Here is a 72089-nt window from a genome sequence, read left to right as displayed (position 1 = left end):
GGGAATCTTGCACATACCTGTACAGATATCGTCACTGTACAGTGATGGAGTGGTAGCTTAGAGCGTAGAACATTGAACATTACAGCGCCATGTAAGGCCTTTGGCCCTTGATGTTGCGCTGACCTGGGAGACAAATCTAAAGCCCATCGAACAAGGGTTAAAAGGAGACAAAGGGGGGAGGCCGAACAAAGCACAAGTGGGGAGGGAGGTGCAGGCATTGACGATGGCCTAGTGGTATTATCACTAGACTATTGATCTGGAAGTTCAGCTTGTGATCTGGGGATGTGGGTTCAAACCCTGCCATGGCAGATGGTGGAATCTGAACCCAGTGAAAAGAAAAATTTGGAATTAAGAACCTACTGATGACCATGAAACCATTTCCGATTGTCGGAAAACCCCATCTGGTTCACTAATGTCCTTTAGGGATGGAAATCTGCTGTCCTTATCTGATCTGGCTTACATGTGACTCCCGAGCTACAGCAATGTGGTTGACTTTCAACTGCCCTTGGGCAATGAGGGATGGGCAGTAAATGCTGGCCAGCTAGTGACGCCCATGTCCCATGAATGAATTAATAAAAAGTCATGTGTTATTAGAGTAGAAAAGAGTCCGAATATTATGCATACGTGCCCTGGCAGTGACTGGATATTATAATCACACTATATAAGCACGCTTAGAATGTAATGATGCAACTTAGTTCTTTGTAGTGGCTGGAGAGAAGAGGATAAGAATGGTAAAAGGGGAAAGTAATGGTTAACAACATATGTAGAACAGGGACTCAAGGTGCAGCTGCAATGAGAACTGAGCAGTGTGGGAGTTTTCTCACAAAGGTACAAGATGCTGCCTTATCCGTTGTTACTCAGTGTTGATGGTCATAGTTATAGGAGAAACATGATAGTTTAATCACTGTACACGTGCATGAATATTGATTGGGTAACCGTATTAAAGAAGCAAATCATGTTAATTTGTGATTTAAGGGACACAGTGGTTAGCGCTGCTGCCTCATAGTGCCAGAGACCCATGCTCAATTCTGGCCTTGGGTGACTGTGCATGTCTGCCTGGGTTTCATCCAGGTACTCTGGTTTCCTCCCACAGTCTGAAGATGTGCAGGTTCGGCCATGCTAAATTACCCCACGTGGGGTTACGGGAATAGGGCCTGGGTGGAATTGTGGATGGTGCAGATGCAATGGGCCAAATGGCCTCCTTCTGCACTATAGGGATTCTATGATTGGCAGATGCAGGTGAATGACTGGAACCGTGCAAGAATAATGTACTGTGTTTGATCAGCAAGCTTGTGCAGCATCTTATGTGGGTGTACCTCTCCTGCAGCAGCTTCAATGTTTTGATTTGATTTGAGTTATTATTGTCACAAGTATTATCATACAGTGAAAAGTATTGTTTCTTGCACGCTATATAGAAAAAGCATACCTTTTATAGAGAAGGAAATGAGACAGTGCAGAATGTAGTGTTATAAGCATAGCTAGGTTGTAGCGAAAGATCAACTTAATGCAGGTAAGTCCATTCAAAAGTCTGACAGCAGCAGGGAAGAAGCTGTTCTTGAGTCAGTTGGTATATGACCTCCGACTTTTGTATCTTTTTCCCAATGTAAGTAGTTGAGAGAGAGTATGTCCACTGTGCGTGGGGCCCTTAATTATGCTGGCTGCTTTACTGAGGCAGTGGGAAGTGTGGACAGAGTCAATGGATGGGAGGCTGGTTTGCATGATGGATTGGGCTACATTCACAATCTTTTTTATTTTCTTGCAGCCTTGGGCGGAGAAGGAGCCAGACCAAGCTGTGATACAACCAGAAAGAATGCTTTCTACGGTGCATCTGTAAAATTTGCTGAGAGTTGAAGCTGACATGCCAAATTTCCTTAGTCTTTTGAGAAAGTAGATGTGGGCTTTCCTAATTATTGTATTGGTATGGGGGGACCAGGACAGGTTGTTCGTGATCTGGACACATAAAAACTTGAAGCTCTCGACCCTTTCTACTTCGTCCCCGCTGATGTAGACAGGGGCATGTTCTCCTTTACACTTCCTGAATGTAAATTGGTACAAAGAAACCTGACTCTCATTTGTCTTTGTGGGATAGCAGGATATTCGAATCCTCCCTTTCCTGTGGCACTTGCTCTGAATTGTCATATCTCACAAACAATCCGTTTATCACCAGCCTAATGCGTTCATGGTCACTTGGAGATCCTGGATACCTCTACAACACATCCCTGAAAGGCAGAGGAATTGGGGCGATGGAAACTTTAATATCAGATGTTAATGGGTGGCTAGAAGGGAGTAAATCTTTTTCTAGGAGGCCAAAGGTAACTGCACCACCCAACTTGATAACGTGAGCTGCTGGAATCACTGTATTTCTTAACTCTGTCATGGGACGTGGGTATGACTGGCTAGGCCAGAATCTATTGCCCTTCCCTAATTGCCCTTCACTGTGTGTCACAGTTAAGTGCACCTATGTGTTGCTTCCTTCATTGCGGTTTCCCTTCCTGATGCTCGATTCCAGGTCCATTAGCAGCAGCCCATTGGTGCTACTGATTGACTTCTCTATGTCTGAGGCGTAACCGAAGGCAGCTCTCTCCTCTGTCTTCATGTCCAAAATGGGGAGGTGATGGTTTAGTAGTATTATCTCTAGACTATTAATCCAGAGACTCAGTTAAAGTTCTGGGGACCCAGGTTCAAATCTCATCATGGCAGATGGTGAATTTTAATTTCATAAAAATATCTGGAATTAAGAATCTACTGATGACCATGAAACCATTATTGATTGTTGGAAAAACAAATCTGGTTCACTAATGTCCTTTAGGGAAGGAAATCTGCCATCCTTACCTGGTCTGGCCTACATGTGACACCAGAGCTACAGCAATGCGTTTGACTCTCAATTCCCCTCTGAACAGGACAGCTAGGGATGGGCAATAAATGCTGGCCTACCGGCGATGCCCATGTCCCACAAATGAATAAAAGCAAATGTGGAAAGTAAACCTTCAATAAAAGTAATATGAACAAAGCCATTTTCACTGATAGGTAAGAAAGCTATTTTGAGTACTGAATTTTTATTCCAGTATTTGAGAGGGCTTTCGTCAGTCCAGTCAATCTGGCTTGTGTGTTTTGATGATATAGAGACACCAATTGCCTCGTAAGGGATTGTGTAAATATGTTGTGGGTTCATTTATTAATTTTAGGCACATGTTAACATATATACGTGGACAGAAAGCTTGACGTCATCAGGGACAGAGCTGTGCGCGCCGTGCTCTGCTCCAGGCCAAAATGAAACTGAGGCTGGATCACAAGCACTCGCCTTAAAGTGATGACATGCTGCTATCCCTTAAAGGCATATTACAACACAAAGGGTGACAGTTTACTCCATGACATACGCCTGGATCAGATCAGATGAATAGTTGAGGTGAAGCGATTGGATGCATTTAAGGGGAAACTAGATAAACACGTGAGAGAGAAAGAAGGTTAATGTCACTGTATAAGACAAAGAGGGGGTGGGCCAAAGCTGCTATGGAACATTCATACCAGCAAGGACCAGTTGGACTCAATTGCCTGTTTGTAATTCTGTGTGTGTTCACACTGCACCCAAAGGTTTTCTTTCACTCTCTTGTATTTCTGCAGGCTTGACGGTTCCTTTACTGTTTACAAACACTAAAAAGGTTCCGTATCAGAAATAGTGAGCCGAGTTATTTGTTTCTCCCCCAGTGGCTATTTTAGTAGTGCTGGTGGGTAGAATGGAAGGGGGGCTTACAATCAGCAGGAGAATGGTAGATGGAGACTCTGCTACCTTTCCACCTCCATCCAAATTAAAGTCGTGCTTGAGACCTTTAAATGGGCAGTAATGTGCTTTCATCAGGCCATTACTGGTATTACCTGAGCAGTGTCTCGCCAGCGTGTAGGAGGCATGACAAGAAAGCCCCGCCGTATTTGCTTGCAGGCTCTGTTACCGTGCGCGTGTGGTCCCTCATTCAAAGACACTCGGTGCCTGATCAAAGAAGCTGGCTTTAGTAAAGAAGGTGTTATGTTTATCGGGGAATGGCCCTTAAGAGAACAGGTCAGGGGACTTGGGACTCCCTGGGTGGAGCTTGCCTAGTTAGTCTTCTGCTGACTGTGATAGAGAATAGATGTGTTTGTAAACAGCTCCAGTTCATCAACTCCCACTTTACCTCGTGATCTTTTATTAATCCATATTACACCTGATACATAACAGGAGGGATGCTGAAAGCCACACTCCACGTTCTTGCTGCTGTTTCCCCTACCCCCACAACACCATTGCCTGACCATCTTCCCCCCACCACTCACCTGTTGCTGGATTGCCGCTCGATTCCAGGTCTCAGGTAGGTGTGCAACCAGCAGCCTCCTCAGTGACACTCTTGAGGACAGAAGAGCTGCCGGTTTCTGGTTGGCAGCTGTCAGCAGGTGGGATGTTTGCCCTTGGCCCTGGGGAAAGTCCTGCCACTGGCCTGTCAGGTAACCTAGTAAACTCTGACTTGGAGTCGCGAGCTTTCAGAGCGCTGCTTCTCCATCAGCTGAGAGCCACTGAAAGCTCGTGATTCCAAATAAACCTGTTGGAATTTTTAACCTGATGTTACTGTGCCCACGCCAGTCCAACTCAGGCATCTCCACACCAAGTGCCTGGGTGGCACAAGATACAATAGATCTTCCAGGATAGAGATGATGGGGGTTTCTTACCAGCTCTCCAGCTAAAGCCCCTGTCAGCCCTACAAGATTCTGCCTGTTAATTTATCTGGTTTTTCTTTGATGCGCTTGGCTTTTTGTCTCCAATATTTTCTGTTTAACTTTTAAATGATACTGTAAACCAGCACAGAAAAGCTTCGTAAACAACTTACATAAGCAGTTTGAACCTCTGGGTCTGGTGCGTTGCTGTTTTAAACTCCCTTCAGTTTATTGATGTGAGTTTTATAATACAGGGTGCAATTTTTGCACATAATGTGGGCTGGAAAATCAAACTTGTTTATGATAGGCTCTCAAGTCTGCTGTAAGATCAATCATTGGAATGATGAAAATACACTAGAAGTAGAGAAAATGTAGAACACCATGACTCCTAATTGGTACCAAGGTATTCAAGAATATTTGTGTTTTTTTTCCAGAAATTATCATTACTACTATCAAGATCATAAATGGTTACCTGCTGTGTAATAGGATTCTCCAACATTGCGCAAGTGGATGTTAAACAGAATATTTCAAAAAATCAATTATTAATTAAACAGCTGGACTGATGAGACAAGGCAAAGAATATGAAAGTTGTAACCCCAGCTTTGAGAAATCTTTGAACATTTGACCTTCAGTTTGTGGCCAAGTCTTACATTTCAGCAGAGCATCCGTCAGGCAGAAGAACAAAGGGGTCTGATTTTCTTTTCCCTTCTCCCCTACTGTGAAAATGCAGTGCTCTCCCTGGTTGACCATGGCATGCGTTGACCTTAGAGAGAAGTACAGGACAGACCATACTAGTAACCACACTAAATAATGTGTGATTGCTAGAAAGTGGGATTGAAGGAAGCCCTGTCACAGCAATCAAAGCAGTGGCGTAAAAGCCTGAGTAATATACTGTAATACATATGACAGAGAGGTGGGTGCTTTGCTAAAGGAGATCCTATAATGCTTATTGTTTACTTATTAGTGTCACAAGTAAGCTTATATTAACACTGCAATTAAGTTACTATGAAAATCCCCCCGTCGCCACACTCCGTGGCCTGTTTGGGTACACTGAGGGAGAACTTAGCTTGGCAAATGCAACTAACCAGAACATCTTTCAGACTGTGGGAGGAAACTGCAGAATCTGGAGGAAACCAACACAGACATGGGGAGAATGTGCAGACTCTGCACTGACAGTGACCCAAGCTGGGAATCGAACCCGGGAGCCTGGCACTGTGAGGCAGCAGTGCTGACCACTGTGCCATTTTGCTGCTCGTGGTCAATTGACCGTGTTGGTCAATACCTATAAGAGGTGTGTTGAAGGGATGTGAGAATCTGTGTCAAGACACAAGTCATAAACTCCAAGGCTTTTTATGAAATTAGCCTAGACTTTTACATTTGATTTTCGCGTTAGGGTGAGCAGAAGGTGTTTCCCTCCATGTATGATTCAAGTGACTAACAAAAAATCAAATAAACAAAGTTTATTTAAGAACACAGTTAAAATCTAACAAAATGAATAAGCATAACTTTTACAAATTTCAAAACTTAAACATGACAGAGTATGATTCCTAACAGTTAGCTATCTCTGTTGTTCCAAGTTAAACACCATCCCACAGACATACACCCTTCTTTTGACTTGGCACATAAACAAGTATGCTTACGTGATGCTGGGTTTTCAGCTTTTAAACACCTGCTGTGAAATTGGTGCTTTGAATGTTCAATTCTCTGAGGCTCCCCATTCTTGGAATTTTCAAAAAACCTCTGGAAAGAGAGCGAGAAAGAGAGAGAGACAAAGAAACTGTCCCCTTCCACCAACTTCTAGCAGCAACTGAGAAATGAAACTCAACACTTGGAATGCTCTATAAAATATCATGGTTCCCCAGACACATCACCTGACCTGTCGATCATCCTCAGTCATACTCCACTCAGCAATCCCCAAAAGACTATTAAAACCCCTGCACTTTGCGTTAATTCAAATTAAAATCAATATGATGTCATTTATACTGCCTCAGCAGTAATAAAGGACACCGGTTACAGACAACATGGCACCAATAAGATGCTAGGGCTTGCAAAGAAACATTATTAAAATATATTTCTTAAAGGCACAATATGGTTCAGGTCAGAAACTCCAAAGTGTTTTATGATGCCTGCCTGAATCATAAATTTTGCATCTTGAATTTTGTTAGGATAAGCATGTTTCACTCCAGATATGATACAAATGACCCACTAGGGAGCTTTTATCAAACAAAATTCATTTAAGAATATAGTTAACATGCATAGTAAGAAAATGGGCAAGAACTTTATAAATTACAAACAAGAAACAAAATAACTATTACAATGTATAACCCCTATAGAATATCTCTAATATGTTCCAGTTAAACAAAAACCAGAGACAAAAGACACAAGCTTAACAGAGCACTGACTAATGCTCACATGATACTGGGATCAAAGCTGTTAGTTCAATTCTGCAGTCAACTGTTCTTGAAACTCAGAACAGTTTGAAGACAAGACAGTTTTCCAAAACACCAGAGAGACTCTGGTCAAACCTCCAGCAACAGCAGATTTTCACCTTTCAGGAAAACAAATTTTTATTGTCTGCCACCCAACAGAATTTTCAAAACAACAGGGAGAGAGGGAAAACGTTTATTTTTAGCTTGCTGTCACTTCTAAAACTCAAACTCAAACCTGCAACTCCAAACTGAAAATGAAATTGAAATCCTGTCACCTGAGCTGCCCAGTAAGAAGTATCACAACAACAGGTTAAAGTCCAACAGTCCATCGGGAGGAGCAGAGCTCTGAAAGCTTGCGCTGCCAAATAAACCTGTTGGACTTTAGCCCTGGTGTTGTGAGACCTCTTACAATGCTTACCCCAGTCCAATGCTGGTGTCTCCACACCTGAGCTGCCCACAGTTTTTTCTCCTCCCATACAATGACATCACCTAAGACTGTGAGCATGAATTAAGAAAAATTCTTAAAGGTACACTAACATCACAGTATCATCACAGTAGTGATAATAAAATCTAAAGGTAAAGTTTTGTGAAAGTGAGTGACATTGGATTGGAAAATTACTAATTATTTAATATGTAAGTACTTAGATGAAAATCTATCCTACAATATTCTCTATAAAGCCTGAATATTTGATTTTCCAGTGTTAAGATTGGGTTTGTTAGCTTTCATGCATCTTACAACAAATGCATTTTGTTCAGGGCTCACATTTGTTTGTTTGCGGATTATTCTTGACAGGCAGTAGCTCTGATTCTTCTCCTGAATATGAGATATTCTACACAATAGCACTGAAGCGTTGGTCATTTTACATTGAAGAGTCAAGGATGGATCAGTGTTATTATTTGTCAGATTAGCATGTTAGATTTGTAATGCGTTAATTTCACCATATTTGACAAGTGTGTAGATATTTTTGTTGGATAGTATTTGGCCCTGTTAGCTGACTTGGATAAAGATCAGTATTTTTTGAAATTGACTGCGTGAGTTATCATAATGTTCTGATTTTACGTACAGTGCTTGGATTATAATATAAAATAAATTGCAGTTGACGCTGATAATTTAAAACTTGATGTATGCTTTATTAAATAGATACATTGTTGGCAAAAAGGCCATTTGGTCTATTAAACTGTATTTCTAAAGCCCATATGGACATTCCTTCTAACCAGCACAGCCATGCACAGCTCCCATTCGGGCCTCGGACAAGGTGACTCCTTCAAATTAAAATATGTTTCTGGCTGATCAACAATGTTGAACAAGTCCACGCATTACAAAAACAATAAGAAGGTTCACTAAACTGGTCCCTGGGTTAAGAGGGTTGTCCTGCAATGCCAGGCTGAGTAAATTCAACCTATATTCTCCAGACTTTAGAAGAATGAGAGGCGATCTTATTGGAACATACAATATTCTGAAAGGATGGATGCTGAGAGATTGTTTCCGCTGACCAGGGAATCCAAACCACGGGCACCGACTCAGGATAACAGACCGATCATTTACAACTGAGAAGAGGAGAAATGTCTTCACCCACAGTGAAGTTGTGAGTCTGTAGAATTCTCTGCCCTAGAAGCTAGAGAAAATTTCATTGTTCAATACAGTTAAGGCTGGGATAGTCCTGTTTTTGACCTTTCCAGGAATTGAGGGATATGGGGAGGAGGCTGTAAAGTGGAGTTCAAACCAACAGTTAGCCATGGCTGTATTAAATGGCAGAGCAGGCTCTATGTAGCCTACTCCAGTTTCAGGTTCTTCTGTTGAGAATTCCAAAGATTCACCATCCTCCGTGTGATGAAATTCTTCCCAGTCCTAAATGGCCTATCCCCTGATTCTGACATGGTGCCCCTAGGTTCTATACCCCCAAAGGAAGGGAAACATACTTCCTGTATTGACTCTGTTGAGGTCTGCAAGGATTTGGTATGCTTCAATGAGATCTCCTCTCATTCTTCTAAACTCTAGTGAATATAGGCCAAGCCTACTCAATCTCCCCTCACAGCACATTCCTACCATCCCAGGGATCAGTCTGCTGAGCCTTTGCTGTACCCCCACCAAGCCAAGTACATCTCTCCTTAAGTAATGAGACCAATACTGTACACACTGCTCCAGGAGCGGTCTCACCATGGCTATTGAAGCAAGGCAACTTGGCTCCTGTACTCAAATCCTTGTACAATAAAGGCCAACATACCAGTTGCTTTCCCAACTGCGTGCTGCACCAGGGAGTTGGATTCCAGTAACTTCTGAAGAAGAATACCCAGTTTCCTATGGAAATCAACCCCGCGCCCCCCCCCCCCCCCCCCCCCCCCCAGTCCCCTCCACCTCTCATCATTTAAAAAATAGCCTGTATTTTTGATTTCCCTGCCAAACTGGATAACTTCACATTTTTCACATTATATTCCAACTGCCTTGTCCATTCCCACTCACCTAATCTGTCTAAATGCCCTTGAAGTCTCTTTGCATCCTCCCCACAACTCAGATTTCCACCCCATTCTGTCAGCAGCCAATTTGGATTTGACACCAGCCTGCCAACCTTTTCCTTTTACTCATTCGTGGGACATGGGCATCGCTGGCTGGCCAGCATTTATTGCCCATCCCTAGTTGCCCTTGAGAAGGTGGTGGTGAGCTGCTTTCTTGAATCGCTGCAGTCCATGTTCTGTGTGTTGGCCCACAATACCATTAGGAGGGCATTCCAAGATTTTGACCCAGTAACTGTTGCAGGAATGGCAATATATTTCCAAGTCAGGATGGTGAATGGCTTGGAGGAGAACTTGCAGATGGTGGTGTTCTGATGTATCTGCTACCCCGTCCATCTAGATGGAAGTGGTCATGGGTTTGGAAGGTGCTGCCTACGGATCTTTGGCGAGTTGCTGCAGTGTATCTTGCAGATGGTACACACTGCTGCCACTGGCCTGTGAATGATCCTTTTATCCGCATACTTGTCCAACATTTTGTCACCCGATGGATTCGGTTTTGTTCATATAGCATTTTATTTTGTTCTACAGGCTCGGCAGCAGAATCCTTCAAGGTATAATGAGCAGCATTAATATATCCACGAATACAGACATCCTAAGTAAAAGATCTGGTGATAGTTTTGACAGATCTCACCTTTGGTCTTGCCATTCAGCTGCTTCGCCTGTGCTCAGACAGACAAGTTGGAACAAAGGTGTGTGGATACTTAAAGGTGAGAAGCCGTCAGACTCAAACCTCCCATTTTAGTGAATTTGCTGTGACTGTCAGGTTGGTTTGATTATCCTTACCACTTCCTGAAAGGTTGAAGGTGACTAATTATATATTAGCGAGGAACGCTGGGTGGTTTAAAGAGCTCCTTTTTTTAAACAGCTGTACTGAGCGGGAAAAAAACGTGTCCGTGACATATAAATGCAATTGCATTACAGGAATTATAATCAATGACTGGAATGGGGTGACTGCACAGGCATATTTACAGTTCAGCTACTAAGCTAGAATCTCAGATGGAGCAAAAAAAAACACCATTTAACATTTAAAACCCACAGAAGAGGAAATGATACATGCGCGTCACATCAGTAAACCAGACCAGAACAACATTTAAATTCCACATGAAAAGCACACTATATGCGCAACCTGGGCCCCACAGTATCTATCAGAAAATAGACTTTTAATAACATTTCAGTGTCCGAATTCAAAGAATTATTGCCATTTAATGGTTCAGAAGTTTCGCTGCACAGCAACCATATTTGTGGGAATTAATTGGCTTCCTAAGCATGTAGAATCATGGAGTGCCTGCAGTGCAGAAGGGGACAATTCAGCCCATCGAATCTGCACTGACAATAATCTCATCCAGGCCTATCCCCGTAACCCCATGCATTTACCCTGCTGATCCCCCTAACAGTATGGAGCAATTTACCATGGCTAATCAGCCTGCTCATCTTTGGACTGTGGGAGGAAACTGGAGCACCTGGAAGAAACCCACGCAGACATGGGGAGAATGTGCAAACTCCAGACGGACAGTTACCCAAGGCTGGAATTGAACCGGGGTCCCTGGCACCATGAGGCAGCAATGCTAACCACTGTGCCATCGTGCCATGCACTCATGAGTTGGAGCTGCATTCAGGAATGCCAGGTCTACATGCAGCCTGACTGGTTCCCCTTAAAGAGACTGCAGCAGGCCACAAAGTTAGTTGTTTTAAAATATACGTGCCTGAAGCCCAAAGAAGCAGGATTTCCCCCTTTGTATCCCACATTCACATCACACGGACTGCTGTCACTCTCTTCGGTCTCGGTGGATGGCATCTTCTTAAGGACATTCTCTTCCCCAGTGTCTTGGCCTCTGCCCTGTCCCACTGGTCTCAACAGCTTTCCTTCCCACGCCTCTGCCCACCAGCTACTCTTTCCATCACTGCTTTCCACAACCACCAGGTCATCATTCTGAATCCCCAACTGGTTGCCATTCCTCTCATCCCAATTTCCCACCTTCCTGATTGTGTCTCCTTATCTATTTATCAGCACTGCAGCATCCATTCTTCTTTGATGGCAGTGGCCTGGAGACACCTATTAAATCTGAGTTCCAAGGTCTTAATCTATTTAAGCATGGGTCTCATTGCCTGGACTCCCTCAACCTGCTCGAAGCTTTGGGTTAATATGTCCATGCTGAGGAACAATGCAGTTTTTCCCCAGATAGGTCAAGTTAAGACTTTGTTATCTTCAGCAACAAATAATAAAATACATTAAGGACTAAAGCTCAGGATAAGCTGGATACATTACCCCGGAATACCGAGAGGGAGAAGATTTGAGGAAGTGATTGCCATGGTTAGATCTTCATAAGTTGTCCATTTCCAGAATCTTTCCCTGGGTGATTCTACATTTCTTGCTGAGGTAACACACTAACATGGGTGAAGTTGAAAATACCATAAGCTCTGGCTGATTCTTTATCTCTTCAGATGTGTAACAGGCAATAATCTTTTGTTTAAAATCATAGAAACCCTACAGTGCAAAAGCAGGCCATTTGGCCCATGGAGTCTGTGCCAACTCTCCAATAGAACATCCCACCCATCCCTGTAACCCCACATATTTACCCCACTAATCCACCTTAACCTACATACCTTGGGACACTAACGGGCAATGTGGCATAGCCAATCCACCTAACTTGCACATCTTTGGAGTGTGGGAGGAAACTGGAGTACCACACAGATAGAGGGAGAGCATGCAAACTCCACACAGACAATGACCCAAGACATGAAACGAACCCGGGTCCCTGATGCAGTGAGGCAGCAGTGCTAACCACCATACCATGGCCAACAATTTTGTGGCTTTGCATAATTGAATTTTCTCCTCTGATTTGACCTTTTAACATTTGTGGAACACAGATTATTCTTTCAAGTTAACACGCGGCATACGGTTGATATGTTTCAAATGATTTTGAAGTGTTTCTTCTCAATGTGACAGTAGCCATGTGGCCTTGCTCTCTCCGAACAGGAATTCGAGTATCTATGGGGGAACAATAGAGTCAATTAACAGGTATCAATGGGGGGGAGATGGAGGGGAAATATCTGCAGTTTTATCATGTGTTCAGTGTGCCCAGGGAATCTTAATACATTTCCAGCATCGCAGGGACTTGGTGCCGGTGAATCATTCCTTGCTGAGGACATAAAGGAGATGCTGTGAGGCCATCCTGACATTGTTACAACTGAAGTGCCACAAAGCAAGGACACTTTCCCTCAACTGGCTGGGGAATCTTGGACACAATGGCTGGAAAACGATTTCGGAATTTGTAAAGTTCGGGGCGGGAAAGGGGATGTGCTTTTTTGGATACCCTTGAGATGTGTTTGCTCCCTGGGATATTTAAACAGCCAGAAACATCCACATCCACAGAGTACTGCTACAGCATTGTGTTGTATGAAACAGTAAATTATTTCCATGCTGTGTTGACTGGATCACTGTGAGCATTGTCACACGCGCAGTCGCTATTAGTGATAATATTGTCCAAACAGGTTTTCTTTTTACATTCCTTGCAAACCCAGCTGATGTGACCTGAGTAGCATTAATCTTACAGAATAAATCATTCGCAATTCCTTTTTCTACAATATTCAATTTGTGAGCCTGCCTAGAAACAGGTGAGAGGCCTCACATTGCAATGCAGCAGTCAGCTTGAACCAAACATATTTATAGCAACACTAACAATACTGTATGTTTGGTTCTTAGTTGAAAGGGATTAAAACTTCTCGCATCGTGAGGAATAAATCTATCAGTGTTGCAAGGTATATCGTGCTTCAGAAACAAGACAAGGTTGGTATGCAGCCCCCCTTTTCAATAAACAGTTCAGTGTTTGTTATCGCTGGTAAACAATTGACACTATGAGTCGACTCAATAGATATTTACTGGGTAATTAGCTTACATGCATTTCGTTCACATCCATTTAGTCATCTACTCTAATTTATAGAACACAGCACAGGAGCAGGCCCTTCTGCCCATGATGTTGTGCCGAGTATAAGACCAAATTAAACTTATCCCTTCTGCCTGCCCTTGGACCATATCCCTCTATTTCTTGCATATGCATGTGCTTATCTAAAAGTCCTTTAAACACCCCTATTGGAGCTGCCTCCACCACCACGCCCGGCAGCACGTTCCAGACACCTACCGCTCTCCATGCCCCTCACATCTCTTTTGAACCTCCCCGCTCTCACCTTAAGTGCATGTGTAGGGAGTAATTCCAACTGAGGGTAACACAGTAGCACAGTGGTTAGCATTGCTGCCTCACTGCACCAGGGAGCCGGGGTACAGATATTTCAGTAAGAGTAGGGAGGGTGGTAAAAGAGGTGGAGGAGTAGCACTGTTAATCAAGGATAGTTTAATGGCTGCAAAAACGCAGTTTGAGGGGGATCTGCCTCCTGAGGTAATATGGGCTGAAGTTAGAAATAGGAAAGGAGTGGTCACATTGTTAGAAGTTTTCTATAGGCCCCCAAATAGTGATAGAAATGTGGAGGAAGAAATTGCAAAGCAGATTATGGATAGGTGTGGAAGTCATAGGGTAGTTGTCATGGGTGACTTTAACTTTCCAAATATTGATTGGAACCTTTATAGGTCGAGTAGTTCGGATGGGGCAGTTTTTGTACAGTGTGTGCAGGAGGGTTTCCCAACACAATGTGTGGATAGGCCAACAAGAGATGGGGCCACATTGGACTTGGTACAGGGTAATGAACTGGGCCAAGTGTAAGATTTGTTTGTGAGGGAGCACTTTGGAGATAGTGACCACAATTCGGTGTCTTTCATTATTCCAATGGAGAGTGATAGGGCTATCCGGCAGGGCAAGATTTATAATTGGGGGAGGGGTACTTATAATGCAATTAGGCAGGGATTAGGGAGCATAAGATGGGAACAGAAACTGTCAGGGAAAGGCACAAATGAAAAGTGGAGCTTGTTCAAGGAACAAATACTGCGTGTCCTTGATAAGTATGTCCCTGTCAGGCAGGGAGGAAATGGCCGAGTGAGGGAACCATGGTTCACAAAAGAGGTTGAATGTCTTGTCAAGAGGAAAATGGAAGCGTGTATAAGGGTGAAAAGACAGGGTTCAGTTGGGTCACTTGAGGGTTAAAAGATTGCAAGGAATGAGCTAAAGCAGGGCTTAGAAGAGCTAGGAGGGGACATGAGATGTTCTTGGTGGGTCGGTTCAAGGAAAACCCCAAGGCTTTTTACTCTTATGTGAGAAATAAAAGAATGACCAGAGTGAGGTTACGGCTGGTCAAGGATAGTAGTGGGAACTTGTGCATGGAACCAGAAGACATAGGAGAGGTGATGAATGAATACTTTTCTTCAGTGTTTACCAAGGAGAGGGGCCATGTTTTTGAGGATGAGAGTGTGATACAGGCTGATAGGCTGGAAGAGGTAGATGTTCTTAGGGAAGATGTAGTAGTAATTTTGAAAAAATCTGAGGGTCGATAAGTCTCCTGGGCCGGATGGGATATTTCCTAGGATTCTTTGGGAGGCAAGGGAGAAGATTGCAGAGCCTTTGGCTTTGATCTTTGGGTCCTCACTATCCATGGGAATATTGCCAGAGGACTGGAGAGTGGTGAATGTTGTTCCTCTGTTCAAGAAAGGAAATAGGAATGAGCCTGGTAACCATAGGCTGGTCAGTCTTACTTCGGTGTTCGGTAAGTTAATGGAAAAGATCCTGAGGGATAGGATTTATGATCATTTGGAAAGATGCAGCTTAATCTGGGATAGCCAACATGGATTTGTGAAGAGTAAGTCTTGCCTCACAAATTTGATTGAATTCTTTGAGGAGGTAACTAAGTGTGTGGATGAATGTAGAACAGTTGATGTCATATACATGGATTTTAGTAAGGTGTTTAATAAGGTTCCCCATGATCAGCTCATGAAGAAAGTAAGGATGTGTGGGATAGAGGGAAATTTGGCTGATTGGATAAATGACTGGCTATCTCATAGAAGACAGGGTGGTGGTGGATGGAAAATTTTCAGACTGGAGACCAGTTACCAGCAGTGTACCACAGGAATCAGTGCTGGCTCCTCTGCTATTTGTGATTTTTGTCAATGACTTGTAGGAGGGGGCAGAAGGGTGGATCAGTAAGTTTGCTGATGACACCAAGATTGGCATAGTAGTGGATGAGGTGGAGGGCTGTTGTAGGCTGCAGTGAGAAATTAATAGGATGCAGAGCTGTGCCAAAAAATAGCAGATGGAGTTTAACCTAATAAGTGCGAGGTGATTCATTTTGGTAGGACAAATTTGAATGAGCTTTGCAGGGTCAATGGCAGAGTTCTGAGGAATGTGTGGAAGAACAGAGAGATCTTGGGGTTCATATCCACAGATTTCTGAAGGTTGCCATTCAAGTGGATAAAGCCGTAAAGAAGGCCTATGGTGTTTTAGCGTTTATTAACAGGAGGTTTGAGTTTAAGAGCCGTGGGGTTATGCTGCAACTGTACAGGACCTTGGTGAGACCACATTTGGAATATTGTGTGCAGTTCTGGTCACCACACTATAAGAAGGATATGAAAGCATTGGAGAGAGTGCAGAGGAAATTTGCTAGGATGCTGCCTGGTTTGGAGGGTAGGTCTTATGAGGAAAGGTTGAGGGAGCTAGGGCTTTTCTCTTTAGAGTGGAGGAGGATGAGGGGTGACTTAATAGAGTTTTATAAGATGATGGGGGGGATAGTTAGAGTGGACGTTCAGAGAATATTTCCTTGGATGGATGTAGCTGTTATTAGGGGGCATTACCATAAGGTTCATGGTGGGAGATATAGGAGGGATGTCTGAGGTAGGTTCTTTACTCAGAGAGTGATTGGGGAGTGGAATTGACTGCCTTCCTGCAAGGCCAAGAACACATGGATAGCATGTTTAAGAGGGCAGTGACATTGCAGGTTAAGAAAGTACAGGCGGAGAGGGAATAGGTGGCCTTCAGACCGTTGAGGAGTGCCAGGAAGGGAGTGAGGGAGTCACCTGAGCCCAACTCTTGCACTAACCGGCTTTTCCATTTTGGAAATTGCCTCAGGCCCAAAGTTGTAAGAAAACTCAGTGGCAGCGAGCATAATGGTGCTTAAAGCCAAATGGCCTAATGCCTGTATCGATGAGGTACTTTGGGTGAGTGATAGACACCCAAGTCAATATAGTTTCCAGTGCACCTCCAGCCCATTTTGAATGTGGCAGTTCAGACTAAAACTTGTTGATCTCCTCTCTCTTCCGCATAGTCTTCACTGTCAAACCCAGTTTCGAGCTTGAGTCACAGCTGCAAAATCACAGACCTATTTCTTTGAGTGATGATACCAGTTTATGACAATGACACTAAGTTGCTAGACCTGCTAATTTTCTCCAGCATTTTTTGTCTTTATAACAACAACGGCATAGCCCTGGAGGGGTTTGAACATTGGATAATGTAATGACTTCAATCATGCCATTGAGTTGGCCTGTTGGAATATGAATTTAAGGAGTCAGTTGATGGGCCAATCAGGGAGTCTTTTCCTAGTATTTAACCAGGAGTGTCAGTTCCTCTGGTACACCCAAGGTAGACTGCTGATTGATAGCACTCTGTTTACTGCTATTGGAATTGTAATTAAAGGGATTTTGGTGAAGGAACTTCTGCCTCTGAAGACTTATAACAGATAATAATTTTAAAATTGAAGTATGTCTTAATCATGAGTCCATGTAGGTCAGTGAGCATTAGGGTGAAGGATGAATGTGATTTGGTGTAAGTTAAGATATAATAACAGAGTTTTGGATGACCACAAATTTATGCAGGGCATAGTGTGAGAGAGTGGTTAAGAGTGCACTGGATTAGTTAAGTCTGGACGTAACAAAGTCTTGGATGGGTGTTTTAGTAGCAAGTAAGTTGAAGCATGGGAGTTAGGTGGCATTAAGGAGGTGGAAATAAGCGATCTTACTGTTCGTGTAGATATGTGGTCGAAAGCTCATCTTGGGGCCAAGTATGACATACTGGTTGTAAAGAGTCTGTTTGAGCCTCAGAAAGATGTCAAGCAGAGGGTTGGAGGCAGTAGCGAGGGAACGCAATTTGTGACAGGGGCCACAGACGATTGCTTCAGTCTTCTTAAATTATAGTTGGAAGAAACGTTACTCATGCAGCGCTGGATGTCAGACATAAATGAAAGCAAAATAGCACGGATGCTGGACATCTAAAATAAAAACAGAAAGTGCTGGAAATACTTAGCAGGTCTTGCAGCATCTGTGGAAAGAGAAACAGAATCAATGTTTCCAGTCGAACAGGACTCTCCTTAACGAAGAGTCATATTTGACTGGAAACGTTAACATTGGGTATGGAATTTCTTACCACCCTCCATGTGCCCCTGCCTCACCCCAACCCCCAATAACCGTTCATGCCCCACCCCCCCAATCCCTCACTCCCCCAGCCGCTGGCGTGTTTAGCAGTGGCAGCCTGCCATTAGCCGATGGTGAGACCTCTAGTCCCGCTACTGTCAACGGGGTTTCACATTGTTTGCATCTTCTTTCACTGGGGAACCCATGGCATCATCGGCGGGACTGGAAGATCCCACCAACGGGAGTGGCCGGAAAAGTCCCCCCACTGTTTTTCTCTCCACACATGTTGCCAAATCCAGATGTCAGATAAATAGCCTGGTACCTGGTAATTAGGAGACAGCGCAGAGGTTGAGATGAGAGCTTTGGCAATGATTTTGAGGTAGTGCCGTTAATGTACATGTAGAAACTGATGCTTTGACTTTGGATGGTCACCGTTAATGAAATAAATCACTTTTTAAATGTTACACTAGATATAATTAGAATATATTGTGTTAAAACACTGTCTTTCCTCCACTTCTCCCTGTTATTAAATGAGAGCTTGTTTAGAATTGATTTATTCCTGCATATGTCTTTGCTTCATATCAGTTTAAGTAACTCAGTTACAGCTATTCTCTTAATAATCAGTATCTGGTAATGGCAAGCAATTTGGAGCAGTCTACTTCACGAAAAGAGAGACCACACATGTTAGTAAAGAGCTGAACTACTGACTACCGCTATTATGTCATTTTAAAATACAATCTCCTCCCCATCTATTTTCAATTACAAAGAAAGCTGAAATCAGCTCGAAATAGGAATATTGAGCCGGATTTTCCAACTTGGCTCACAGCTGGGATTCTCAGTCCCGCTGCAGGGAAGAGATTTAGCTGAGCACCAAATTCTCACTGGCAACAGCGTGGGGTGAGAATGCCAGGAGAGTTCTGGCCATATTTGGTGGACCTCTTTCTTGGATGACAACCCCACAGGACAACATGTGTATTGGAAAGAGCTGAGGTGGGGAATGTTGCAAGGATAGATCCAGAGACTTCAAGGGGTAACAAACAGTCTAGGAATGGGATGATAAGCCATTACTGGTTACCATTGGGTAGGTGAAGATTGAACTAAGATACAGTGGCTGAACAATGGAGCATTGAAGGAAGATTGTGTCAAAGAATGCATAAAGTCAAACGGTAGACCATTTAGGACGGAGATGAGAAGCCATTTCTTCACACAAAAAGCGGAATTCTTTACCACAGGAAGTAGTTGATGCCAAAACATCGAATGTATTCAAGAGGCAACTAGATGTAGCACCTGGGGCAAATGGGGTCAAAGGTTATGCTGAGAAAGCAGGTTTAGGCTATTGAGTTGCATGAACAGCCATGATCGTGATGAATGGCGGAGCAGGCTCAAAGGGCCAAATGGCCGCCTCCAGCTCCCATCTTCAATGTTTCTATGAGTTGAAGAGGGATAATGTACCACAATCACAGCCATAAAGATATCATGTCTATGGCTTGGAATGTTTTCATGCCACAGCACGATTGAAAATCTGATTGGAGACATTCAACAGGAAATTTTGGTACAAGTAGTTGGGGTTCGTGGCGACAACATATTCAAGGACTTTGAAAAGAGAAAGGAGATTGGGGACGGGTACTGGCTTAAGAGAACAGAAAAGTTGGGGGTGCAGTTTTTCAAGAAGAGATTGATGAAACAGAGGCCACTAGTTACAACTCATAGAAACATAGAAGCTAGAAGCAAGAGTAGGCCATTCAGCTCTTCGAGTGTGCTCCGCCATTCATTTTGATCATGACTTATCATCAAACTCAATATCCTGATCCCCCTTTCCCTCACATCCCTTGATCCCTTTAGCCCCAAGTGTTATTTATGATTTATTTTTGAAATCAGACAATGTTTTGGCTTCAGATACATTCTATGGTCCTGAATTCCACACATTCACCCCCTCTGGGTAAACAAATTTCTCCTCATCTCAGCTCTGAAAGGTTTTCCCGTTATCCTCAAGCTATGACACCTAGTTCTGCACTCCCCCACAATTGGGAACATTCTTTCTGAATCCACCCTGTCTAACCCTGTCAGAATTTTATAAGTTTCTATCAGATCCCCTCTTACTCTTCTAAACTCCAATGAAGATAATCCTAACCAATTTAATCTCTCTTCATGTGACAGTCCTGCTGTCCCAGGAATCAGCCTGGTAAACCTTCGCTATACTCACTCTATAGTAAGGACATTCTTCCTTGGAGAAGGAGACCAAAACTACACATAATATTCCAGATGTTGTCTCACCAACACCCTGTACAATTGCAGCAAAACATCCCTATCCCTTTACTCAAATCCTCTCATTATGAAGGCCAACATGCCATTTGCCTTCTTTACTGTCTGCTGTACCTGCATGCTTACTTTTAGCAACAGATGCATGAGGACTCCAAGATCTTGTTGAGAACCCATCTCTCTCAATTTACACCCATTCAAGTAATAATTTGTCTTCCTATTATTGCTACCAAAATGGATAACCTCACATTTATCCACATTATACCGTACCTGCCAAGCAGATGCCCATACACTCAGTCTGTCCAAATCATGGATCTCTGTGTCCTCCTCACAACTCACCCTCTCACTCAACTTTGTATCACCTGCAAATTTGGAGATAATACATTCAGTTCCGTCTTCCAAATTTCTAATATATAATGTGAACAGTTAGAATCCCAGCACAGATCCCTGCAGAACCCCACTAGTTACTGACTGTCAATCAGAAAAAGACCCATTTATGTCAACTCTTTGGTTCCTATTTGCTAACTAGCTTTCTAAACATCTCAAGACATTACTTGCATTTCCACGTGCTTTAACTTTACATATTACCTTGTTATGTGAGACCTTGTCAAAAGCCTTGTGAAAGTTTAAATAAACCACATCCACTGGTTCTCCTTGGTCAAATCTACTGGTTATTTGCTCACAAAAATCCAATAGATTCATCAAGTGCGACTTCCCTTTTTAAATCCATGCTGACTTTGTCTGATTGTACCATTGCCTTCCATCTCAGCAGTATGTTGTCTGGGAAGGAAGAATGCATGGTTAACAAACAAGTGGTCAAGGAGCAGGAGCCAGTTTTTGTGGATGAGATGTGCTTGCAGAATGCAGGAGAGGGGGTGAGATAGAAGTTAGGGAGAAACAGAGAATCAGTCATATGGAAAGAGACAATAACAGAAGCAGCTGAATGTATGATCTCAATCGTAATGAGCAAGAAATTTATGAGCTCTCATGTTTGTTAAGCTGGGAGATGAATTGTCAGCGTGGAGAAATTTAAGGAGAAATTTGCAGCCTTGAAAGAAAGCCAATGATTATCTTTGCTCTTAAGGGTACTCTGGAAAAGTAGGTAGTTTTGGAAAAGGTGAATGAGAAGCATGTAAGATTGAGAAAGCACTTATAAAAGTCCAAGTAGTTTGTGTTCACCTCTGTCCTTACATTTGAAATTGATTTCAAGTGGCTAATTGCTCCATTATTAAATATTGAATGATTGTTAAATGCAAATACAAAGAATAATAGGCTACAATTGTATGACCTGAGAATGTCATTGTTAATGGGCAAAATAGTTTGCAGTGAATCAAAAGGTAAAACACTATTCTTTTGAGAATAGTCTCATTTTCATTGGTGCTACTGTCTCTCAGGCAGTATTTGACCAAAAATGAAGTTTTAAATCAGCACATGAGGGAAACCTAAGTAAGTAAAATAATAATCTAGTGATGGACAAAAAAAGAAATTGAGATTCCTTTCTATACAATGAAACATTGTAGATCTTGAAGAAGAAAATTACAATATGCTATGGAATAGCATGCAAAGAAAGCAAGGTTGTAACTCTAATATTCAGATGAAGAAATGCTATAAAAAGATTCACAGATAATCTATGATTAAAAAGTATAACATATATTGGGCAAGTGAGAATATGAGCCAGATTTGCATCTTTAGCCTGCTTCTCCTGATATGGTTGCCAGGTGGCCTCAGTATGAATATTTGCCTGAGCTCCATGAATGACTAATGGACTCAGCCTGGTAGGGAGTATTTATACAGTTACAAAGAGGACTACTAGCTCTTTATTGACATTTTTATGAGCTTGTAATGACGTTATCTTTCTTTGAACTATTTTTCAACGCCCAATGTGTTTACTTGGTCCAAATTAAGTAGTGTAAAGGGGATTAAAAGTTTCTTCAATGACATTTCACTGGTTGTGTTTGCTTGACAGTTTTATGAGAATGTGAGGAGATTACTTTTTCCAAAGTGTGTGATCCCAGCTGATTTTAACACTGGACAAGTCAGATCCAAAAGTAGAAACTGACTTGATAGATCTTAACTGTTATTTTAAACAACCATGGAGGTAAATTATTGAACAAATTCACAGGAATGCTGAACTTCTAACACGCAGAATAAAATAATTATTAAACAAGAAAAGTTAAATATATTACATCAGGGCTTTTCTCAAAGCCGCCTTGCTTCAAGTCTGCTCTTTGTATCTCTCAAGCTCAGAACCTACTGCCCTGGCCCTTTCTTTTCTGTTTATTTCTGGGATCTCTTTCTGATCCCTATCTTTGTCCTTGCCTGTCACTTCCTTTCAGGACCTGTCTCTGTCCCGCTCCCATGCCTTGCCCCCGGTAGCGTAGTTAGCATAATGGTGCTGTTATATGGTCATCTGATCTGTTTTTCCCACTGTTCTATCTCTTTTCCTCTGCACAGGTGTGCATGGCTACTTCCTGGTCTATAGAACATAAAAACCCTGAACTGTGCATGTGTGGACATCTCTTGGCCAATGCATGGAAGGCCCATGACTCTCCAGGAAATGCATTTCCCATTCTCCGAAAGTATGCATTTCTCAAAACAGGGCATGTTAAATGCTTGTTTTCCTTTAATTTTAGAAGCATTTCAAAGACTTACCTGCATTATTAAATGGCTAATTGGCTCTGTATCAAGTGGATTGCTCCAAAGGCTCAGCAGATGCCAAGATGTTATATCAATAGGAAAATCAAGCCAAAGCATCCCTTGCATATGTCCATGTCTGACTTTCCATACTGTACAATGCAAAAGGGGACTTTATCACTTGTAGAAAGGTCTCCATTGTATCTGAACTCTTATGCAATGCTGGTTAATTTAATTGTTCTCAAGAGGAAAGAGACTGGGTCCTACAATCAATCTCTGCATTGAATGCATACTTAAAGTCATCTAAAAGCCATAAATACATATTTAAATACTTAAAAAAAACCTGAGAAACAACAGCTAAAATCCTTTTTAACTTAGCTATTAACAGCATGCTGACTCCAGGCTAGGGCTCCCCATGGTTCATTACTCCAGCAGAACCTGACCCGGCTACACCTACATTACAGGGACTCGGAGATTCCTAGTCCTGCAATGGAACCGGCACAACGGGGACTGCTGTGTGTGAACTTGCTACCTGCACCTTCAGCCTGTCCTTACAGAAATTGCTCCAAATTTGGGTTCTGGTGGACATTTTCAAAGCCCTTCTTGGGGATTGGGGAATTAAAATCCAACTCTGTATATCAGTCCAAAATAAATCAGTACATTACTTCAGTTGCAATGACATTCTCACTTTGATTACAACATAAATCACACCACCCAGCAGGACTATTGCAATCACAGCGTGTAACAATGAGCATGAAACACTTAGAAACCAGTGCTTTGTTCATGTATCGGGCAAAGGATAACTCGATAATCACTTACTACCATTCAACTCCAGAGCTCCACAGCGCATGAAATACAATGATGAATCACATGAAAGCTATTTCTGCATATATAACTAATGGAATAATTCGGGACATAATGGCCCACACTTTCCAAGTGCTAAATCCAGTTTGCTAAATAATGTGTTTCCATTCACCTAGCTTCCAGTCCACATTTTCCATAGTCAAATGGATTCCAAGGAATTTGTGAAGACTGTCTGGGATAGTGTGACCATTTAGTATGGCAACATCACAGTTTCCCAGTTGGTTATTGCCAAGATACTGGAATATAAAAGGAGGGATTTTTTTTGCTACAGTTTTATAGGATGCTGGTAAAACCACACCAGGAGTACTTGGAGTTCTGGAGTTTCTTATTTAAGAAAGAATAAATGTGTTAGAACCCATTCAGAGCAGGTCCATTTGACTGGCAGATGTTGGGGGCAGAGGTTGGGCCTATATCCATTGGAGGTTAGAAGATTAAAAGATAGTCTTACTGAAGCATATAAGATCCTGAGGAGACTTGACAAGATGGATGCTGAAAGGATGTTCTTTTTGTGGAAGAGACTGGAACTAGGGGGCACAGTTTAAAAATAGGGAGGCTCCCATTTAAGTTGGAGGTGAGAAGAAATTATTTCTCTTAGAGGGTGGCGAATCTTTGGAACTCTCGTCCTCAGACAATGGTGGCGATAGGGTCAATGAAAATTGTTAAGACAGAGCTAAAACGATCCTTGACTAACAAGGGATTCAAAGGTTAGTGGAGAGAGGTAAAATGTGGAGTTGAGGCCACATCCAAATCAGCTATGATCTTATTGAGTGGTGGAGCACACTCGAGGGGCCAAATGGTCTATTTTTCCTAATTCATATGCCTGTATGTTGTCGGCTATTACAGAGCAAACAATTTCTTAACAAATACACTTGGCAACAATGGTCGGCTGGTTTGTGATGCAGAGTGATGCCAACAGCACAGGTTCAATTCCAAAACCGGATGAGGTTATTCATGCCTGAGGGGTGGTGATTCTCTAATTAAATCACTGCCAGTCAACTCTCACTCTTAAAAAGATAGAAAGCCTCTGGGATGTTGACTACTTCCACATTGCAATCAAAAATGGAAATGGTTCACCAGATTTCTTGTCCATTTCTAATATATAGACCTATTTCTAAATTATAGCAACAACTATTTTGCCATTTTTCAAGAGATAATTTTTTTTTCTATTTTAAGAAGTCTCACAACACTAGATTAAAGTCCGACACGTTTATTTGGAATCACGAGCTTTCGGAGCACTGCTCCTTCATCAGATTCCAAATAAACCTGTTGGACTTTAACCTGGTGTTGTGAGACTTCTTACTGTGCCCACCCCAGTCCGACGCTGGTATCTCCACATCATTTCTATTTTAAAACATAGGCCAGAATTTTATTTTGTTTAAACAGGCGTGTACCCAACACAATCTCATGTGAGAAGAGTGTCCTGCCATCATCGCGCATGTGCGGCATATTATGGTCCTTGGGCAAGGCAGGAGCCGACAATTAAATGGGCAATTAAACTCATTAGAGAACTAATTGGATTGAATTTAATGTAGCCCTTGCGATTCAGTGCTCACCGCATGGGCAACATGGACAGATAGCCGATTCTTTTTAATCACATTTCTCATCCAAGGATGGGATAAAAAGGGACAAGAGTTGGCTGTATGAATTGTTAGGAGTTGAGGTGAGAGTTTGCTGCAGCTTCATAGTGGAGATTTCACACCCTTTCCAGTGGTTTCTTCTGATGTACTTGCTTTGTTGGCTTTGTCTTGAGGATAACTGTCTGCTAAGTTCAGCCTTCAGTGCATGGGGTAGTACCATCTGTAATTCAGCATAAAATAAGACTATAACATAGAACCACAGAATCCCTACATTGCAGAATAAGGCCATTGAGCCATTGAATCTGCTCTGACATTCAGATATGGCTGGTAAGTTTCTCAACTTCATTCTTCCTTCTATTCCCTGTAACCTTAGATCCCCTTACCCAAGAACCTATCTATCTCTGTCCTAAATACATTCAGTGGTGAGGATTGTGTGCTCTGCTGAGGGTTGGCGGTGTGGAGGCTGAAAGGGGATTTCTTTGAAGAGGGAGAAAGGGGCAAAAGAGCGGGGAAGCCAGGTATCCGCAGGAAGCATCACAGGGAGAGACCTGTGGGAGAAGAGGCACGGACACAGGGGGTGCAGGGACAGCAAATGGGACGAGTCATTGTAGGCTTGATGGGCTGAGTGGCCTCCTTCTGCACTGTAGGGATTCTGTGATTCTATGATTCTGTGACTTCAGAGGACAACACTATACTGAATCACTATATCTGTATCTGAATCACATTCATTTGCTAAATGATTGGGCTGGGGATGGTCTCCAACTGTGTGGGTGGGCAACCAATGCCTCTGAATGTCACAGTAACCCTCAATTCTTTTGCATTCAGATCTGTCCATGCTTGAATGAGGGAATCTGTGTGGAGTGTCCCAATCAGTTGTCCACAGTTGCATCAAGCTATGCTCTTTCCAGACAGGTCAGGACATTCATTGATTATCAGATGGAAGATACCAGCCAAGCTGTGCAAGCCAGAGGCGTTGCTGCAATTGCTGGATACGCCACTTCCAGGGTGCCTTAGACTGCCCTCATGTGGCGATCACGGCACCAGCGGGTCAGCCGGGTGCTTTTGTGAATAGGAAGGACTTGCACTCCATGCAAGGGCAGACTGCATGACATGGATTCTGCAAGTCTACGCAAGGTACCCTGGCAGCGCCCATGATGCACAAATCCTGCGACACTCGCAGCTGCCAAGGCTGTTTAGGGCTCCAGCTCAGCTGGAGGATTGGCTACTGGATGACAAAGAAGGGCTGATAATGCCACTCAAACACCCTTAGTTGGCTAGCCATTGTAAAATCACATTCGGATACTGACTGTGGCCAGAATTGGAGATTGTAGCCGCCTCTGGACCTGCCAATTGTGCAAGTACGAAGTATGCCAAACTCAAGCCTTCATTTCTTCAGGAGATTATACGATTCGGAGTCGGAAAAAAGTCGGAAAATTTTATGACAAATTAGGCAAATACCTCTCTATCCAATCAGATCTGCAGCTGATGGATGCATTCATGACTCCTTGGATACATGGAGGTTAGTATTTCACAACCTTTGTAGGTATCATGATTTATCCAGATATGCAAATTCTATCAATAACAATAAAATCCTTTGGATGGACAAAAAACTTCCACGAGCAGGCATTCTGTGATGATCAGGTGTTTACCACCATGAGAAGGGAGGGGAGAAATATCAGAGAACGTGGTGACACAGTGGTTAGCATTGCTACCTCACAGCGTCAGAGACCCAGGTTCGATTCCCGGCTTGGGTAACTGTCTGTGCAGAGTCTGCACATTCTCCCCGTGTCTGCTTGGGTTTCCTCCAGGTGATCCGGTTACCTCCCACAGTCTGAAGGATGTGTGGGTCAGATGCATTGACCGTGCTAAATTCTCCCTCAGTGGACCTGAGTGTGGGGAGTTGGGGATTTTCACAGCAGTGTTAATATAAGCCTACTTGTGACACTAATAAATAAACTTTAAAAAGAACCAGGGCATCTCTAGCAGTTTTCAATTACCTTCAAGAGTGCAAGTATAGAATGACATTAGAATAGATATAACAGTACAAGTTCCTAACTGGCAGGAATACCTGAAAAGAAATCACTGAACACTGCACATCAGACTATGATCAAAATCTATCTCAGTAGCACAAACATATGCTACAGCCTAAAATAAACTGGATCAGAAAAATGTTATGTTCAGCTGGCAGATATGTAACTATCACTGCCATGCAATTCGCCTTTCCAAATTTCCATTCTTTGTTTAATTGGTCTCTGCCAGAAACAAAAAAAAACAATAGTTAATGTAAGTAAGGTAATCTTCCACTCTATTCCATGAATTCCACATTGAACAAGAGAGACCTGGGGGTGTTTGTACACAGCTGCCTGATGATGGGCAGGACAGGTTGACAACACAATTAATAAAGCATATGGGATTTTACCAAAGCCAGGAAGTTGCGCTAAATCTAAACATATCATTAGTTTGTTCCCAGCTGGAGTATTGTATCAGTTCTGGCAACCAGACTTTCGGAAGGATTTGAAGGTTGCAGAAGGGGGTGATTAAGAGATTTATTGATGGATGGTTTGAGAGATGGGGGCGTAGGAATTCACCTGTCTTGACCGCTATGGAAATCATAGTGAAGGGAGGACCGTGCAGAGTTCCATTGACTCTTAGGTGGGACTCTTCAGTTTTGAGGTGAGCATGGCTGGAGAATCCCACCCGAAGTTTTGCAGTTATGTGGCCAGAGTTGAGAATCTTGAGTTATTACTCTCCTTAGGGCAGAGAAGGCTAAGAGGAAATTTGATGGAGGCTTTTAAAATCACAAAGAGTCTAAATTAAGTAAATATAAAGATAATAAGGGCCATCTTCCCAAGGAAAGTGTCAAAAAAGTCTGAAAAAGGAAGTGTTCCATACTGTTTTTTTTGGGCGATTTCGGCAATGCAATCTTCCAACACTTTGGCGGTTTCTCTGACAGTTGGAAGATTTGCACTGATGGTGGATGGAGGGAGGCGGGTTGGGGGTTCGGTGGGGGGGAAGCTTAAGAAAAGTTAACTGTAGACTGATTAGGGTACCATTGCACAGGACGCCTCTATCTCCCAGTGAGCCAGAAGACCTCCTGCCACCACTCACCACCTCCCCCACACCACACCCCCTCCCCACAATGGACATCGGACCCCCTGTCCCACCTCCCCAATCATCAGCGGGATGTTCTCTCACCACTCCAACATGGGGTATTGGCACCAGGACTCTCCCGATGAGTTCCCTGGTTGACCCCACTGAGCTACCCCACCCCACCATCCCCTGCACGTTCGTCCCTCCCGGAACGAATACCCTCCCGCCATGCCCGGCGCAAATTTTTTTTTTTCCCTCTCCTGTGCCCTTCCTGGCTGGCCACTCTGATTGATCAGGACAGCGAGCCAATAAGGTCACCCCCCGCCTTGTTTTGAGTGGCTGCTGCATCAAAAAGAAATTTGAGATGTTTGGCAAGAGAATCACTGGCTACATGAAGAGAAGAAAAACTTTGAACACAACGCATGTTTAATATTTAAAAAACAATAGTGTCTGACCCGGTAGTGGACATAGTCCCGCTGCTTTCAATATAGAGCTGGATAAGTATTTGAAGAAGAAATCATTTATAGGGAAATGAGGAATGAATAGGGAAGGGAGCATTAATTGGACTACTCTTCAAAAGAGCCAGCACAGAACCTGATGGGCTGAATGGCTCCAGTGCTGTACCGTTTCATGATTCTCTTATTCTAATCACCTAACTTAGAATAAACTTCTGGGATATCAAAGAAACAAATGTAGAATGCTTCCATGAATATCTATTGAGGGTGCTGTTTTAATCATACTGTATAAAAGATCAGAGAGTGATAGAGATCAAAAGGAATAAGTCCTGTACTAAAATGATATATTTCCCTTTTATATGAGTGTCCTGTCTTTATTCCCACATAGTCTTTTTTACACATATATATTTGTTCATGGAATGTGAGCATAGTTGACTAGGGCAGCTTTTACTACCCATCGCTAATTGCCCTTGAGAAGGTGGTGTTGAGCTGCTCGCATGAACCGCCACAGTCCCTGTGTTGTAGATACATCCACAGTGCTGTCAGAGTGGGAATTTCAGAATTCTGACCCTCATCCTTCCTAATTAATCTTTGCCTCCTCTCTAAATTACTTTTTCCACTTGACTTTCTTTTATATTGCTATATTCCTATGTCTAATTTTAATATTTCTATATATAAATAACTCTTACTTTTGCTGCACTCCCTTTACTTTTTCCAGGAATATTCATAGGAACTTGTAAAATAGGAGTAGGAGTTGGCCATTTGGCCCTTCGAGCCTGCTCCACTATTCATTCTGATCATGGCTGAGCATCCAACTCAGTAACATGTTCCCGCTTTACTTCATATTCTTTGATTCCTTTGGCCCCATAAGATATATCTAAGTCCACAGAATCCCTGCAGTGCAGAAGGAGGCCATTCAGCCCATTGAGCCCTCACCAAGAACAATCCCACCCACGTTCTATCCCTGTAACCACATGTACTTACCTTGCTAATCCCCCTGACACTACAGGTCAACTTAGCAAGCCCACACCCAGAGGAAACCCACACAGGGAGAATACACAAACTCCACACAATCACCGAAGGCCAGACTTGAACCCAGGACCCTGGCGCTGTGAGGCAGCAGTGCTAATCACTATCACTGTGCCTCTTTCTTGAAAACATAGTGTTTTGGCCTCAATTCATTTCTGAGGCAGCAAATTCCACAGGCTACCACAAATCCCACAAACTTCGCAGATGAGGAAATTTCTCCTCACCTTAGTCCTAAATGGTTTATCCATATCCTAAGACTGTGACTCCTGGTTCTGGACTCCCCTGCCACTGGGAACATCTTTCCTGCATCTCCCCTGTTTAGTCTAGTTAGAATGTAATAGCTTTCTATGAGATCTCCCCTTCATTCTTCAAAATTCCAGCAAATAGATTTCCACTTGACTCAATTTTTCTTTACACATCATTCCCACCATCCCAGGTATCAGTATTCATTGCACTCCCTCCAGAGCAAAAAACATCCTTTCTCAGATAAGGGACCAAAAACTGCACACAATATTTCAGGTCTCACCGAAGACCTATATAACTGCAGCAAGGTATTCCTGCTCCTGTACTCAAATCCTCTCACTATGAAGGCCAACGTACCATTTACCTTCTTCATCACCTGCTGCACCTGGAAGCTTATCTTCAGCATCCCAAGGAGTACATCTGGAGTACAAGGACACTCTGGTCTTATTGCACATTCCCCACCTCCCAGTCTAGAGCTATTCAGATATTAGAAAGGACATTATTAAACTAAAAAGAGAGCAGAAAAGATTGACTAGGATGCTACCAGGATTTGATGGTTTTAATTATAAGGAGAAGCTGGGCATACTAGAACTTTTTCTCTGGAGCATAGAAGGCTGAGGGATGATCTTATAGAGGTCTAAAAAATAATGAGGGGCATAGATCAGCAAGATAGTCAATATCTTTTCCAAAGGTAGGGGAGTCTAAAACTAGAGGGCATAGGTTTAAGGTGAGAGAGGAGACATATAAAAGTGTTCAGAGGGGCAATTTTTTCATACATACGGTGGTGACTGTCTGGAACAAGCTGCCAGAGGTAGTAGTAGAGGCAGGTACAATTTTGTCTCTTAAAAAGCATTTAGACGGTTACATGGGTAAGATGGATATGGAGGGATATGGGCCAAAGGCAGGCAATTGGGACAAGCTTACGCTTTAAAAAAAAAGGCATCATGGACAAGTTGGGCCGAAGAGCCTGCTTCCATTCTGTAAACATTTATGATTCTATGACTATGACCTGTTTTCCCTACTAAAGTGGAGAACCCAATATTTATCCACACTATACTGCATCTGCCATGCATCTGCCCATTCAGCTTGTCCAAATCATACTGAAGCATCTCTGCATCCCCTTCACAACTCACTCTCCCACCCAGCTTTGCGTCATTGACAAATTTAGTGATTTTAGTTCCTTCATCTAAATCATTTATATATATTGAATAAATGGGGTCCATCCTTACATTGCCTTTTTGTTCCACTCTGTTTTCAAGTCTGAACTGTAGTGTCCCTTCTTTCCTTTTTGGATTGGAATTGTGCTCGAATCCTGCTGATCTAAAAAATACACATTGTATAAATCCTCACCATCCCGGCCACTTAGGTTATTCATACTCCGCTGCGTCTTTGGATAATTAAAGTGATCCATTATTATGGCCCGATTATTTCTGCATTTTCTCCAATTTGCCTACATATCTCTTCCCCTATCTGATTTGACAGGCTAGAACATAATCCCAGGAGAGTTATAGTTCACTTCATATTCCTTAGCTCTGAATACATTTCTTTTTGCGCTATACGTCATCCTTACATTCTAATACTGTAACAAAATCTTTAATTAATGCGGACACATTTTTCATTGCTTTAACCCTTTTTAAATATTTAGTAACTAGGAGTATTTATTTTCTAGCCTTGCCCTAGTCTGAGCCACGTTCCTGTTAACGCTTTAATAAAATGGAAATTTGTTCTTCCAGTTCATCAGTTTTATTCAGAGTACATTGTGTTAGCGGCATACGTGTAACTCAGCCACCTTTGAAAGATTGGCAACCTGATTCTACTGAAACTTTCCCCCTTTTCCCAAGGATACATTGAGCTGGAGTGGGGAAAGGGAGGGATTCTCTGGCCTCCCCGTGGTGCGTTCCTCACGGAGGTGCGCGGTCTGCCATTCACTGACTGCAGAAACGTCTGGTCCCATGGCTGTCAATGGGATTTCCCGTTGACTGCACCTGAACCCACGCTGTGGGGTGTGCCATCAGCAGAACCAGAACATCCCATCAGTGTGAACAGCTCGAAGATTCCAGCCAATATCACTTTAGCTGTTCAATCTACCTTAGTCCACACATCCATAAGTATCTTAAAGCCCATTATTGCAGCATCTAATTAGGTCTTAAACAATTCCAGGATATTTTCCTTCCACCAATGTATTTATTTACTAGAACAGAAGAACATGAGAACTAGGAGCAGGAGTCGCCCACCTGCCCCCATAAGCCTGCTCTGCCATCCAATAAGATCTTTCTGTGGACTCAGCTCCACTTACCCGCCCACTCACCATAACCCTTAATTTATTTACTATTCAAAAATTTATCTATCCTTGCCTTAAAAACATTCAATGAGGTAGCCTCAACTGCTTCATTGGGCAGGGAATTCCACAGATTCACAACCCTTTGTGTGAAGAGGTTCCTCCTCAACTCAGTCCTAAATCTGCTTCCCCTTATTTGGGGGTCGTGCCCCTTAGTTCTAGTTTCACCCACCAGTGGATACAACTTCCCCGCTTCTTTCTTATCTATTCCCTTCATAATCTTATTGGTAAGTCCTTATTTTTTTCCCAGTGTCCCATTGTATTATTCATGCAATTTAGTTCCAAGTATCTGGGCCGATTTATTTTTTTCTAAATCATTTTATTCAATTCTAACCAATCATCTCTTCGTTGCCTGCTTTTAAAAATGAAAAGCCCCAAATTTCACTGATTGTTCCTCATAACTCAGACCTCTGATCTTAGTAAATATTTTGTCTACTATCCCCAGTGTTTGACTGCCTCCCTCATGTTTCACTGTCAGAGAACTCTTGGCATGTTCCTACCACATTATTGTAAATTATGACTGTGTCTTGCTTGGGCTACACCCTTTCACATCCTGTTAGTTTTTTTTTGATTGTTGTTCTCAAGTTTCAGATTTAGTTATTAGTGTCACAAATTGGCTTACATTAACACTGCAATGCAGTTACTGTGAAAATCCCCTGGTCACCACTCTTCGACATCTGTTCGGGTACATTGAGGGAGAATTTAACCTGGCCAGTGCACCTAATCGCGCATCTTTTGGACAGTGGGAGGAAACTGGAGCACCTGGAGGAAACCCACGCAGACACAGGGAGGAGGTGCAGACTCTGCACAAATAGTGACCCAAGCTGAGAATCAAACCTGTGTCCCTGACGCAGTAAAGCAGCAGCGTTAACCACTGTGCCACCATGCCACTCCCACCTGCAATGGTTACGAATACTAATCTTTCAATATATTCTTTCATATTTTGCTGCTTTTCCCCTTCCTACACCATTTCCTTTATTTTTGTTTTCCTCCCAGCTTTTGCATCTTGTTTCTTTGCCCCTCCCCTTTCTTGCCATGTGAGCTTAAACCTTCTCAGGAAGAGCATTATGCCCTGCCCTGTTCAACTGAATCTGGACTGTCTTATCAAGGTCACTCATGCCCCAGATTTCCTGATGCCCCAGGAATCTGAACCTTTCTTCTCCACCACTTCTTTTAGCAATTTATTTACAAATCATATCATTGTATTCTTAACATATGCTGCAAGAAATAATTCTGATGTCATTGTCATTGAGATTCTTCTCTTGAATGAATTGCATTATTCTTGAAACTAACCTGACGGAATATATTGTATTCCTTCCTGAGTTATTGTTCAAACATGAACTCTAACTTGTGTCTATTTTCTTTCCCTCTTCAAGTCTTTTGCATCAGTTCCATTATATCTTGTATTTAAGTATGAGTAGACAATGCACTAATCAGGACTCTAGGTTGTGACGACAAAGTGATCTCTTAATTTTCCTGACTATGATATCCCCTATGACCATTAGATTCTGCATCATCGATTTCAGGAAGTGTAGTGGAGAACATGCCCCTGTCTATATCAATGAGGATGAAGTGTAAATGGTCGAAAGCTTCATGTGTCTAGGTCACCAACAACCTGTCCTGGTCCCTCCAAGGCTATAGTTAAGAAAGCTCACTGATGGCTCTACTTTCTCAGGAGGCTAAGGAAATTCCTATGGCTCTCACCAGCTTTTACAGATGCAGCATAGAAAGCATTCTTTCTGGTTGTATCACAGCTTGGTATGGCTCCTGATCTGACCAAGACTGCAAGAAACTGCAAAGAGCCATGAACAAAGCCCAGCGCAAACCAACTTCTCACCCATTGACTTCATCTACACTTCCCCCTGCCTTGGAAAAGCACCAGCATTATCAAGAACCCCACACAACCTCGCCATACTCTCTTCTACCTTCTTCCATTGGGGAAAAAAGACAAAAGTCTGAGGTCATGTACTAGCTTCTGCCCTGCTGTCATTAGATTTTTGAAAAGGCTTACCTCGCATTAAATTGATCTTTCTCTACACCCTAGCTATAACTGTAACACTACATTCTGCACTCTCTCCTTTCCTTCTCTATGTATGGTATGCTTTGTATAGCAGCAAGAAACAATATTGTATACTAATACATGTGACAATACATCAAATCAAATCAAATTTACTTCCCTACCTTCAGCAATCATTTTCTGTAGCTTTGCTTGAAAACACCTTCTTTAAGTTGTTGTCGCAGTAATAAGTATGTGTTGCCAATATCTGGTTCAGCAATCTTAGGGAATGACCGTAGTCTCCTCTTGCACAGTGAAGAGTCACCCATTTCTCTTCCTCATGAACAGGTTCAGCCTGTGAACTGACCACATGCGGGATTATTCATCCCAAATATTCTTCAGTCTCTGGTGTGTTGATGGACAACACCTACTAGAAACTCAGAAGCTCTGAGCTGAAGTATAAGTACAATAAGGAATTTCATAATTGACAGGGGATTGAGCAGATGCTTTCTGTAGCTGGAGCCAGGTATTCTGAATGATATGTTGCCTCCAGGTGTTTAGAGCCTTGCCTGCCAGAAGCACATATCAAAAAAAATGGTTGCACACATTACCATATGTGTTTAGAAAATCAGCAACAAGAACACTGGAACTCAAAGTAATGATGATAAAAGGTAATCATTACCAAAAAGCTGTCACTCATATAATAAACCCATTTGAACTTCCTTTTGAATAAATATTAAAACTAAAAAGAAAAATGTACTAAAACTTGCTAAGATTTCGAACACATTAAAGTGGTGCCTTAGGGTGGTGAATGGAACCAACTTATGCCTCACTTTTTAACTTGGCAGATAAGCCCAGTTGGTTGTATGGGTAATCCAGGAAAGAGAAATTGATACATGCACGCTTGCAAAAAAATAGGCTGATAGTAAGTTTAAAGTTTATTTATTAGTGTCACAAGTAAGTTGAAGTTGCAATGAAGTTACTGTGAAAATTCCCTAGTTGCCACACTCCCGGTGCCTGTTCGGGTACACTGAGGGAGAATTTAGCATGGCTAAAGCACATAACCAGCATGCCTTTCAGACTGTGGGAGGAAACTGGAGCATCTGGAGGGAATCCATGCTGACATGAGGAGAAAGTGCAGACTCAGCATAGATAGTGACCCAAGCTGGGAATTGAACCCAGGTCCCTGGAGCTATGAGGCAGTAGTGCTAACCGAAGTGCCACTATGCCGCCTGTCTGATGGCTAATGAAACAGCATTTGATCCATTGCATTGCTGTTTCTTTGCTTTGAGGTGCCAACTGGGAGGGAACAAGAAACAAGAAGTCCTCCAACTCAGTCACCTGCCTCAAAATAGAATGGGAGAGTCACCAAGGGAAGGCTCAGCCCCACTCTGCCCTGCCCATTCAGATGTTACAGTCCACGGCCTGCAGAATAAGCACGGGACACAAAAAAGAGGGTATGTAATTTGAAACATAAAAATGAAGCACACAACTAGAAGAGTCGGAGGGACCACACCTCAAAATGCCACGTAAAAGTACAGATTGTACAATACCCGTGTTGTATGGCTGTACCATTAAAATACTTGCAGTGGAATTCGGACCATTTCAGGCTGAAAGATGGACAACCTTGTTTAGTTATATAGATCTAAATGTCGACAAAGTTATTGGAGCGAAGAGTGGATTTGTCAGGCTTTTTAATTAATTAAATATGTGGCAAGGGACGTGCTTTCCCTTTGAGCTTAAAGAAGATGAGTGCTTCAATCCTGTTTTTGTTCCCTTCGCTCTGATGTCAGGAAGATCTTCTTCATCCCCAAAGATCTTCCTCTAGTAGTTAATTAGCTTTGTCAGTCAAGTGTCGAAAATCAGATTAGGCTGCCTTTTTTTTAACAGATCAGAGCTGATTCGGGTTGGAATTCAACTAAAAGGAATGGCCCAGCAGCTTGAAGTGCCTTCAGGTGTATTGATAATGAGGGAACATTAAAAGTGGGATTTATGAGTTTCCTTTTAATGTGCATATCTGAGCAGAGTAACATGATCAAAGTTTCCTTCCTATGATGTCCTCACAAAATGTGCTTTCAATTCAAATTTTGCTTTCAATGCTATACTACAGGGATCCAGCCTTGCTTTGTGTAAACTGAATAGAAGCTGGATTTGTTTGGCATCTAATTCTGTTTTGTTGCGTTCCCTGGATTTTGGTTGTAATGAATCTTGTTAGGGAATATTGCTGCATAAATCTCTTTATAACATATGAGAGACTCACTCACTTCAGCCAGCAGAGAGACTGCATTAATATTGGGCTTCCTGTGCCTGGCAGGTGCTCTAGTAGCAGGTTGACTAGATAGGTGTCACAAGCAAACAATACTGTCCTTTACATTATCCGCGGAGCAGTGTATCCTGTCACTTCTACTTACAATGGAGGAAGAAATTACCTGTTAAGCTGTTAACAAGAATGACTTTGTTGAACCAGAAATCAAAAAGGTGACAGCAGAGGTGAATCGGAGAAAATCATAGCATTTAACCTCCTGCTCTTCAGAAAATGCTCTGTCTTTGAGACTTGGCGCACGTCAGCAAACACTGAGAGACGACATATTCTGATCTGGCTTGTGATTGAAATGCAAATGTCCGCAGTGGTGTGCCGAGCCTGGCCAGATCCCATCCTTCAATAATTAAAGAATATTAAAAGAAATAAATTGTGACAATGCCTAAATAATCAAATGCAAGTGAGACAGACTGACACACAATTCTTTCCCCATGACAGTTATTAAAAGGAGTCCCCAGTGTGGAAAAATGCATGATTATGAGAGCAGCACAGTGGTTAGCACTGCTGCCTCTCAACGCCAGGGACCCGAGTTCAATTCCGGCCTTGGGTAACACTAAGGGGCAATTTAGTATGACCAATATGACTAAGCTGCACATCTTTGGACTATGGGAAGAATGATGTGGAATGACTCTGTAAACTGTGTGTGCTGTTATATGCTCTGTCTGAGGCCAGAACTTTCCATTCACCTGGCGAAGGGGCAAACCCTGAAAGCTTGTGAGTTTACTATCAAATAAATTGGTTGGACTTAAACCTGGTGTTGTCAGACTTCTTACTATGGGAGGAAACCAGAGCGCCCAAAGGAAATCCATGCAGACACAGGGAGAACTGCTGTGTGGAGGTTGCACATTCTCCCTGTGTCTTTGTGGGTTTCCTTCGGGTGCTCTGGTTTCCTCCTGCAGTCCAAAGATGTGCGGGTTAGGTTGATTATTGTACTAAATTGCTGCTTAATGTCAGGGGGTTATCAGGGTAAAAACATGGGGATAAGGCCTGGGTGCGATTGTTGTCGGTCCAGGCTTGATGAACTGAATGGCCTCCCGCTGCCCTGAAGGAATGCTATAATTATATATATATATATATATATATATTGTCACTGCACCATGGAAGACATCTGCAGTCCGAATGAATGACGTAACTTGCTCAAGCAATGAGGCACACCAGTTTTCAGCAGTCTGCCGCTCTATCTAGTTTTCCAATGCTGTTCACCTACTGATCTTAAAGGCAACATTTACAGTGGTTTACACTATCCAAATTGTAATACTTTTATTCATATTATTGAAAGCAGGTAGGGATCATAATTCACCAGTTTGGTTTCATTGTTTCACGGGATGTGAGCATCACTGGCGAGGCCACTGTTTATTGCCCATCACTAATTGGCTTTTGAGAAAGTGGTGATGCGCAGCCTTCTTGAACCATTGCAGTCCATACGGTGTAGGTACACCCAGTGAGAAGTCTGACAACACCAGGTTTAAGTTCAACCGATTTATTTGATAGTAAACTCGCAAGCTTTTGGGGCTTGCCCCTTCGTTAGGCGAATGGAGAATTCTGGCCTCAGACAGAGCATGTAACAGCACAGACAGTTTACAGATTACGGATTAGAATGCGAATCTTTACACCTAACCTGCTATTCAAGTCTTAAAGAGGCCAACAATGTGAGTGGAAGGAGCATTAAGCCCAGGTTAAAGAGATGTGTATGGTCTCCAGACAGTACAGTAAGTGAGGTTTAGCAAATCTAGGCAAATCATGGGGGTTACAGATAGTGTGACATGAACCCAACATCCCTGTTGAGACTGTCCTCATGTGTGCAGAACTCAGACTTCTTACTGTGTTTACCCCAGTCCAACACCGGCATCTCCACATTGTGTAGGTACACCCACAGTGCTGTTAGGGAGGGAGGAATTTCAGGGCTTTGACCCAGCAGCAGTAAAGAAATGGTGATATGTTACGCAGACAGGATGGTGCATAGCTTGAGGGGATGGTGATCCTGTACATTTGCCACCCTTGAGCTTCTAGGTGGCAGAGGTCACAAGTTTGGAAGGTGATACTGTGGGAATCTTGGTGAATAGCTGCAGTGCATCTTGTAGAAGGTACACAACAGTAAGGTACAGCAGTGGTGATGTGAGTGGATGTTGAAGGTGGTGCCAATCACACAGGCTGCTTTGTCCTGGATGGTGTCAAGTTTCTTGAAAGTGGCTGTTTGAGTTGTACCTATCCAGGCAAGTGGGGAGTATTCCATCAATCTCCTGATTTGTGCCTTGTAGATGGTGGACAGGCTTTTGGGAATTCGGAGATGAATTACTCTCCACAATATTTCCAGCCTCTGACATACTCTTGTGGCCATAGTATTTATATGGCTAATACATTTCAGTTTCTGATCAATGATAACCCCCAAGGTGTTGATAGTGGAGAGTCAGCAATGCTAGTGCCCTGAATGTCAACAGACGACGGTTGGATTCTCTCTTGTTAGAGATGGTCATGTCCTGGTACGTGTGTGGTGTAAATGTTACTCACCACTTATCAGCCCAATACTGAATGCTGTGCAGGTCTCACTGTATATGGGCATGGACTCCTTCAGTATCTGAGGAGTTGTGAATGGTGTTGAACACATTGTGCAATCATCAGTGAATATCCTCATTTCTGACCTTATGATGTTTGGGCCTAACATGTGACCCTAAGGAACTTCTACAGTGATATCCTGGGACTGAGATAATTGACCTCAAACAACCACAGCTATCTTCCTTTGTGCCAGTTATGACTCCAACCACTGGAGAGCAGAAGTGCCTGCAGATTTGCTAAGACTCTCTAAGGCCACACTCAGTCAAATGTTGCTTTGATGTCAAGGGCAGTCGCTGTCACCTCAGCTTTTGAGTTCACCTCTTTTGTCCATGTTTGGACCAAGATTGTAATGAGATCGAGACCTAAGTGTTTCAGTGCAACTGAAACTGAGCATCAGTAAGCAAGTTATTGCTGAGTGGGTGCCACATGATTGCATTGTTGACAACACTTTCCATTACTTGGTTACTGATTAAGAATAGATTGATGAGGCAGTTAATTAAAAACAAATCACTGCAGATGCTGGAATGGGAAACCAAAAGAGAAAATGTTGGAAAATCTCAGCAGGTCTGGCAGCATCTGACAGGAGAGGAAAAAGAGCTGACGTTTCGAGTCCAGATGACCATTTGTCAAAGTAAAAGGCATAGAAATGGGAGATATTTATGCTTTAGGGTGAGGGAATGAAAGATGAGTCATAGCCACAAAAACAAGGGGAATGGCTGCTAATGGCAGTCCGTAGGAAGAATGAATGGCCAAATAGCAGAGAAGCTGAAATCAGAGGGTAAACTGTGACAGATGAAAATGTGAGGGGAGGAGGGAGATGGTTGGGAGAGAGATAAAATTGAGAAAAATAGCGGAAGAGGAAGCAAAGGGGGTAAAAAGGTAAGAAAGGGGGACAAAATCTACCTTTTATTTCTTTATTGTCTTTATTTTTTCCCTTCAATCTTTCCCCCTATTCTATCCCCCCTTTTCTTAACTTTTCTCCCCCTTTGCTTCCCCTTTCCCCAAATGCCTTGTCTTTTGTACAGATGCGCTGGGCTCCCCCATGATTGGGAATGGGGATATTTGTGGAACCTTCTCCTCCCCAGTTTGTTATTTAATGTCCACCAGATTCATGATTGGATGTGACAGGATTTCACAGCTCAGATCTGGGACAAAATCTTTTGGCAGTCCAGCTGCGTGTTTCCCGCCAGTGGGATGTGGTGCGTTGTTTGCTAGTGGTGGGATTTTGTGGTCCAGCCATGTCCCCAGATCATTAGGCTGGGCCTTTGATAACTAATTCGGTGACATGACTATTGTGTCACTGCACCCACATAAAGGTTTATTACCCTTTTTAATCCTTTTGCACTTGGGTTGGAACTTCTAAAGAAGAACAAACACAATTCAGATTTTAAATGCACTTATAATTGAAAGTACTTGCACATAGATATTAGTCATTTGAAATGAATGTGCACACATAGTTAATTATAACCATATATAAAATAGTGAAAAGAAAATCATGTACAAAATATTCAATTTCCTTTGAATGTCATGGTTTTGAGTTGTAATTTTCCTTCACTACCTCCTCTGCAGTGCACATATTTTATTGTTGCTTGCAAATAACTGGAGTAATTGTCCATAAAAATACATCTCGGAGCAGAGCTTTGCTGAGATATTCTTTTCAGTAGAGAATTACCAATTGAGTCAATGGTATACATTTTCTTTCTTTCTATGTATATCATAGAATCCACTTCAATGCAAACTGTGGGTCTTGGTAGTGAATTACCAATTGAATTTTCAAAGCCTGATGACCAGGTCCACCTTCTTGGAGATGTTCATTCAATGGACCTGCTGTGTATGCCTTTTTGATTAAAAAAATGATGGAAGTAAATAAGGACTATGGTTCAAGTAAGTAGATTGGAGAGTACTGTGGCTGTTTCTTTTACCCTGAGCTGACCAGATCTGTGCTGCCGCTGACCAGATGTGTGACGGAGTATTAACTTCTCATGAAATTACCTTCCTAGTCAAGCAAGACTTTGACTCAATTTCTTTCTACACAGGATTTGTGTGAAAGAATTAGTTTATTGAAAGCGCGCATTACAACATTGCTTTGTGTTGCAATATCCTGCAATCTAATCTCCAATCTAACCTGCTGAAATTTTCCAACATTTTTTGTTTTTGTTTCAGATCCCAGCATCCGCAGAATTTTGCTTTTGATCTTCCGAAGTCCTGGCGTCGTGAGTCAGTGCTGGAAAAAGTTTGTTTCTTTTTTCATTCGTGGGACATGGGCGTCACTGGCTGGCCAGCATTTATTACCCATCCCTAGATGCCCTTGAGAAGGTGGTGGTGAGCTGCTTTCTTGAATCACTGCATGTTCTGTGGAATGCCATTAGGAAAGGAATTCCAGGATTTTGACCCAGCGACTACAGAGGAACGGTGATATATTTCCAAGTCAGGAAGGTGAGTGGCTTGAAGGGAAACTTGCAGGTGGTGGTGTTCCCATTTATCTGCTGCCCTTGTCCTTCTAGATGGAAGTGTTCGTGAGTTTGGAAAGTGCTTTCTAAGGACATTTACATTTCACTGCAATGTTAAATGTGCACATTAGAGTTTCCTCTGAAATTGTGATTTTTTTTTGCTAATTTGAATTGTGAGTAGTGGACGCAGATTAGAATCTGTGCATCACTCCGGGCACATTGAAACCTGGATGTTCCCTTTATTGGAATGATATGTAACTGGCTCAAGGCAAAATTGTGAGAGGAATCACTTCTGCAAATTGACAAGTGCAGAGCTGGCACAAATATTGCAATAATGAGACCTAATGTGGCGGTGAATGTCCTTGATGATATAATGCATCGGCAATTTCAGCATTATACCATAATAACTGACCATAATGACATTCTTACATTATACATATTGATCTAATCACAACAATTAACACTGTTGGCAAAAGCCCAGGCAGAAATTGCTTTGAGATGTAGCATTCAGCTGAAATTACTGCTTTCATTAAGGAACTAACCATATCATTATTGCATATATAATGTTTGTTAATTACTAAAGTATCAAAAAATAGAAAAATGCCATCCCACCCATTGAAATGGACAATTGAAGCCGACACCTCTCTTCGCTCATGGGGCAGATGCACCAACTGGTATGGCACTAATCTCTACAGTCTAGAAAGATAGACAAGATGTATCCTTGTTCCAAGCTGATTCCAGAGATCGTGGCTGGAACAGCACTAGGCACTCTAGGCTTTGTTTCGGATGCTTCTGCATCGTAACAAGCAACTAACTGAACCACGGCTACCAGTGTCAATTGTGGTTCAGTGATTGCACTCTTATCTCTGTTTAGGTGGGGCGAGATTTTCTGGCAGCACCACAGACCGCAAAATCCTGCCAAAAGTCAACGGACCTTTGCATGGCCTGTGTCCTACCTGCTATAATTCCCATGGCGGGCAGGATGGGAAAATTCCGCTGTGTTCAGGTTCATTTGCAGAGTGTTGAATGTAATGCCGGGACAGAGACTAAGGGAGTGAGGGAGTGCTGCGCTGCCAGCAATGCAATTCTTCAGATGAGCTGTTAAACCAAAGCTTTATTTGTTCTCTCAGGTGGACATAGAGGGTGGGATGTTCCGGCCTCGCTCGAGCAAGACTAGGGATTCCCGCCCGAGGTCAATAGAGATTTCCATTGTCAGACCCTCGCCCACTCTGATTCCATGGCAGGCAAGGTGGTAGAGTTCCAGTGAAAGATTGCAAGACCCCAACCCCATAAAGGATAGAGGTGTACTCCCCAATGTCCTAGCCAATCTATCAACTATCGTTAAAACTAACAAGACCAGAAGACATAAGAGCAGAATTAGGCCCATCGACCCATTGCATCTGCTCTGCCATTCAATGGCTGATATTTTTCTCATCCCCATTCTCCTGCCTTTTCCCCATAACCACTGATGCTTTTATTAATCAAGAACCTATCTATCTCTATCTTAAAGACACTCAATGACCTGGCCTCCACAGCCTTCTGCGGCAAAGAGTTCCACAGATTCACCATTCTCTGGCTGAAGAAATTCCTTCTCATCTCTGTTTTAAAGGATTGTCCCTTCAGCCTGAGGTTGTGCCCTCTGGTTCTAGCTTTACCTACTAGTGGAAACACCCTCTCCACGTCCACTCTATCTTGGCCTCGCAGTATCCTGCAAGTTTCAATAAGATCTCTCTCCTCCTTCTGGACTCCAACAAGTACAGACCCAGAGTCCTCAATCATGGATAATGATCTAGTCACTATCATATTGAGGTTTTTTATGAAGAGCATTGCTGTGCATAAATTGGTTGTTGCAATTCCTGCATTACAACGGTGACTAAGCTTCAAAAATACTTCATGGACGGTGAAGTCTGAGATGAATGCAAGTCCTTTTATTCCTTTCTTATACTCTGCCTTGCTGAAAGTAAGAATTATCGCTCGAATCTTTAAGAGAGAGGGGGGAGTGAAAGATCAAACAAAGAACCATATTTGGCTCACAGCTGCATTTCTTCTGTAATAAATTCAAATCTCCATTTCCAGAAACTTCAACAGCTCTATTATTATGCATCACTTAATTAGATAGAATTAATGTATATGTCTTGTACAGATGTGATTTATTGTAAGAAACTATAATTTAGAACTTGTCTGTATCCCCAGTAGAAAAGGACAAATTAATAATTAGCAACTTAATAATTACAGTTGCTACTTCTGACAATTAACTTAATACTGTAACCTACCTTTCCATTGACCTTCAAAAGCTTCAGTTAAAGTTAAACACAAACATCTTGTTTTATATACTTTAGGAACAAGTTCTGTGATATCAATAGGACGCAGAATGCCATCTTTTGGATTGAAACAGACACTGTAATAAAGATAACCTGAAGTGTGAGTTCCTCTTTGTTATTCGGGTGGCACAGTGGCACAGTGGGTTAGCACTGCTGCCTCACAGCGCCAGGGATCCCGCTTCAATTCCGGCCTTGGGGTCACTGTCTGTGTGGGTTTTGCACATTCTCCCCGTGTCTGCGTGGGTTTCCTCCAGGTGCTCCAGTTGCTTCCCACACTCCAAAGATGTTCAGGTTGGGTGGATTGGCCAAGCAAAATGCCCCTTAACGTCAGGGGGAACTAGCAAGTAAATATGAGGGGCTCGGGGATTGGGCCTGGGTGGGATTGTTGTCGGTGCAGACTTGATGGGCCAAATGCACTCTCCAATCTTTCCATAGCCATGTATCAGCTTTTGGTTCAAATCTTTATGTATGTTCATTCAAAAGTCAAACTATTGCTTTCCAAAAATTAATCTTTAGCTCTAGTCTACATTTCAGGTCTGTATAACCTCTTGATCCATGTCATTGGTCTCTCTCTGTCAGTGAGCCTGAAAATCAGGAGTTTACTTTTCCTGTTCAATAACTCATCATGTGACAGCCAGAGTGATGGTGAGAGATTGTAACAAGGAAGCTTACAGTCGTATAACCTAAATACTACAAACTAGTACTTGCCCCCTAACATTCCCCCTTCGGTGAGGCAGACTGATACAATGAATGCCAGGCAGCTTGTAAAGATTTATTTTTGTTGCCTCCAATATGTGTTGGCTGTTTCCCCAGACAATGGCCCTAAGGTGAGTCCTGGGGTCAGAGGGGCGAGGAGTGGGAGGGGCTAGTGAGAGGAGAGTGTCAAGAGTCAGGTAGTAGTAGCCTGCAGTAGGTGTACCTGTCTTCCTTCTCCATCTCCACATTAAGCCATCAATGTACCCGAACTAACAGAAACCTGCGTGGAACACTTCTGCTTTAATATGTGGACATCTGGGGCCGGATTTTGGTGACCGAAGTGGATAGCTCAAGTCAGGAAATTTCCTGACTGACCAGGTTTACCTCGGTAAAACCTATCCTGAAACATAAAATTTGGCTCTGGTGCAGGGTAGAGTCAGGCCCACCAATCCTGGAAACAGACAATAGGCAGCCACAAGGGCAGGCTGGTGCTGGGGTGATCTTGTTAGTAGGCCCATCTTGGTTCTCTGGGTTTTCATCTCAGAGTCTTCAGGAGTTGCTAGGTCCTCTGGCCCTCACCTTAATACATCCACTAACACCCCACATGCCCCCTTATACCCTCCATGTTAACCATTCCCCTTAGCCTTTCACAATCTCCATGTAAACACATGGCTCCAACCATCCTCGTGGCCACTCATTCCTCCATGTAAGCGCATGCTGTCCAACTCACCCCCGTAGCCTCTCACACCTTGGTTAAATATCACCAAAAGAGATGGACAGGTGTTCGTATTTTTCCAACTTACAGCTGTCACTTAAACTGTCCAGCAGAGGGTTTTTATTAACTCCAGTGGCAATTGCAACATTTTTTAAATTTCAAGAGCAGCGGATTAAAAAAAAAATCAGACCCTAACAGTCATACAGATGTTGTCCACCTTTCAAAAGGGGTTATATCTACTCCATCAAATACTGACTCGCACACTTTGGTCTAAGGCCCTTGGACCAGCCCAAATGGAAGCTATTTAAATGTAGCATTGAGTTCAAATGGTCCTGCTTGAGTTTGGGTGAACCACGTTCTGCCTCATTTCCCCTGCTGGCAAAAATTGCACCTATTGGAAATGAAGGTAAGTATTCTGCATCCAAGTTCCCACCAAAGGTCCTTAGACAGCACCTTCCAAACTCACGACCACTTCCATCAAGAAGGACAAGGGCAGCAGGTACATGGGAACACCACCACTTGCAAGTTCCCCTCCAAGCCACTCATCATCCTGACTTGGAAATATATCACCGTTCTTTCGCAGACGCTGGGATTCCCTTGCCAATAGCATTGTAGGTTAACGCACAGCACATGGACTGCAGTGATTCAAGAGGGCAGCTCACCGCCACCTTGCCTCCAGCAATTAGGAATGGGCAATAAATGCTGGCCAGCTAGTGACGTCCATGTTCCACAAATAAATAAAACAAAACACCATTTTAAAAGATCTTTGATTTGATTTATTATTGTCACATATATTAACACACTGTTTCTTGCGTGCAATACAGACCAAACATACCATTCATAGAGAAGGAAATGAGAGAGTGCAGAAAGTAGTGTTACAATCATAGCTAGAGAAAGATCAACTTCATGCAAGATACGTCCATTCCAAAGTCTGACAGCAGCAGGAAAGAAGCTGCTCTTAAGTCAGTTGGTATGTGACCTCAGACTTTTGTATCTTTTTCCCGAAGGGAGAAGGTAGAAGAGAGAATGTCTGGGGTGTGTGGGGTCCTTCATTATGCTGGCTGCATTGCCGCGGCAGCAGGAAGATAGAGTCAATGGATGGGAGGTTGGTTTGCGTAATGGATTGGGCTATATTCTCGACCTTTTGTAGTTTCTTGTGGTCTTGGGCAGGGCAAGAGCCATACCAAGCTGTGATACAACCAGAAAAAAATGCTTTCTATAGTATATCTGTAACAGCTCATGAGAGTGGTAGCTGACATGCCAAATTTCCTTCGTGTTCTGAGAAAGTAGAGGCGTTGGTGGGCCTTCTTAACTATAGTGTTGGCATGGAGGGATCAGGACAGGTTGTTGGTGATCTGGACACCTAAAAACTTGAAGCTCTCGGCCCTTTCAACTTCACCCCTGTTGAAGTAGACAGGGGCATGTTCTCCTTTATGCTTCCTGAAGTCGATTACGCTTTCGGAAGTCTATAGAGTCTTCCTGACTCCCATGAAAATCTGAGCTCTTGACTCAGTGATTTATTTTTAAAGGAATATTTCAAACCAGTCCAACTGCAACAGAGAACATAAAATAGTGCTGATGTTCTAAGACTGATGATGCTACAAATAGTGCAAGGTATGAATTTTTCTAAATGATGAGTGATGGTGGATGTTGTATTGTAAGCTGAAGTAAGCAGTGGTCAGGTCAGTGGATATATATCAATATACAACCAACTGATTACTAGAACTGCAAGCGACATGAGTCAATAATCAAAAATACATAGCATAATTTGTTTTTGTCTTATGTCTGCAGTTTACACAGTTCCCTGACTGCAAGTACAGGATTTTAAATTACTCATTAGGGGCTGGTGTGTTTTCAGAAGCCAAGTTCACAGCCAATAAATCAAGCAATTAACATTTGTGAAAAGACAGACAGTGAGCACACATCACTTGGGAAAGACCAGTAAATCACTATTGTAATCTTCAGCAACAAATAAAGAATTAAAATGACGTCATTAATGACAGCCAGCCTTGGTTTCAGCAGTCACGTTAGCCTAATTAAATACTCTGCCCACTCCAAATGCAGGCAGAACCCAATCCATCAGCGAATTGAATCAAATCATAGTTAAATCATCATCCCAAAAACTAATCAATGACCCTCAACCCTACAATGCCCAACAAAAGCAGTGCATTCCTGATGAAGTTAACAGCCTAACCAGTAGCAGATTCCAACATCAGTGCTGTGGCCGTCTGTCAACTTTTGTGTGTGATACTATACATTGTAGAATTCCCATAGCAGTGTGTTTAATTGTCCATGTTAACAATGTGAAGACTTGCATAATTTAAAACAAAACATTAGGGTGTCCCGATTTGCTTTACTACCAATGAATGAAGTTTTGAAGTGTAGTTGCTGTTGTCAAGCAGGCAATTAAGGAAGCAGCCAACCTGTGCACAGCAAGATCCCTCAAACAGCAATCTGGCAATCACCCCTGGATCACAATAATGATATAGCTTGAGGAATAAATATTGACGGGATGCTTTTCATTGAAATAGTGTCATGGTATCTTTTGCCCTACCTGAGGGAGTTAATGGTGGCACAGTGGTTGGCACTGCTGTCTCACAGCTCCAGAGATCCAGGTTCAATTCCAGCCATGGGTGACTGTCTGTGTTGAGTTTGTACATTCTCCCTGTCTTTGTGTGTGTTTCCTCTGGATGCTCCGGTATCAAAGGTGAGTGAGTTAGGTGGATTGGCCATGCTAAATTTCCCCTATGTATCCTTAGATGTGTAGGATAGATGTGTAGGGTAGATAGCCATGGTAAATGTGGAGAGTTACAGGGATAGGATCTCAGTAACATACTCTGTCAGAGAGTCGGTACAGACTCGATGAACCGAATGGTCTCTTCTGCACTATTGGGATTCTATGATTCTGTGACAGAGTCTTGGTTTAATGGTTCATCTGAAAAACGACACCCCTAACAGTGCAGAACCTTGACTGCCAGAGGCATGCTTGCAACTGAGCCAGAAGGTTGTGGGTTCAAATCATATTTGGGCGGCACAGTGGTTAGCACTGCTGCCTCACAGCACCAGGGACCCGTGTTCGATTACTGGCTTGGGTCACTGTCTGTGTGGAGTTTGCACATTCTCTCCGTGTCTGCGTGGGTTTCCTCTGGGTGCCCCTGTTTCCTTCCACAGTCCAAAGATGAGATGGATTGGCCATATGACATTGCCCCTCAGTGTCAAGGGGACCAGCTAAGTTAAATGCATGGGGTCATAGGGATAGGTGGGATTGTGGTCTGTGCAGACTCGATGGGCCAAATGGCCTCCTTCTGCATTGTAGGATTCTATGATTCTCTATGATTTTAAGAACTTAAGTAGAAATTTTAATCTAACATACCCATGTAGTATTGAGAGAGCTCTGTAGTCTTGGAGGTCATAGGTGGAATTTTCCCATCATGTCCGCCACGGGAAGTGTGGTGGGCGAGACATGAACCATGCAAATGTTCCTTGGCCTCAGGTGGGATTTTCCAGATTTGGGATGAGCGCGGCTGGGAAATGTCACCCAGTCTTTCAGATGAAAAATAACAAATTGGAAGAATTAAACGTACAAGAAAATCCAGGCTGAGGTGCAGAGAAACAAAAGAAAGGTAAAAGATGAAATAACGGTAGGATTTTCCAGGCACCTCCATGTTGTGTTTTCCAGCAGCGGAAGTGGCTCACCATTGGCAGCCGATGGGATCTTCCAGCCCTGCTGAGGTCTATGGTAGTTTGCATGGCTCACCCACCCTGCCACCAAGGGTTGTCTTCGACAGAACTAGTAAATCCAGCCAGCGGAAAGGCTGGAAAATCCTGTCCATTGACTCAGGGACCGAATAGGTGAAGAAAAAGACAAAATGAAGGAAGCATTTGATCGATACTCTACGCAGATTGAGAGATATTATGGAAAGAGCAATGTAGATGTAGATACATATGGATGATATATCTTCTGAAACTACCATTAATGACTGATGGATTATGGTTAAAAGAGGCCCAAATAGCAGGTATCTCCAGCTATCACAAAAAAAGCCATGGAACTCCACTGACCTAAGCTCCTCTCCCAGTTCCATCTATCACAATTGCTTCTTGATACCAACCTGATACCAACCCCCCCACCTCGCCCAAAGCATCCCCCACCCCAACCCCACACACACACACACATACACAGACACAACAACTTACTTTATAAAGGGGACTGTCGATTCAGATATCTGTCTGTGACCTCCTGCTACTCAAAATTCCTGTTCTGTCTACTCGTTCCTCAGTATTCCCTCTTATTTTGGTAGCCATCAGTCTTTGATCATTTTAACAAAGGCCTGGTGTTCAAAATAGCCTGGGCCAGCCAACATGGCCATTTCCTGTGTGCTCCAGGCCCCTGCATGCCACACTCATCATAGAATCACAGAATCTACAGTGCAAAAGGAGGCCATTTGGCTCATCGAGCCTGCGCCAATAACAATCCCAGCCAGTCCTATCCCCGTAACCCCACATGTTGCGTACTAATCTTGCTAAGTAATGTTACGTTCTTCTGAAGTCCCTCAGAATTAAGGAGCAATCCCCAGGACATGACCATGAGTAATCCAGGAGAAAATAATTGGGTGTGAAAATCATTGGAGGGAATTTTCCCATCCCATCCACCATGAGAATTTTCGCGGGCGGGGGGAGTGGACTATTCAAAGATCCGTTGACGTCGGGTGGGATTTTCTGGTTTTGGGGCAAGCACGGCTGGAAACTCCTGCCCATTATGTTTGGTAAGACAAATTCTTTGGATGCTAGCAATGAAAATATCTGAGTTGAGAAAAAAGATTGACAGTCAAGAATAATCCAATTGGATAATGAAGCACCTCCCTGTTTTCCAGTTGGCCTGAGATGGTTGGATACATTGAAGATGAATGTGCCAGACAGCAAGTGGTGGGATTGTACAGGCTGGGCAATTGGAAGCAAGCGGTCATGTGATGATGACACCTCCAGCATCTAGTAGGAATAACCAGAGTCGGTAATTCAGTTTACGCTTAAAGTGAAAATCAGGGCTTGGGGTACATGAAGGGAGAGATAGACAGAGAAGCTTAACCAAGTTGTACTTTACTTGGAAGGAAACTGGATCACCCAGAGGAAACCCATGCAGATATGGGGAGAACTGGGTGCTCCAGTTTCCTTCCACAGTCCAAGAAACGAGCTAGTTAGATGGGTTGCCCATACTAAATTGGCTCTTAGTGTCTAAAAATGTGTAGATTAGGTGGATTGCCCATGCTAAATTTCCCCTTAGAGTCCCGGAATGCATAGATTAGAGGGATTAGCAGGGTAAATATATGGGGTTACAGGGATAGGGCCTGGGTGGGATTATGGTCGGTGCAGACTCAATGGGTCTAATGGCCTCATTCTGCACTGTAGGACCACTATGGATACATTCAAGACTTTGCATACTGTCAGCTCTCAGCCTGTTGATTTTATAGGTACTGGTGTCCAGCGCATTTTATTTTTGCGGAGGCATCCCATTTTCTACCTGTGTTTGATAATTGAGATTCAGACCATGGAAGATGACGCTCCTTAGTTGGAATGTTTGGATAAGGGGGAAGAGTGGGTGGAAAAATAGTTTCATTAAAAAGCTTTTTCTGTCCCGTAGCACCTTTAATTGTCTTATTTACACGAAGGAAGGTGCAACTGTGCAGATAGGAGCAAAGGTTATTTGATTTAAATGGTAAGAAAAAAACGCATACTTATTCCATAAGGAGTTCCAGCTTGTTACAGATGCATGAATTTCTCAAATTCATAGTCAATTAGAGTTTATGTAAAGGGAAGAAAGGTTAAATCGAAGATTAAAATAGAATAATCACAGAAACACGAGAAAATTACATGAAATTAAATTGAATTACAGATAATTTACAGTGAAGAAATAGAGCATTTGGCCCTGCAGATCTGTGCCAGTATTTATGTTTCTCATGAGCCTCCTCCTACTCTTCTTCATCCAGACCTATCAATCTAGCCTTTCATGTTCCTCTCTCCCTAATGAACTTACCTGGTATGTCTTTAAAAGCATCGATGCTGACCTTGCTTTAACTATTCCTTGTGGAAACAACAATAAACATTCTCCTGAACCCTTTAGTGGAATTATTAACGAGTATCTTCTTTTGAACCTCAGCTTTGAATTACCTCACAAGAAAGAACCTTGACCCTAATATTTACTGGAATGAGGGAAGGAAGCAAGGGGGATTTATAGCAGTTGGGGAAAGTGGGCGTACAGAAGAAGTGTAGGCCCTGTTGAACATTTGAGCTTAGCCTCTTCTGAACCATTTTCTCCACTTCCTGACTGACTTATTGTCACTAAACTAATAATCCAAGGACCCAGGGCAATGTCCTGGGGAGCCAGGTTTAAACCCCACTATGGCGATTTGAATCTAATAAAAATATGGAATTAAATGCTTAATAATGATGTAAAACTATTGTCTGTTGTTGTAAAAATCCATTTGGTTCACTGATGTCCTTCAGGGAAGGAAATTTGCCATCCATACGTAATCTGGCCTACATGTGACTCCAGATCCATGGCATTGTGGTTGATTCTTAAATGCCCTCTGAAATGGTCTAACAAGCCACTCAATTCAAAGGCAATAAATGCTACATCCTATGGCGCATGGCTGCACAGTGGTTAGGGCGGCACAGTGGTTAGCACTGCAGCCTCACAGTGTCAGGGACCCGGGCTCAATTCCGGCCTTCTGTCACTGTTTGTATGGAGTTTGCACATTCTCCCCGTGGCTGTGTGTGTTTTCTCCGGGTGCTCCAGTTTCTTCCCACACTTCAAAGATGTGTGGGTTAGGTTGATTGTCCATGATAAATTGACCCTATGGGGGATTAGTATGTGGGGTTATGGGAAAAGGGTGGGATTGTGGTCAGTGCAGACTCGATGGGCTGAATGGCTTCCTTCTGTATTGTAGGGGTTCTATGATCCTGATTACATAAGAACATAAGAACATAAGAAATAGGAGCAGGAGTAGGCCATCTAGCCCTTCGAGCCTGCCCCGCCATTCAATAAGATCATGGCTGATCTGTCGTGGCTCAGTTCCACATTGCCGCCCTCTCCCCATAACCCTTAATCCCCTCTCTTATCAAAAACCCATCAACCTGCGTCTTAAAAATATTTAGCGAGGTAGCCTCCACCACTTCAACAGGCAGAGAATTCCAGAGATTCACCACCCTTTGAGTGAAGAAGTTCCTCCTCAGCTCTGTTCTAAACCGCCCCCCATTTATCTTGAGGCTGTGCCCCCTAGTCCTATTATCCTTTCTGAGCGGGAAGAGTCTCTCCAACTCTATCATATCCATCCCATTCATCATCTTATACGTCTCAATGAGATCTCCCCTCATTCTTCTAAACTCTAACGAGTACAAGCCTAGTTTATTCAGCCTCTCCTCATAGCTCAACCCCCTCAACTCCGGCATCAGCCTAGTAAACCTCCTCTGCACTCCCTCCAAGGCCAAAATATCCTTGCGTAAGTATGGCGCCCAAAACTGCACACAGTACTCCAGCTGTGGCCTCACCAATGCCCTATACTCCATTTGAATCTGTTTACATCCTATTAAAAAATAATTAACTGGCTGTTGAACAAGAAAATGTGTACTAGACGGGTGGTCAGAGCTGGAGAGAAGAGGGGAAGGAGAGAGAGAGATGGAGTAAGGAGGTTGGTATGCAGGGGTCTGCAGTAGCATTCTGGGGAGCGATGGGAGGTGGTGTTTGCAGGGATTGGACTATGGATCAGGACCAATCGGGGACTGTGTCCAGAGAACATCGAAGCATTTGTCAGAGGACGTGATCGGATTGTAGACATGGGGAGATTGGAGGCTGGGTCTTAGGAGACATGAGTGTAGGTCTTTGGGAGATTAGTGAGTGAGCATGATGGAGATTAGACTTTGCACCAGGGGAAATCGGAACATGGGGTCTGGGGAGCAGTATCAGCATTTGAGTTTGAGGGAGATTGAAGTTTGAGTCTAGAAGAGATTGGAACATGGTTCACGAGAGATTGAAATTTGGTCAGGGGAATTTGGATTATGGGGGATTGGAAACTGAGTCATGGTGAGGGAGATTGTGGGTCAGGGGAAGGATTATGAGGTGGGAAGGAGACTGACAGTCAGGTGAATTGGAAAATGGATCACATTTTGGGAAGCAAGTCTGCTTATGGGGTTAGGAAGAAGAGAAGCTCCCTTGCTCCTCCTGGTCCACATGCAGTGCTGGAAAAGCACTTGTCTGCTGATGCAAAAAAAAAACCTTGCTTCCCCTTTGCTGCTGGGCTTTCTAAGCCCCGGGAAATCTGCTCAAAGACCTAAAAGATTTTTAAAATTCAAGGCATGCAGTCTCATTGACACATATAAATAAGGGAGTCATCTCTCAAGTACAAGTTAGTTCCCACATTACAAACTACCTTTGTTAAAACTGATGTGCAGATAAGATCAGGATGAGTTTTAGATTTATGAAATTTTAACATAGCACTTCTCCTCATTATGAAAGACTAGAATATCCTCCATGTTCTCTACCATGGTAAAATACCTCTGTAATTTTCAAGACCTCTATTAGGTCATTCTAAGTCTTAAATTCAGGTTTGAGACCAGTACTGGTACAAGTGGTATGAGGTCGATCCTGTAATGCCCTCTTGGAGCATCTCATTATTGGCTGGTCTTGTTCTCCTCTGCTGGCCTGGAATGGTTATTTCTATTGGTTGACCTGACCGCATTACGACAGCCCCTCTCTCCATTCAACGTTGTCAGTATTTGCATGTTGCTGAAGTTCAGTGTTGCGGTTAACAAAGGATGTTAAAGATAGTATAAGATTAAAAATAAAGGCCAGTCATGGCAGTAAACCTGAGGATTGGGGACATTTTAAAATATAACAAAGGAGGACCGAGAAACAGATGAAGAAAGAGGAGATAGGATATGAACGTAAACTAATAAAACACACAGAGCAGTATTTTACACTCCCCCTAAGGTGGGTTCTGAGTGGGGGAATGGAGGATATAAAATTGAGCGGATGGGATATCCCTCCAGGAAATCCCCTCCCTGTCATCCCAATCCAAATGCAATTTCAAATTTGGATGGGCAGGACCTCAGGCCCATTACTTATTAATATCTTTAGGTGTCACTTAATGGTCACTTAAGGGTCTTATCTTCCCCAGCCTCAATATTCAGGCTGGTGGGATTGGGTGATTAGGGGACGGCGGGGAGGGTGGGTAGGAGAGCAACATTTACACATTTCCCAATCTTAGGTGCTCGCTCGCAAGGCATCTGCAGAATTGCAGTGCCCTCCACCCAGTACACTGGAGATCAGGGACCCCCGCCAGCCTATCCCCTGACATCACGTTTGCACCCAGATTGGTCCACAGCTCTCACTGGTAGGACTTCCTTCCAAGTTCAGGCAGCAGTCCTGCCCACTGCCAATCTATCATCAAATAAATATTTAATGGCAGTGGGAATTTGAGAGTCAGCAGCTGCACATTAGGCACCAGTTCTTGATATGGCAAGCCTGAATCATTCGCCATTCTTATGATTCTATCCATAAAAATGGAACGTGAATCTCCTGTAGTACATAAAAAGGAGAGGTTTGGCAAAGACAAATATGGGTCCATTACAGGCAGAGTCTGAGGAATTTATAATGGGGAATAGAGAAATGGCAGTGATGCTAAATTATTACATTGTGTTTGTCTTAATTGAGGAAGATATAAGAAATCTCCAAGAATGTGGTCCAAGGGATTAGGGAGAATGAGGCATTGAATGAATTTAGCCTAAGCAAGGCATGGAGTAAGAATTGGCTAACAATCAGAAAGTGGAGAGTAGGAGTAAATGGATCATTTCCCCATTGGCAGGCTATGACTAGTGGGGTACTGCAGAGATCAGTTTCATGTTATATTGTAACCAATGGCAAAATGCTGTGAGGGTCATCTGACCAATGGAAAAATGATGTGGTGGTCAGCTGAGCTGGTATAAGTAGAAAGCAGATAGGGATTGTAGAGAGTATTTGTAGGCCAAATGATGGTGTATTGAAGTTTCTTTATTAAACCTTTACTTTGATTAACTTTTGTGAAGTTAGCTCTTTTATTGCTTGCTATCAATTATCCTTCCAGCCAGATGAGCATACTAGGGTCCCAGCTGTTCACAATTTGAATTGATGACTTGGATGTAGGGAGCATTTCCCAGTTTGCAGATAACACTGGGCTAGGTAGGAATGTGAATGGTAAGGAAGATGCAAAGTAGTTTTAAGAAGATTTGAACAGAATAAGTGAGTGGGATGGAATAGGGCAGACAGAACCTAATGTGAAAAAATGTGAGATCATCAATGTTAGTAGAAGAACCAGATATGCAGAGTATTTATTGAAACGGTGAGAGATTAGAAAGTGTAGGTGTACAAAGGTACACCTGGGTACCTGAATTCACTGAAAGCTAATATGCAGATGTAGCAAGCAATTAGGAAGACTAATGGTATGTTAACCTTTATCACAAGAGGATTTGAGTGCTGAAGTAGTGAAGTCTTGCTTCAGTTGCACAGAACCTGAATTAAACTGCACCCAGAGTGTTGTGTGCAGTTTTGGTCACTCTACTTTTAGGGAGGATATTATTGTCACAGAGAAAATGAATCAAAGGTTCACCAGACTTGCTCTTGGGATGGGGGATCTGGATCTATATTCTCGAGAGCTTCGAAGAATAAGGGGTAATGTCATTGAAACCAACAAAATGCTTAAAGGGATGGCCAGGTTAGATGCTGGTAAGATGTTGCAGCTCTGACGAAGGGCCATCCAGGCTCAACATTGGCTCTGTTCTCTCTCCATAGACGCTGTCAGACCTGCTGAGATTTTCCAGCATTTTGTGTTTTTGTTTCAGATTCCAACATCTGTAGTATTTTGCCTTTATATTAAGATGTTTCCCCTTTTAGGGAGTCTGGAACCAAGGGACACAATTTTAAAATAAGGGGAAAGTTATTTAGGGTTCAGTTGAGGAGAAATTGTCTTACTCAAAGGGTGGTGAATCTTTGGTATTCTAAGCACTGTCTTTATATCTTACTATATCAATCCCTTTTGCTTGAATCCCTCCATCAGGCCAACCCCTCAGGCTTTGATTTTTGAGTGAGATAGATGTAACATCTCACTTTGTGTCAATAGTGTATCTGTATCCTTTTTATGACATGATGATCAAATATGTTCACATTATTCCAAAAGCGGTCCAACCAAAGGTCAATGTTAAGTTTCCCTAACGTAGATGAAAAATACCTATTTTCTTTAAGTTTTGTTCTGCCTCCAAGTCATTGGCAGGCAATTGCCACCAATAGACACCAGCTAATCTATTAATCACTCCTGACTTAATTCAAATGTGTGGCATTGGCTGATCCCAAACTTGTAACCTGTAATCTCTAAAGAAATACAATATGTACAAAAACTGTTCAAAAATGGAACTTTATATCAAGGATGAGGGGTAATATTTTATCTGCAACAACTGGGAAATAATCAGATGCAGCAGATTTCTGTCCAATTTTAATTTTATTAAAATCAATTTCCTGGCCTTCGTTTGAAATTTATATCATCCGAGTTTCTTGCTGATATACCGTGGTGAAATTACTGTCAAATAGCAGAGCTAAGAATAGAAGTAACCATTTGTAATATTATGATATGAATGTGTGAACCTAACAAATGTCTCTCTCTGCTATTTTAATGAAGATATTAACATATTTCTTTCAAACATTTTAAAGTCTTCATTAAAATTGAGAGAGGAACTTGGTACAAACCATTAAGCATTCCTACAATAACACTGTCAACTGTAATTGAAATCTTTTGTTGAAAACTATTTGCACACAGAACCCAGACAGCTCTTCCCCATTCCTAAAGACAGTTCACAGAATACCGCTCTAATGCTACCTGCAGATGAACAGAGTCAACGTGAAGACAATGATGTGACCGGTCTTTCAGAACTGAAGCTGGGAAAAGAAAGAAAGAAGCGATATTTACATTTATATAACATCTTTCACACCCTCAGAATGCTATCTACAGCTGACAAAATGCTTTGGAAATATTGTCATATGAACTGTTTTTTTTATGACAATTGAGGGATAAATATTGACCAGGACACTGAGGAGGACTTCCTTGCTTTTCCTCAAAATAGTGTCATACAACCTTTCACATTTATCTGAGAGAGTTTAATGACCCCAACAAAATCTGATTTGATTTATTATTGTCACATGTATTAACATTCAGTGAAAAGTGTTGTTCTTGTGCACTACACAGACAAAGGATACCATTCATAGAGTACATAGGGGAGAGGGAAAGGAGATGCTGCAGAATTTAGTTTTGCTGTCATACCTGTGGTGCAGAAAAAGATCAAGATATGTCCATTCAAAAGCCTGACAGCAGTAGGAAAGAAGCTGTTCTGGAGTTGGTTGGTTCGTGATCTCAGACTTTTATATTTTTCTCCTGATGAAAGAGAGTGTGCCCGGGAGAGGGAGTGAGGTTGGGAGGTGGGGGTGTTCCCAGCTTACACTGACTGCCTTTCCGTGGCAGCGGGAAGTGTAGATGGAGTTAATGACAAGAGGCTGGTTTATGTGATGGGCTGGGCTACCTTCACAACCCTTTGTAGTTTCTTGCGGTCTTGGTCAAAACAGGAGCCAGACTAAGCTGTGACACATTCGGAAAGGATGCTTTCTGTGGTGCATCTGTAAAAACTATTGAGAGTTGTAGTGGATATGCTGAATTTCTTTATCTTTCTGAGAAAGTACAGCCATTGATGATCCCTCCAACAATGAACATTGCCTCAGTACTGCACTGAAATGTCAGCCTAGTGTTCAAATCTCTGGAATGGAGTTTGAAACTTCTGACACAGAAGTGAGAGTGCTCCCATTGCACCAGCAATGGCTGACACAAGAAAAAAACATGTATGTAGACTGCGTGGTCATGTGATAACGTGACTACAAAAGAGGTCACATGTCAGAAGCATGGTAGTTATCCCAGGGGCACGAGTAGAGCATAAGTGTTGAAGTAGCTGCTAAGCTAGTGAATAAATTAATCTGTTGAAGATCCTTGCTGCCAGTGATTCAACACATTTAAAATGATTCATTTTATTCTTTGAGATTTTAGTTGAGGTTGAGTAGTGAAAACCAAGACAGCAATCGTGTCCTGAAGCAATACAGATTTAAGTGCTACTGTATTGAAAAAGCAAACCCATCGATAAAAGACCTAGTTTGCAAAGAAAGCAGAAAAATAACACTTGGCACGAGTTTATTTGGATATATTAAAGAATTACTCATGAAACATTTGGAATATATTTTGAAATATGCATGTATTTTACTAGCCTGTAAGTCAGAGTTTAGGGGGTTATTTTAATTGAACCAACAGGGTGGGAAAATCACTGTAATGCATGGTATATCTATTTTACACCCATTCCAATACTGGCAGCAATAGAAAATAAAATCAGGTGAAATATAAAACAGGCATCAGTCATTGACCAGCACGTTAAATCAAAAATACCCCCCGTTAGGTTTAAGAAAAGACGTAAAAGTATATTTTTGAGTGTCTATGTTATTTGCCAGGAATTTACAGTATGAAATAGTTACCACTATTGGAAGGGTGGCTTCATCAAAGGTCGAACAACCGTGAGAGTTAGCAGGCATTTATGTCAAGGGACCTTGTAGTAAGCGGAGAAGTGAGTGTGTTCATTAATTATTTCACACTGTGACCTAAATTAACTCCCAGAGGAAAAGAAATAATAAAACTGTCAGAAGTAATTTGAGGTAGACATTGTTTGCCAGCACGACTGTCTAAAGTTCATGATCACCATTAATGACAGGCAATTTGCAGCTTTCTTGACGCAATATGTAAATGCTTTGGAGTGAAACATTTTTTACGACACCCTATCAACCTCAAATAACTTAGCGGAGAAAAAAAGTTATTCAGATGCTGGGAATAATAAATTACAGACTGTAGGTCACAGAGAATGAGATAAGGATCCTTTGTCATTCATATTAGCAGTTTGATCAAGTAGACAAAACTTTCTTCCTAAATACCGGACAAGACCTCTTTGTTCTGCTGATTGATTTTCTTTCAGGATCACCTATTCCCTCAGGGCCTATCTGAGCAAATAAACGTTTCACAGCATTGAGTAGGGTTGGGAATTGGATTTAACATCATGTTCTTTCCCATCCCTCACCATTAAGAGTTTGCATTTGTGTTGCATACTTTTAAAGTCATTTTTGAACCAATTTTAAAAATATCTGTTTGCAAACCTCGCAAAGCGATCAAAGTGCCATTTGCACCTCCTCTGGGCACATCCCTTTACTTGTCCATTTCACCCTGCACCATCCACTCTTTAGCCATTTCAACTCTCCTGGGTGGAATTTTTCCATCTCACCCACCATGAGATTCAGACCAGGTGGGACAGGACCATGCAAAAGTCCGTTGACCTTGAGTGGGATTTCCCAGTCTTGGGGCGAGTGTGGCTGGAAAATTCCACCCTCCGTCTTCCATCCTATCACAGATCTACCCTTTTGATTTTACTCCGCCTGGCCCCCTACTCCCTACCTTTCAATGGCTTAAAAATGTTACATTTCTAACTTGTCCCAGTTCCGATGAAAGGGCATCCATCTGTAATGTTCACCGAAGCCTCCGACCAAGCCCACGGCTGGAATTCTCTGGCGCCGCTGTAGTGAATGAAATTTTGGCTGAGTGCCAAATTCCCCATTCTTAGTAGCAATGGGGGAAGGCGGGTGGGTGGGTGTTCCAGGTCAGAGTATCCCGCTGGTTAGCTCTTTCCCTCTCTCCTCAGATATTGCCTGACGTGCTGAACAATTCCAGAATTTGAGGTTTTTATTTTAGATTTCCAGCATCTGCACTATGTTGCTTTTGTGTCTAAAGTGTCAGCTGTCAGCAACCTTTTTTATTATAAAGACAGCCTTAAAGAAAAAGACCAAGAAATAAAAACTGCTGGGAATTGCAAAACAGAAAATTACCATTTCTTAACCAAATACTTGGCAAATTGCCAAGTGTCTCTCATAGGATCCAAAACCTACTTGAATAAAATGCATATATTGAATTCATGTAACAATAGAAAAATTACTTTTGAATTACTGCATTTTTAAAAACTTTTTCACCATATTTTTGTCAGTAAAGTCATTCTTAACACAAACTTAAAATGCGTAAAATTAAGACTATTTGACTCATATTACTTCTAAGCTTCTAAAAGTATGTTTCAATTAATTTATTATTTCAGCTATATTAAAAAAAATGCTGTCAATGATAAAACATGTTCCTCAAACTGTATAATCCATAACTATTGTAAGTGCACCATAGTTATACTATTGAAACAGTTTTACTTAGAGCACGATAATGTTTTTTGTCAAATTAATCATTTGAAACTGTAAAATGCAGCATAATAGTTGGCCTTTATCCCCACAATAAAAGCATAAGCTCTTACTTTTCATACTTTTTTAAGCTTTCTCATGTTAATGCGATTCAACAAGAATAGTTTGGAAAGCACAAGTGAGATGTTGAAGTGGCTCATGTTGCTCTGAAACCAAAGATTATACACCTGAGCCTGGTCTAGTTGGTTGCACTTGATATGACAATGGGTCTCTCATTTGTGAGCACTTCCCCTCCTCTGTTCTCTGTCTCTGTCTTGTTTAGCTATTATTCTCTCTTGCTTTCTCTCTTACCTGTGGCTACTTTTCATGTTTTACTTTATTTTCTTTTAAAATTGAATCTTTGTTTCTCTCTCTTCTAATGACTCTCTCATCCTTTCCTCAGCTCAATGGGTATTCTCAGGACTGTTGAATGGGTAAAGGCCATTCAACAATCAACACTGTTTGGAATTTCTTTGCTGCTGTATCCTTCTGGGTAGCATCACTGAACCTTCACCAAGGACTGCATGGTGACACAATGGTTAACACTGTTGCCTCACAGTGCCAGCGTCCTGGGTTCGATTCCGGCTTGTGTCACTGTCTGTGTGGAGTTTGCACCTTCTCCCAGTGTCTGCGTGGGTTTCCTCAGGGTGCTCCAGTTTCCTCCCACAGTCCAACGACGTGCAGGTTAGGTGGATTGGTCATAGTAAATTACCCGTTGGCATCAGGGGGATTAGCAGGATAAATGCATGAGGTTATGGGGATAGTGCCTGGGTGGGATTGTTGTCAGTGCATACTCGATGGGCTAAATGACCTCCTTCTGTACTATATTCTATAATTCCACAGGTCTGAAGAATAATTAATAGAAAGTGTGTGATCTTCACAGCCCCATATAACAATTTCATTGAATAGGAAAAGTGTTTCAGGGTGTACTCCGCACTCATTTGGGCTGATGTGGGATACTTTGAGATCTTCTAAGTGGCACATTCTGCATATATGTTTTTAGGTTTCAGAGAAACATTCACCACCATGTTCATGTGGAGATGGAGAGGACATTGTTCCTTGCAATAAGGTATAGGGACACTTTTGTCTTGCAGAAGGATTTTAGTTAGCCCTGAGTGGGAGAGAAATATTGAGCCAAGCGACTTTGTATTCAATTTTAGCAACAACATGTATGCCTTTAACATAATAAAATGTCCCAAGACACTTCTCAGGAGGATTAGAAGTTGGAAGAGCAAGTTTTATGCCAATGAAGATGTTGCATATTTATAGCAGCTCTGTATAGACTTCTGCAAATATAAAAAAAATAAACTTGCAGTCAGAGTTCTCCCCTTTACCTTGAGCTGTGTCATGTTGCTTGATCTGAGAGTCAATCAGATATATTAAAGAGACTATATAGTGAGCTGGAGACACAAGGCATTTGTCCAGTAATTTCTTGCTCATTTCAAGAGTTACCTGTGGTCCAACCTTTGAGGAAATCTGAGAATGTTATGAGTGAACAGATATTGCTGCATTTATTTCCAGGGCTCAGATGCAAATGACCTATAAATCTCCTCATCCATCAAGATAGTCTATCTTGGTTCTTCTCCCCGCGCATTTGCTAGCTCAACCATGCCTTTCCTTACCATTAGCCTTGTCTATTGGCTCACCTGATGAAGGTGCAGCACTCCAAAAGCTCGTGATTCCAAATAAACCTGTTGGGCTTTAACCTGGTGTTGTGAGGCTTCTTACTTGACTATTCCAACACCTTCCCAACCACCCTACCACCTTCTACACTCTGAGGATTGAGTTTATCCAAGACTCTGTTGCTTGTAGTCTAACACGTACCAAATCCCCTTTCCTCCATCATCCCTGTGTTCCCTGACCAACATTGATTTCCAGTCAATACCCTGATTTTAAAATTTCCATCCCTCTGTGGCCTCACTCCAACGTTACAATCCTCTGAGATTGCTGCATTCTTCCAATTCTAGCCACTGGGATGAACCTTCACAAATTTAATTGCCCCACCATCTGTGACTGTGCTTTTAGCCACCTTGGCTCCAAGTGTTGGAATTCTCTCTCTGTCCCTCTGTCTCTTAATTATAGCGTGGCATGATGGCACAGTGTTTAGCACTGCTACTTCACAGCGCCAGGGATCTGGGTTCAATTTTGGCCTTGGGTCACTTTCAGTGCGGAGATTGCATCTTCTCCCCTTGTCTGTATGGATTTCCTCTGGGTGTTCCGGTTTCCTCCCACAGTCCAAAGATGTGCGCGTTGGGTGGATTGGCCAATCTAAAATTGCCCTTTAGTGTCAGAAGGACTAGCAGGGTAAATACATGGGGTTATGGGAAGAGGGCCTGGATGGGATTGTGGTCGGTGCAGACTCGACGGGCCAAATGACCACCCCCTGTGCTATAGGGATTCTGGTGATTCTATGATTCCCCTTTAAAATGTTTCTTGAACCCTCCCTTTTAAACTCAGCTTTTGGCCAGCAGACCCAATGAGTCCTAAAGTGTCTTGATATCAAATTTTGTTGACAATGCTCCAGAGAAACGCCTTGGGATGTTTTACTATTAAAGGTGCTACCATAAAAATAAGTTGTTGTTGGTAGGTCCCCTGAGCTTCCCTACTTCTTTCTCTTTCACTCTGACTCCTAGCTTATCAGAGTAATGGTTCATTTGGTTTTCGGACTACTGATCTCGTAATCCTTAACGTGTGTGTTCTTTATGAAATGTTCATCTTCATTGCCTGGGCAGTGACCATGCTGATTGGATTGTTAGCCTGTTACAGAAGCTGCCAGGTTTTAAATCAATGGAATAAAATTGAACCAGTTGTGGATGAACCCCTTCACAAAGCAGTAGCGATGAATACTTAACCCACAATCTTTCCAACATCTATTTATCAGCAGACTTGGCGCAACCTGCTGATGGCTCCCATAAATTTCAATCATTTTCTTTTCTCCCCCTCTCAATCGAAGAATCATAGAATTCTACAGTGAAGAAGGAGCCATTCAGTCCATCAAGGCTGCACTGTTACAATCCCATCTATGCCCTATCCCCATAGCCCTGTGCATTTACCCTAAGTAGTCCCCCGACACTAAGGGGCAATTTGGCATGGCCAATCCACCTAACCTGCACATTTTTGGACTGTGGGAGGAAATCTGAGCACGCGGAGGAAACCCACGCAGACATGGGGAGAATGTGACCCAAGCTGGGAATTGGCACCAGGTCCTTGGCGCTGTGAGGCAACAGTGCTAACCATTGTGTCACTGTGCCACCCTGCTGATGGCTCTCATCACTTTCAGTCACTTTCTTTTCTCCCCATCAATCTTGTGTTATTAATCTTTTTTTTTAGAAAAAGTACAGGTTCAGGAGAAGTGCCGTCACTTTGGAAAGCATCACCATATCTGCTGATATCTGCTTAAAATCTTGTGTTATTAATTTTTTTTTGAAAAAAGTATAAGTGCAGGATAAGCACTGTCATCTGGGAAATCACAACCACACCTTTGATTTGATTTATTAATGTGATCTGTATTTGTATACCATGAAAAGTATTATTTCTCATGCACAAGACAGACAAAGAATACTGTTCATGGAGTACATGGGGGAAGGAAAGGAGAGGGTTCAAAATGTAGTGTTACAGTCATAACTAGGCTGTAGAGAAAGGTCAATGTAATGTAATGTAGGTCCATTGAAAAGTCTGATGGCAGCAGGGAAGGAGCTGTCCTTGAATCGAGATGTGATTTCAGACCTTTGTATCTTTTTCCCGATGGAGGTAGGTGGACGAGAGAATGTCCGGGGTGCGTGGGGTCCTTGATTATGCTGGCTGCTTTTCTGAGGCGGTGAAAAGTGTAGTCAGAGTCAATGGATGGGAGGCTGGTTTGCGTGAGGGACTGGACTACGTTCACAACCCCTTGTAATTTCTTGCGCTCTTGGTCAGACCAGGAGCCACGTGAAGCTGCTACAGCCTGAAAGGATGCTTTTTATGGTGCATCTGTAAGAATTGGTGAGAGTCACAGCCGATATGCCAAATGTCCTTAGCCTCTGGAGAAACTAGAAGCTGTCTTAACTATAGTGTCAGCGTGAAGGGACTAGGACAGATAGTTGGTGATCTGGGCACTTAGAAGATGTAAACCTACAAGATGACCTTTCCAACATTTGTAAGCAGACCTGGTGCGTCCTGCTGATGGCTCTCATCGATTCCATTCATTTTCTTTTCTCCCCATCAATCTTGTGCTATTAATCTTTTTTGAAAAAAAAAGCACAAGTTCAGGAGAGGTACCACCACTTCGGAGAACTCCACACACCTGCTAACATCTGCTTGTGGGCTTTGTGGTGCGGTTGGGTCTCGGGTGAGGAGATATCTGCTCTTCAGTGGTTGCCGAGCTGTTGATTGCCATCATCATTTTTTGTTACTACGCTCTGTGAGACGACATTTGATGTGACAGGTTCCAGAGTTATCCGCCATTTCAGCCTTATCAGCTAAAGCCTGATATTTCTCGGTTCAGTGGCCATTTTTTAAACTTAAATAACCTACTTCTTACTCACACCTCCATTATCCATTCTTTTCAACATTTTAATGATTCGGATCATTTCTCCTCACAATATTCATTCTTCAAAGAAAACTGCTTTGATCCTGTGAGCCCTTCTTTGTAACTTATAGTTTTAGCTTTCAGAGTCATTCAAAAGTAATAAGATAGATGAAAGTGTAGAATTTTCTTTATCTTTTCCAACATGCAGGTGTTTGATATAGTAGATTTATTAAGATGTTAAGAAGTGATGCATTCCATATTTCTCTCATTCCTAAGCCTGGGCTTTAATTGACCATTTTTTAAAATAGTTTGTCTTCAAAGCGATATGTTTGGTGTTGTCTTCAGATGCACTTGAATAAAAAGAATTGTCAATCCAGCTGATTGCTTTGTTCTGGTGGATTCCGTAGGTTACTATTGTCTGGGGGGAAAAAAAATCTACTTGACTTTTGTAAAATGAAACAAATGAGCTATATTTAGGCAAAGTGCATCTTTCAGCTGCATGAAGATTTCTCTTTTTTTTTAAATTATTCCGTATGACATTTGCAAATCCTTTGATTAATGCAGTGTCCCGCCTAACAAAGCTACTTTGCAAACTTGGCTTCAGAATTTCAGGGTTATTGCGAATAAAAGAGAGGGCAGAACCACCTCCTGGGATTTTGGAAATCTTGACAGTGTGACGACAAGTACGGAGTGGATTAAGAACAACGGGGGTTGTTTTTGCAGCAGCAGTGATGGAAAACATGGAGACGAGACTGGGCGATAACAATTTGGCAGCCTGTTTTATACAAGAATAGTTTTTTTTTTGTCTCACTGAAGTCGATGGAAAATAAATAAGGCAGTACATCAAATGGGTGCCTGATTTGCTATTGCCTATTTCACACCACTGCCCAAGAGTAATTCCACTCCCGACACTGTTTTCTTCCAATATTCACTAATTTTATCACCCTGTTATTATCAACAAATGGAAAACTTGATTTCACACAACTTCACACATTTTAAACAGGTAGGTAATTATCCAAATTCCACAGCTATATCTCTCAATTAGACAAAGACAATTTCATACATAGCTTGAGGAGCACAGCTCTGGGGGCCAGGTTTGCTAAAGCCAGAATGGGAATTGAATCCACATCGTGGGCACTATTCTGAAACACAGGTTAGCCATCTAGCCAACTGAACTAAAATAAAGGCAAAATACTGCGGGTGCTAGAAACTGAAAAAAAACCCCAGGAAATGCTAGAAAATCTCAGCAGGTCTGACAGCATCTTTGGAGAGAGAACAGAGCCAAGGTTTTGAGTCAGGATGACCCTTTGTCAAAGCCCTTTGGTTTTGGGTTGGACCTGAGAGAGCAAAGCGCAGCAAGTTCAGAAGGAGACAAGTTAGAGTGGGAGACAAGAGAAGAATCGAGATGGCCAATGACATTCCAACAATTCTCAAAGAAAGGATCAAGAGCAGGTAAGAGGCCAGAGCGAGGGGCCCAAGTGCAGGGAGAATGCTGGAGGTGGGTAAAGGGATCCACTGAATAGGGGGAGGGCTCCTGCCTGAAGAAGTGATCAAGGAGATGAAGGTGGCGGAAGAAGAGTTCAGCATCATGTCCAACCCAGAATTCATTGAGGTGAAGATGGAAGGGTACAAAACTGAGACTTTTGCTGAATACAGCACGTACGGTACAGCCAACTAAAATAACTTGCCCCATGTTTTCCCTCCAGGAGTGGAATAAAAATAAAATGCTTACACAACATAGTGGCCTTACGTCTTAAATTTCTCAAAACTCAGTGAGTTATAGGTCTGATATCCAAAATCTGGCATCCTTCGGACTAAGACCGTCGCGGATTTCAGATTTTCCCAGATTTTAGATTAACCACTGGTGGAACAGGGGGAGGATTAATTTAAACAACCCTGATTTCACACAAATACACAGAACATGGAAAGGGGTTTTGCAACCTCTGCCCAATTTTGCACTGTTCCAATGAAAGGAAGATAAGGGAAAGGGAAGACATTCAGACCAGGCCACAGTAAATTCCAATTTAGGGATTTATTTGTGTCCAGAGTTCAGAATCAATAGTCTAATAGAATGTTTCTTCAAGGGATAGTTGAGTGTTACAGGGTAATGCATTTTCCCAGAAACGGGACTTCCACCAGGGAGAAGACACTCAGGCCAGAACTTTCTGGCTGTTCACAACTCGCCACTGTTGCCAACAAGGTTGGAGAATTTGGCACTCAGCCAAGTCCCCATTCGCTGCAGCAGGAACAGATAATCCCGCGGATGTGAACAGCCAGAAAACTCTGACCATAGAGTTAAATCAGTCTTGAAGGCACACATTCCATGTTCCAGCAGTTCACTCTTTTGATAAGGGCCAGCATTCTTTCTGATGCCACCAGCTTGCTGGTGAGATGGTCAACAGCACAGGCTACTTGCCTGGAGCTACTGTTTCTCTTTGATGGTCAAACTGTAACTGACTGAGTTCAGGTCCACAGTATAATATAACAAGTTCTTACAGCCTGGGGAGGTTTGGACATATCTCCCACTGCTTCTCCTAGGTGTGAGACAAAGGATGCATGTTCCCAGAGGTGGAATTTTGAGGTGTTTAGTAGGAATTGTGTCATTGGTTTCAGATTGTTAAACAGAGCCCCTGGCTGAAAACCATTGTGTGTTAGAACAAGTAACACTTTGGCCATGAGCACCAGACTCGAAGGTGCAAACAGCTGCCTTTGTTCATAGCTGGCTGGAGCAGATATCTTGTCTGAGAGACCATTTTTTGCACAATGCAAGGAACACTGCTTTCCAGCAGTGTGGAGACTCTTTGATGGATTGGAGTGGACAAGTTGAGAGGTCTATATATTCTATGCCTGAATGCTTCTCTCTCCACTTCACCTGATGAAGGAGCAGCACTCTAAAAGTTTGTGATTTTGAATAAACCTGTTGCATTATAACCTGGTGACCTCTCATCACTTGGGGTGGCATGGTGGCAGAGTGGTTAGCATTGCTGCCTCACAGTGCCAGGGACATGGGTTTGATTCCTGGCTTGGGTCACTGTCTCTTGTGGAGTTTGCACACTCTCCCCGTGTCTGCATGGGTTTCCTCCAGGTGCTCCTGTTTCCTCTCACAGTCCAAAGATGTGTGGGTTAGGTTGATGGGCTATGCTAAATTGACCCTAGTTTTGGGAGGATTAGCAGGATAAATATGTGGGGTTACAGGGATATGGTGGGGTTATTGCTGGTGTAAGCTTGATGGGTCTAATGGCCTTCTTCTGCCCTGGAGGAGTTCTGTAATTCTATGGTTCCAGAAGATGTGATCTTTGTTCTTTGTTCACTTTCAAACTGCTCAGAAACTTCCAGAAGCAAACAATGTGATCAACAGGAGCCATTTCTAAAAATTCTTTTTTAATTCATTCAGGGAATATGGGCATCGCTGGCTGGCCAGCATTTATTGCCCGTCCCTAGTTGCTCTTGAGAAGGTAGCGGTGAGCTGCCTCCTTGAATCGCTGCAGTCCATGTTCTGTGGGTTAACCCACAATGCCATTAGGGAGGGAATTCCAGGATTTCGACCCAATGTCTGCGAAGGAATGGCGATATATTTCCAAGTCAGAATTTTGATTTGATTTATCATTGTCACATTATTAGCATACGGTGAAAAGTATTGTTTATTGCACACTATACAGACAAAGCATACCATTCATAGAGATGGAAATGAGAGGGCAGAATGTAGCGTTACAGTCATAGCTAGGGTGTAAAGAAAGATCAACATAGTGAGAGGCAGGTCCATTCAAAAGTCTGACAGCAGCAGGGAAGGAGCTGTTCTTGAGTTGGTTGGTACGTGACCTCAGACTTTTGTATCTTTTTCCCGATGGAAGAAGGTGGAAGAGAGAATATCCAGGGTGCATGGGGTCTTTAATTATGCTGGCTGCTTTGCCAAGGCAGGGGGAAGTGCAGACAGAGTCAATGCATGGGAGGCTGGTTTGCGTGATGGGTTGGGCTACATTCACAACCTTTTGTATTTTTTTGTGGTCTTGGACAGAGCAGGAGCCATACCAAACTGTGATACAGCTTTCTATGCTGTATCTGCAAAAGTTGGCGAGAGTCGTAGTTGACATGCCAAATTTCCTTCATCTTCTGAGAAAGTAGAGATGTTGGTGGGCTTTCTTCGATAGTGTCGGCATGGGGGGACTAGGACAGGTTGTTTGTGATCTGGACACCTAAAAACCTGAAGCTCTCGACCCTTTCTACTTCGTCCCTGTTGATGTAGACAGGGGCATGTTCTCCTTTACTCTTCCTGAAATGGATGACGATCTTTTACGTTTTGTTGATGATGAATGGCTTGGAGGGGAACTTGCAGGTGGTGGTATTCCCATTTATCTGGGATTGTAAAATCCCAGCAATTGTCTGTTTTGAAAAACAGAGAAAAACAGCATATTTATTTCCTGTACCTGTCTTGATTGGTACAGAATGATTGATTCCCTTCTCGCATCTCACTGTGGCATTGCGTAAACAGAAGTTACTGTTAAACATCAGAAGGATATAACCATCATTCTCATCACTAATAATCCAATTGAGACAGACTAATCCTGGAGGTTTGGAGTAATGTGTCAATGCACTGTCAGGTAGTTCATTGAACAGACTCAGGTATAGGAGGAAAGAACTTGCATTTATATTTGTTTTTTGACAGGACCAATAGCATTGGCTCTTGTGACATGAAAATCACACAATCAGTACTATGATTCTGGACACTACCCCAAAGTTTGTGATAGAATTTGGTTAGGGACCAATAATGCATCATATAAAGTAGACAAAGTTTGACACTTTCTAAGAGAATGAAGCCAATAGATCCCATGGGAAACAAAGAAAAATAAGCTTTACTTACAAGGTCAGAAACATAAAAATAGTGGATTTAGTGTCTCAGGTGTTTCACTGAGAAAGGAAATTATAGTGACATTTATTCCCAATTGTATGCTCATTGTGCTATAAATTTCCTGTAAGACTTCATATGCCATTGGTGAAGTGGAATACAACAGCAAGAGGAATAGGACCAATCAGTAGGATCAACATGGTATCAACCTGCAATCCACTTCTGTTTTGATCTTGGAATTAGTGTGAAAATACAAGTTACCATCAGACCAAAATGATAACTGGAGTCATTCCCACAACTGTTTGTCATTCCAGGGGATCGGAATAATGACTCCATCTAGATTGGGGGAGGTGATGGCTCATGCTATTATCGCTAGACTATTAATCCAGAAGCTCAACTAATGTTCTGGGGACCCAGGCTCGAATCCTGCCAGAGCAGGTGATGGAATTTGAACTCAATTAAAAAAATCTGGAATTAAGAATCTATTGATGACCATGAAACCATTGTCGATTGTTGGGAAAACCCATCTGGTTTACAAATGTCCTTTAGGGAAAGAAATCTGCCGTTCTTACGTGGTCTGACCTACATGTGACTCCAGAGCCACAGCAATGTGGTTGACTCTTAGCTGACTTCTGAAATGGCCTAGCAAGCCACACAGTTCAAGACAACTATTTAAAATTTATTTATTAGTGTCATAAATGGGCTTAAATTAACACTGCAATGAAGTTACTGTGAAAATCCCCTAGTTGCCACACTCTGACCCTGTTTGGGTACACTGAGGGAAATTTAGAATGTCCCAGTGCTCCCAACCAGCACATCTTTCAGACTATAGGGGGAAACTGGAACATCTGGAGGAAACCCATGTAGACATGGGGTGAATAAGCAGACTCCGCACAGGCAGTGACCCAAGCCAGCAAGTCCCTGGCACTGTGATGCAGCAGTGCTAAAGACTGCGCCACCCATCTAGGGATGGTAATAAAAATGCTGAATAGCCAGCGATGCCCCGTGTCGCATGAATGAATAAAAGAAGGCATATTGGCTCAATATTATGAAGATTTTTGACAGGCTCATCTGAAGCAAGCTAAGCAGGGCAACACGGCAGCACAGTGGTTAGCACTGCTGCCTCACAGCGCCAGGGACCCGGGTTTGATTCCCGGCTTGGGTCAGCGTCGGTGTGGAGTCTGCACGTTCTCCCTGTGTCTGCCTGGATTTCCTCTGGGTGCTCTGGTTTCCCTGCACAATCAGAAAGACGTGATGGTTAGGTGCACGGCAATACTAACCGAACAATGCTAACCCATTGACCTGAACGGGCACCAGAGTGTGGTGAGTCGAATAATTTCACGGTAACTTCATTGCAGTGTTACTTGTGACTAATAAATAAACTGTAAGGGCATAATATTCATTTTACTTACAATTGAGAGGAAACTCAAACAGATTGTATAATGAGAAACTTATCCCAGATTGCTTGTTTTATGCCACACTAAAGTCAAAAGTTCCAGCAAATAAGTGTCAAATCAGGGGAAATATACCTAGCATGCAAAATAATTGCTGGAAGTATTCAAAACTTCAGGGCATGATATTAATCCATATTTATGTGAGCCTCTTGAGAGAGCACGAATGTCTTTTTGTCTTGGGTCCTAAATGTAGAATCATTTATTTTATATTTGAAAACAAAAAGGCTATAACAAGGGCAACCTAGCCTAGATTTTCACCAGGGGAACAATCAAAATTACCCCCACAGCAACCCCCCTTTTCAATGTCAGGTTCTACCCAAGTTGCCTTTCTAACCTCACTATAGAATGACCAAACTTAAAATGGGCATGAATTGAATAAAGAACCTGGGCCAATGTGACTCTAATTTTATTCTTCTCTGAATCTTAAAATTTAAGAAGTTTCAACTTGCATCATGCACATCAGACACACATGTTTAAGAACTG

This window comes from Carcharhinus amblyrhynchos, chromosome 1, assembly GCF_965287045.1.
Source record: "Carcharhinus amblyrhynchos chromosome 1, sCarAmb.v2.hapA, whole genome shotgun sequence".
NCBI lineage: Eukaryota > Metazoa > Chordata > Chondrichthyes > Carcharhiniformes > Carcharhinidae > Carcharhinus > Carcharhinus amblyrhynchos.
Note: the sequence above shows the minus strand (reverse complement) of the source record.